The sequence below is a fragment of the Dasypus novemcinctus genome, chromosome 20 (genome assembly GCF_030445035.2).
Source record: "Dasypus novemcinctus isolate mDasNov1 chromosome 20, mDasNov1.1.hap2, whole genome shotgun sequence".
In the NCBI taxonomy this organism is placed as follows: Eukaryota; Metazoa; Chordata; class Mammalia; order Cingulata; family Dasypodidae; genus Dasypus; species Dasypus novemcinctus.
The window spans coordinates 29,267,454-29,339,542 of NC_080692.1; the positions used below are offsets into that span (position 1 = coordinate 29,267,454).

At 40.8% G+C, this 72,089-nt stretch overlaps 1 protein-coding gene and 1 non-coding gene across 3 annotated transcripts; one reads left to right on the forward strand and one right to left on the reverse strand.

Annotated features, from left to right (window-relative positions):
• Positions 1 to 9,898: 9,898 nt before the first annotated feature.
• On the reverse strand, positions 9,899 to 10,034 carry LOC111763370 (small nucleolar RNA SNORA68). The gene has a single exon (XR_002796247.1). It is a non-coding gene; the product is annotated as a small nucleolar RNA SNORA68 (small nucleolar RNA).
• Positions 10,035 to 11,546: 1,512 nt separating this feature from the next.
• A2ML1 (alpha-2-macroglobulin like 1) lies at positions 11,547 to 55,703 on the forward strand. 2 transcript variants are annotated; one of them, XM_004455280.5, is made up of 36 exons: positions 11,547 to 11,751; positions 12,244 to 12,427; positions 12,810 to 12,972; positions 13,986 to 14,038; positions 17,458 to 17,478; positions 18,259 to 18,418; positions 18,678 to 18,762; positions 19,254 to 19,380; positions 19,831 to 19,945; positions 20,276 to 20,385; positions 21,784 to 21,951; positions 24,110 to 24,337; positions 25,962 to 26,022; positions 26,265 to 26,410; positions 26,866 to 27,015; positions 27,448 to 27,639; positions 28,460 to 28,553; positions 28,905 to 29,031; positions 29,569 to 29,797; positions 29,960 to 30,086; positions 31,317 to 31,438; positions 31,961 to 32,012; positions 32,360 to 32,443; positions 34,280 to 34,456; positions 34,635 to 34,716; positions 35,079 to 35,235; positions 36,887 to 36,961; positions 37,556 to 37,718; positions 39,032 to 39,246; positions 47,958 to 48,173; positions 48,341 to 48,459; positions 48,603 to 48,693; positions 48,995 to 49,063; positions 53,352 to 53,454; positions 54,718 to 54,759; positions 55,298 to 55,703. In XM_004455280.5, exons 1-35 carry the CDS (start codon positions 11,687 to 11,689, stop codon positions 54,756 to 54,758), a joined length of 4,371 nt encoding a protein of 1,456 aa, XP_004455337.3. In that variant the 5' UTR covers positions 11,547 to 11,686; the 3' UTR covers position 54,759; positions 55,298 to 55,703. The 2 variants fall into 2 exon arrangements, with proteins under 2 accessions (XP_004455337.3, XP_071066258.1); XM_071210157.1 differs by lacking the exon at positions 17,458 to 17,478 and having other exon boundaries at positions 11,560 to 11,751; positions 18,239 to 18,418.
• Positions 55,704 to 72,089: the final 16,386 nt, after the last annotated feature.

Here is a 72,089-nt window from a genome sequence, read left to right on the forward strand (position 1 = left end):
TTTCCCCGTATTTTTTTTTTTAAGATTTATTTATTTTCTTTATTTCTTTCCCCTTCCTCCCTCCCGCCCCAATTGTCTGTTCTCTGTGTCTATTTGCTGCGTGTTCTTCTTGTCCGCTTCTGTTGTTGTCAGCGGCATGGGAATCTGTGTTTCTTTTTATTGCATCATCTTGCTGTGTCTGCTCTCCATGTGTACAGCACCATTCCTGGGCAGGCTGTACTTTCTTTTGTGCTGGGCGGCTCTCCTTATGGGGCGCACTCCTTGCACGTGGGCCTCTCCTATGCAGGGGACACCCCTGCGTGGCAGGGCACTCCTTGCGCGCATCAGCACTGCGCATGGGCCAGATGCACATGGGTCAAGGAGGCCCGGGGTTTGAACCACGGACCTCCCATGTTGTCGACGGACGCCCTAACCACTGGGCCACGTCCGCTTCCCCCAATTGTATATTGACTGAAAGTCTCCTAAGTGCCAGATACTAACTATGGTAAACGTGGACGATATAAGAATTAGCAAAGGAGACATAGTCCCTTCCCTTACAGATAATGGAGTCTCACTGGGCTTCAGCACTTCACACAGGAGAGCTTTCCAGGTAAGTGTAGATATGAATCTTATATTTTGGGCCTTCAAATGCTAACTAATTGCTCCAGGATGTAATTAAACTTAACATTCACTGTTTTCCCTGTGCATCACTGTTTAGATAGAAATATTTGAAAGAAAATTATAGCCAATAAAATATTGAGGCAGTGCCTCATATTTTTGGCACGTGTCTCTTTTTGCACCAAGGGAGAATTCGTCTGGATTCATTCCACAGAGAGCTCGTTAGTGTTGGCACCTTGTTGCCGCCACCCCACAGGATTACTATTTTCATTTAACTCCAGGGAGCAAAGGACCAAACTGGAGTTGATTATAAGCCCAGGAAAGTCCTGGGAGGAATAACCTGCAAGAGATGGGATGAAGAGAGGAAGAGAGACAGTTTTGCGGCCACTTTCTAGGATGATGGTGGGAAAATGCAGAGGAGTTGATGAATCAGACTCTCTGGGAGTGGGGCCAGGTAATATGTTTTTCAATGAGCCCTCCAATTGATTCTGATGCACATTTAAGTTTGAATAACCCTGTACTGTGGCATGCTCCCCTTATTAATAAATCAATTAAGACAAAAGATGGTTTCCCCTCCCCAAAGCATGTGAAGTAGGTGAGGATAGCTATAGGATCCAATAGTTAATTAATGTTGTCACTGGTAATAAAATCCTTACCAAACTAGTGCCCCAAATAAGGAAGGCATATTGAATTGGGGGCAAGAAGGGGAGGGAAGAAGCAGAGGAAATGAATTTGGAGTTAATGGAGAGATGGATGGGATGCTGGATAACCTTTGTCCTTTACTCATTTATGCATTCATAATGGATACCTAGGCAAAGGGGGAAAAGATGGGTAAGCTTTGATTCTTGCTCCATTTCAAAATGCGGGTGGGGAAGAGGGTAAAGAGTGACAAGACAAGATGGCTAATGCTGTTGTCAGGTTCACTAGGTACTGAAGCTTGGGGGATCAGAAGAAAGAGGAATTAGCTCTATCTGGAGCAGCGGGGATAATGAGGTGAGTTCGAAATTTCTTCATGGAAAGTTAGCTGAATCTGGAAGGATGATGAGAAATTCTCCACGTAGAGAAGGAGAAAAGGTACCCCAAGTAAGGGGAACTGTAAGGATAAAAGGTTATGTATCAAATAGTCTTTCAATTTTTTCCTTGCCTGCTTTGGTGTCTCTCTGTGTCTTCTGCTAAGGACATGGAACTCTCAGTGTACCCAAACAGAAAAAAAATCACTGGACACAAATCATGGCTTATTTTATTCTTAAAAATGCTGATTGCCTGAAAGTTGCTAACATGAAGTAAGCCTGCTCTGTAATAATCTTGAATAATATTAAAGCTGCCATTTGTGGAGTGCTTACTCTGGACTTTATATGCATCCAAGCCATTTCTTCCTTGCATCAACAAGGAATGGAAGACATGTGCTAGTATTACCCTTATTTTATAGATGAGGAAACTGAGGTGCAGAGTTTTTGCTTAAATTGCTGTGGGTCACAGCTAATAAACAGCATCCTCAATATAGATTATTTGCATGATTATCTTCCTTGTTCAACTTTGGTATTTTCTGGATGCCAGGGCATTAAGCAGTTGTTTTAAATCTTGCTTAGCAATAAAATTAATTTCCTAGGAATCCAAGTTAAATGTATCCAACTAAGATACATTTAATGTAATTAAACCTCGCTCCCTAACCCAGGCATTACTATAGTTCCATTTGATGGTTAACATATTAGCGAATGTTAAAATCCCCAAGTTAACCAATTTTATCTACTATAGCCAATGGTCCAGGGTAAAAGAAGTACATGGCTGGGGAGAATAAAAGTGTCTTTACTGAGATTTTAGACAAGCTGGGAGAAGTAGAGATACTTAGTAGTGGACTCTCAACAGGCTGCAAAGGAAAGAGGAGGAATAAAATTTATAGTCAGAAAACCCCAGAAGGAAAAGGTGTCAAGGGAACTATGGCTAAGCAAGTTATGCAATGTTTCTTTCTCCATTATTCATTCCCTTTGTCTTGACATGTAAAAAATACCTCACCCCTTTACTATACTCAGAATGAGGCTCATACTATTTAACACTCACCAATCTCACCTATTGGACTTGCAGCTTTCTAATTAACTTCTGAGAATATGGGTAAATGCAAAATCAGTTTGAGTGGCATGTACATACACAGAGATAATTATGTCACTGAAATCACAGAGTCGACCTAACACCTTACTGTACGTGGTAGATTGAATCCTGTCCCCCATAAAGACATGTTCAAGTCTAACCCCTAGTCCTGTGGGTGTGAACTCATTTGTAAATAGGATCTTCCAAGATCCTCTTAAGATGAGGAAAACTAAATCAGGGTGGGCCTCAATTAAGTATGACTGGAATCATTAGAAGAAAAGGAAATTTGGACATGGAAGTGTAAGCTACAGGAGGGGACAGAATGAGACAGATCACATGTGGTGGAAGCAGAGATTGACTGCAAGTAAATCACCATCAGAATACGACTGGAGAGTGGATGTAGCTCAGTGGTTGAGCACCTTCTTCCCATGTATGTGGTTCTGGGTTCAATTCCTGGTACCTAAAAAAAAAAAAAAGAAGAAGACAGAGCATCTGAACTTGAAAAGATAGGAGAACAGAAAGAGAAAAGAATGCAAAAAAAATGAAACAGTCTCAGGGAACTGACAATGAGAAATGTGCAAACATACATGCTATAAGTGTCCCAGAAGGAGAAGAGAAAGGGAAAAGGGGCAGAGAAAACATTTGAGGGGAGCAGATGTAGCTCAAGTGAGCTGTATGAGGTCCTGGGTTCAATCTCTGGTATCTCCTTGGTCTGCCAATGACTTGATTTTGAACTTCAAGCCTCCAAATTGGGAGCCAACAAATTCTTGCCAACCAGTTATAGTATTTATCACGGCAGTCCTGACAAATTCAGTTTCTGTGTATTTATCCAATCTGGCAAACTTTTAAATTGGCTAATTACACTTACTATAATTATTTATATCTTTGATTTTATTTATTTCTTAAGAGTTATTTTATTTATTCATTCCCCTCCCCCATTGTCTGAGCTTGCTGTCTGCTTTCTGTGTCCATTTGCTATGTGCTCTCTGTGTCCATCTTCTCTTTAGAAGGCATTGGGAACCGAACCTGGGACCTCCCAAGTGGGAGAGACATGCTCAATCGCTTGAGCCATCTCAGCTCCCTGCGTTGTTGTGTCTCTCATTGTCTTTCTTCTTTGTGATTCCTTTTTGCATCATTTTGTTGTGTGAGCTTGCCCTGCTTGCCCATTGTGCCAACTCTCTGTCTTGCTTGTCTTCTCCAGGAGGCACCGGAAATTGAACCTGGGACCTACCATGTAGTACATGTAGCTTGAGTCACATCTGCTTCCCTATATCTTTGATTTTAAATCTACCCCCTTACTATTTATTTACAATTTATTCCATCTGTTCTTTTATCCTTTTACCCTGTCTTATACCTGCTTTTAATTTTTTTCTTTATTCCATTTTATCAACATTTTTGGCTAATTATGAATACCTCCTTTTTTTCTTTCTTTTAATAGTTTCTCTACAGTTTAATATATTTAATGTGTCACAGTCTAACTTCAAATAATAATCTACTGCTTCATGTATAGTATAAGACTTTACAACAGTATACGTCCAGTGTTCTCATCTATTCTTTGTTGCAGTGTTGTCTTACGTTTTACTTTATATACATTATAAACCCCACATTACGTATTTTATACAAATGTATCAGAGGGGCCCTGTGTGTTAGCCCCTATGTTGATGACATCTCCACAACAGCCTAGGACTATCAGCCCAAAAACACATTGTTGCCAACCTCCATTTCTTATATTATGCATTAGTTTTAAATGTAGCCCCAATAAGCATATTTTTAGCCGTTTAGAGCCTGTGTACTTTGCATACATGATGAAACTGCTCCCAACATCTGCTAGCTTTGACTAAGACAAACTCTGGTACTAGAAAGGTCTCCAAACTGCCGCAGCCCTCTGGAGCTCTGACCAGACTCCCACGTTGTTGCTGAGTGACATCGTCCAGGCTTGGACGCCCCCTTGTGATGCCCTTCTCTCCCTGGAGTTCCCTTTCCCCCTTCCCTTCTGAGTGTAGCATCAAAGGTAAGGTCTCCTGCTGAGAGGTACTTCCCTAACGAGTTTGGGGTTCTCTGTGATTCTTGGATCTGTTGTTTTAAGTCTTTCATTATTTTTGGAAAATTCTTATCCATTGTCTCTTCAAACTTTGATTTTTCTGTCTTCTTATTGGATTACAATAACATGCAAGTTGTACCATTTGGTATTATCACTTAGCCCCTGGATACTCTGTTCAGTTGCCCCCATCCCCCACACCCCTTTCTTTTTCTTTGTGTTTCAGTTTGGGTAATTTCTGTTAACCTGTCTTCAAGGTAATTATTTCCTCAGGTATGTAAATTTTACTAATGGAGCCATCAAAGGAGTTGTCATATCTGATACTGCATTGTTTGTTTTTTATTTCAGTATTTTTATTTAACTTTAAAAAAAAATCACTTTCATTTCTTCTAAAATTCCCCATCTATTTCTGTTCATGCAGGTTGTCTACCTCCTTCATTAGATTCTTTAAAATATCAATTTCAGCCATTTAAATTTCTCTCTGATAGTTCTAACATCTAGGATATCTCTGAGTCTGTTGATTACTTTCTCTCTCTCTCTTTTTTTTTGTAATTTTTTATTGACTGCCAAACCAAACATCTTAGGTAGAGCAGAAGAGACTTGGGTAAATAGAATTTATGCCTGGAAATGGACATGCCTCTTCTCAGGCAGTTATCATGGTGGATTGAGATACTCTAGGTAAAAGGTGAGTTGATTTAGGTTTTGCTGATGCTAACTTTTCTTTCAGTGTACCATGGGCTTCAAATTCCCCGCAGGATGCCTTATGCTTGGGGACGTTCCTGCTGCAGGGTTTTCTCAATGTCTGTGCTCCGCCCTCAGCTTTACCCCTCCCTGTATCCCAGGTAGGCACCACAGAGGTCATCTCCGCATCTTTCTCCATGCTCTTGCCTCTCCTCCAGAGGCAGCTGTGCTGCCTGTTACTTGGCATTTGCTAGGCTGGTGGGGGAGCAGGGTGGTTCTCTGTTGTCCTCTTCCTTGTTAGTTTTAGGTAGGCCTTATAAGCCCAGGCCTTGGGGACTGGGTTTCCTCAGAATTTCTGCTCCTCTCCCCAGTCCCAGGCAGCCAAACTTTGCCTTGTATTTGTGGCAGGTTTTGTTTGAGAAAGATTTTCCTGCCCCTCCAGTTATAGGCAATCTCTAAAAGTATTATTATAAAATCCTGGGTTTAGGACCATTTCTTTTTTTTTCTTTTCCATATATTTACTTTTCATTGAATTTGTTAAATGTAACAGAGTTCCTACACTGCCAAAGCCAAGCCTGAGAATTCGGAGAAAGAAATGGTACAATGAATAGCCTTATCATCCATCATATGGTATATTAAAACTTGATTCATATGCATTTTGATAATTTTGCAATCTTTTAAAAAGTTGTAACAAGAGCTGGAATTTTAAATCTGTTGCAGGGCTTCAGATTTCTAGTACATGCTGCCATTAAATAACATTTCCACATGTTCATCCAAGTTCATTGCTCAAAAACATACACCCAACAAGATTTTGCTGGAGAAGATCCATACCTTTCAGGAAAATATATGGCTCAGTGTCCAAGACATTATTTAAGGTTTTTGGTTCCAAAATGAAGTCTTCAGTTTAACCAAGAATCCCTTGAGTCTCATTTAATCATCCAGCCTCTCCTTGGCTCAGTTACTTGCCCAAATAGATCAGAAGGCAGGCTTCTTCCTGCCACCTCCAATGCCAACATTATTGCCCAGAAGTGGTGGCAGATCCTGTCGGGGGACGATGTTACCCTCCTGGAGTCCAGCCCCTGCACCGACACTTTCATCAAGACTGAACTCCTGCAGGAAAATGCTCCCACACCAGGATGGTTTTACTCACCCATTTGCTTCACGCCTACCAATAGCAGTTCTGCAAGTCCTGCATTTGGCAAAGGACTTATTTATTATAGAGAAACCCAGACTCTGCATCAAGTGGTTGCATACCACTTTGAAATATTTCTGTTGAACCAAAGAGACAAAACTAGGAAATTACCAGAGTCTCTCATTAGATGGAAAGAAACTTTTCAGTAACTCTGGGTAGCTTAAGGACTAAAACTTACTGGATCATTTATGCTGTAATTATTAAAAACAGAAGTGCTACATCACCTGTCTTTTGTCCTAGACTCTCCAAACGAACAAAATAAAGACACACCAAAAGGTTGATAATAGAGCTAGCTGGGACAATCACTGCAGTGATAGAACATCCAATACCTTTAAAATTTGGGCATAAGTATGATATCTGGAATTCTTGTCAAAGATCACACAAGATCTGTGTGTAAGAGATGGGGATCAGCTGTTAATCAAGATTTGGGGGACTTGTGCAGGAAAGTTAGATTTTTTGGATAGGCTGTGTATTAGTCAGCCAAAGGGGTGCTGATGCAAAATACCAGAAATTGGTTGTTTTTATAAAGGGTATTTATTTGGGGTAGGAGCTTACAGATACCAGGCCATAAAGCATAAGTTACTTCCCTCACAAAGTCTGTTTGGAGCAAGATGGCTGCCAACATCTGCCAGGGTTCAGGCTTCCCGGGCTCCTACATTCCTGGGGCTTGCTTCTTCCTGGGCTCAGGGTCCTCTCTTGCTGGGGCTGGTTTCTCTTTGCTCATCGTAATGACTTCCTGGAGCTCCAGCTTAAGTATTCAACATCAAACTCCAACACCAGAAAACCCCCGCATCAAAAAGCTCCAACTCAGTCCTTGCCATGCCTTTTATCTATGAGTCTCCACCCACCAAGGGGTGGGGACTGGGTGGGGACTTCATGCCCTAATGGTAGCTCAGTCATGCTCAGGTACAGATCAGATTACAAACATAATCCAATATAACTTTTTGGAATTCATCAATTATATCAAACTGCTACAGGCTGTAACCTCTGAAATATCCAATCTATGGAGAAAAGAGGAAGGGCATGCGTGCTAGGCTTAGGGGTATAAGTTGTGTCGTTTTCCTTTGTTTGGGGAGCCAACCATGTTTTCTGGTTGTGCGCCCCTTCTTGCATGATTGAGAATAAATGATTTTCTTCTCTACAATCGGGTAAGCCTTATTTACTTCCACAAGGAGATTTTTCTTACACATGGAACTTAAAAAGGGTTTTAGTCAAGGTTCTGCTCATGCTGCTTTGAATTTATGAGAACAGGTCAATGAATCCTTTTAGCATGAACAGAAACTTACTAGATACTATTCCACTGCGATTTACTAAACAATTTAGACCTGATTAGAGACTCTAACAGTACCTGAAGTAGAGCCCCTTGGCAGCCACTGTCCTTTACACCAGAGGTTATTCGGTTCCACTCTAGGGATTGGCAAATTCACAAGGCATTTCACAATCCTAATGCATATTTCAGGTTACTAAACCAAGCCATATGCTCCGTCAAGGAACTTAATTCCAAGTCAAAGCAGAAAAAGACCTTATTGTGGAAAATAGAAACGCACTACTCAAATAAAACAATTACTAAAAATATTATTATAAAATCCTGGGTTTAGGACCATTTCTTTTTTTTTTCTCCATATATTTTCTTTTCATTGAATTTGTTAAGGTTACAGAGTTCCCGCACTTTTTCTCCACTTGGTGGACCCACGCTTGGTTTGATTTAATTTGTGGTTACCTCAGAATATAACTAAAGGCTTACATTATAAATCACAGCCCTGCACAGATTATCTGAACACATCACTTCTTCAGAGAGGCATGTTCCAGGAAGTCTAACACAGTCCCGGCCTACCACATAGAGCGTTCCTTCAGGGTGGGGCACAGGGAGGTTAATTAAGGTCACTGAAAGCTTCATCTTTTACAGCACATCAGAACCCAAATGGCTGGCTTTCTGCAGGATTTCTGATAGGAATCTAGTAGAGCTGGTTTCGAGTTTCATATTGACACGTAAGAGCTGTAACTTTCTTATCCAGAAGATGTGATCCACATGAAGTCCACGATGAATGCAGCCAATCTGAGGTAGTCAACCCTTACAAAGGCTCCAGTGTTTCTGGCTTTTTACCTGCTTGGCAGTGGACTGCAAGGATGGGAGCTGAGTATTGCTGTCTATTTCTGCTGGTCCTTGTGATGTTTTCCTGGTGATTAACCTGGCCCCAGGTGGCCTATACACACTACTGATCATCGCAGGTTCTGGGGTTTCTGTAACAAGTACTGGAGCAGGGGGTGCTTGTACCACAGATGTTTTATTCCAGGGACCTGAAGATTTTTCTATACAACTCCACCTTCTCCCCAGTTATCAACTGGATCTTCCCTCTTTTCATTATCATCTTCTTCCTTTTCACTTATTTGCATACCTGAACTTGGAGCCTGCTGTAAGCAATTTCTTTTTGGCCAAGTTCTTTCTACTCATCTTCATCCTTATCCAAAGGGGAGTTCTTCTCTCTTCAGACCCCATCCTAGGACTGTTTCTTGTCTCTTCCATTGGGGATAGAGGATTCCCCCGTTTATTCATTCCTTGCAATAATGCGTCTTGAGGAAAACAATATTTTCTGCCTCTCAGAATCTTCAGCCTTTTGAGAATAGGGTCTGGGCAGCTGGGGCCTTTCTTGTAGCAGGAACTAAAACTTTCCCCTGTGTCTATACCACCCAGGGAGACTCTTGGTCTCCCACTTGCCCCTAGTCTTTCTTGGGAATACCAGGTAGAGGTCAGGGAAGAGGGCCCATAAGTAAATACAAACTCTCTTTGCTTCTGTGGCTCCCAGAGTTTCCTTGAAGTCACTCTAGCCCACGTTAGGCCTTTAGTAATCTGTTAAAAATTTTAGCTGATCTCTTCTTATCCACTTGTAAGATGGCCCAAATTCCTTCTGTGCTGTGCCACAAATGGAAGAGTCCATGATCCAGACTCTGCTTGGCACTGTACCTCCTTGGATTTTAGACTACTTAGTTGATCTGAAACCTCAGCTCAGATCTTAGATCCCACTTTTCGGGGCAAGAAAAGCCATGATTTTGTACTTGGTTTTTCCTCATTTATCAGTTTGGGCCTAATGTTCTTTCTAACTTTTTACATGGTGGTGATATGTGGCTTGTGCTTACACCACAGGACTTGGTGGGGCAGCTGGAACTTGATCTTGGAGTGGTGGAACTGCTTGACAGAACTGGCCCCGATATCCTCCACCTTCACGAACTGGATGGAGTGCCCGGCACCCCTGTTGCTGCCGGGGGAGAGGGGACCCAGGTCAACACCTCCCATGCCCCTGCGCAGTGCCCCCCAAACCTCCACATGCACTCTATGGAGCACCGCAGAGCACCGCAAAGGCGACAAGATTCGCTTGTTGTTTGCACTGCTGTCAGAAAATATTTTTGAAGGCAGTATAGAATTTCCTTGTATTAAAATGACACTTTAGGTGGCGGACTTGGCCCAGTGGTTAGGGCGTCCGTCTACCACATGGGAGGTCCACGGTTCAAACCTCGGGCCTCCTTGACCCGTGTACAGCTGGCCCATGTGCAGTGCTGATGCGTGCAAGGAGTGCCCTGCCATGCAGGGGTGTCCCCACTTAGGGGAGCCCCACGTGCAAGGAGTGCGCCCCGTAAGGAGAGCCGCCCAGCGTGAAAGAAAGTGCAGCCTGCCCAGGAATGGTGCTGCCCACACGCAGAGCTGACACAACAAAGAGAAACACAAATTCCCGTGCTGCTGACAACAACAGAAGCGGACAAACAAGATGCAGCAAATAGGCACAGAGGACAGACAACCCGGGGGGGGGGGAGGGGAGAGAAATAAATAAATAAATACAATCTTTAAAAAAAATTGACAGTTTATTCAACCAAACTCATATTATTGGACATTGTAATAGACTTAATGTTTTATTTTCCCAGCGCCTTTCCCCCAACCCACTTCCCACTTACCCCTTGCAACTCATTGTGGTTCTGGGGGATTGCCAATTACCACACCCCATCACCTAAAAAAGTATGCTGACCACCATATAGGTGAAAAAGTTTTGTCTATGGAGTCGTAGACCTGAAAGAATATGAACTGAGGACTCACAGGTGCCATCTTTCCCACTACTTGGAGGAGAGAAAGCCTGTATGTAGTAGTTGAAAATGAGGCCTTCCAGAGGCAAACAGATAAGAAAGAAAGATTGGGAGAAGTGAGTCCTGACAGCATCAAGTCTCTAATCCCAGGCCATAAAGTCTTTGGAGATCCTCTGGTTCCTTTGGTTCTTCCTTCACATCTATGATCCCCCAGCTACCAAAACCCCCTTTTTTTAAATTTGGGTTCGTCATTGGCCCAGGAAATTTCTACTTTAGGTGGCTTCCAAGTTTCACTTGGAAGAACACTGTGAAGTAACTCAATGTAAATAAATTTTTGTATACATGCGTAATCTCTTTCTCCACTAAGATACACTTCCAGAGTAGAAGTTGCCATGTCATAGAACATATACATCGTAAAGGCTTCAGATGTGTAAAAAAAAAAAAAAAAAAAAGATGTGTATTGTGAAATTGCTCTCAGAAAAGTTGTCTAATTCATATTTCCTTCAGGACTGTATATGTTCCTATTTCCATACAGTTAAAACAATACTAAGTAGTATTAATTTTTAAAAATTCCCAGTTAGATAGAGGTTTACGGCTTTTTTATTCATGTTGTCCCCATAACTGTGTTCTCAAGTATAAGTGAATGGAATAGAATAGGATAATAGAAGGAGAAAAGGAGATCAAGTGGGAATAGGAATTTGAAATTTAATCAGAAAAAAAGGGAGGAGTCCAAAATGTGCTCTGAGAGATTTAACACTATGAATACTCAGTCCTGGCTTTGGCTCAAAACTGGTAATATGGACGAACTGGTTGAGCCAGTATGAAAGTTCCAGAGAGAAACAAATATGAAGAAATGAACAAAAACCCTAACCCTGTTCTTCCACCTTTGCTTGAGGCCCCACTGTGTGATTGGCTGGAGCGTCAGGCAGCGCTGCACCCCCTCCCTGGGGACTCTACATAAACTACCGCAAGGGAGCAGACCTCTGCTTCCCAGCCCTGAAGAATCCGGTTCATCCACAAACATGTGGCCTCCACTCCTTCTAGGAATGTGGGCTCTATTGCCAGCTATGGCAGAAGAACTTCACCCGTAAGTGCTTGGAGTCAGATTTGATTTAGGGCAGATGCCTAACTTTGTCAAACATAAATATTGGGGGGAGCAGATAACCTTAGATTTATTCTCTGGGGGTTTAATTTCTTTATCATTTTTTTCCCTTCCTTGGTTCCATGATTTCTTTACCCAGAGAGAAAGTCTGAGGCACCAAGAAGGAATTTTATATAAAAGATAGATATGAAAATGTGGGAGACCCTCAGACCTTGCTCTCTCCAATAGCACTGTTTTCTTCTCTGGCACCCTAGGCAAAGGGTCTCAGTGATGGCCTCTTAATGGTGGAAGGTGGAAGGCTGTTCCCTGAGTTATTTGCCACTTGTTTGCTTCTCTTTTATAGAAAATAAGGTTCATCAGGGCATGGACTTAATCTGTTCAATTCACTGCTGAATGCTGAGTACTTAGGAGAGTGCCTAGTTTTTCATTAAATGGATGAATCATTATCGCCCTGAAATCCCGTTTGTCTTTTATCAGAAACTACTTGGTGACATTACCAGCCAACCTTAACTTCCCCTCCACCCAGAAAGTTTGTTTGGATCTAAGTCCTGGGTACTGCGGTGTAAAATTCACTATTACTCTGGAGACCAAGAGCAAGACCCAGAAGTTGCTAGAACACTCTGGAATGAAGAAAAGGCACTTACATTGCATTTCCTTTCTGGTAAGCACAGACTGAGCCTCAATTCTAATCCCTAACTTTTCCTGTTTTCCTTCCTAGGCATTCAGTATAGTCTAACTAAATATGATTTCTGTTATCTTACTTTGCCACGGCCTCTAAACCTATTTCCCGTATACTTAACTTCAAATTCTGGCCATAACTCACCTACAATTTCCTTGACTTTGGAATTCTACTTTTAGCTCCTGACCTTAGCCTCTGATATTGACTTCCTTCTTCCCTCCTGGCAACTTGTTTTATGGTTCTACCCCTGCAAACCTCATCTACCTCTGTTCTTTCCTTTTGCTCTCCTGCTGTTGGGTGGAGACCAGCTGATACTGTTCCCCCAATATCCTACTCCTCCCCAGAGCTCCCCTCTTTTGGCCAGGTACCACCTCCTGCTGGTGGCACAGAAGAAATAGCCACAATCCGGGTGTCGGGAGTTGGAAATAACATCAACTTTGAGGAGAAGAAGAAAGTTCTAATTCAGAGGCAGGGGACTGGCACATTTGTACAGACGGATAAACCTGTGTACACCCCAGGGCAGGAAGGTAAGAGGTGCATGTGGATTTGGCTAAAGTCAGGGGAAACAGCTGTATACAATGGTCAAGAGGGGATCTGTGGTTTGGGTGCAAGCTCTATGGAACAGGCTGTAGAGAAAAAGAGGAACATCTGGAGGGATGAAGTTTATGGGTGCTGAATATATGCCCCAGGGTTACACAAGAAAAAGAATAATGGGAGGATTTGCTACTGTGCATGTGAATTGAAAATGAAGGTACACTTTTCTCCTGGAGTGGAATTTGGCAAGTGTAATTGGGTTGCTGGGTCTTGCCGCTAGCTGCTTGTATGAGGACAAGTAAGTGTCAAGGGCAGTTGGCTTGAGTTTCTGTGTTTGAATTTATGCCTTCTCTTTTTTTTTCTTTAAAGATTTATTTTATTTATTCCACCATGGCCCCCCTCCCCTTCCCCACCAGCCCCAGTCGTCTGTTCTGTGTGTCCATTCGCTGCGCGTTCTTTTTGTCCGCTTCTGTTGTTGTCAGTGGCACGGGAAACTGTGTTTCTTTTTGTTGTGTCATCTTGCTACGTCAGCTCTCCGTGTGTGTGGCACCATTCCTGGGCAGGCTGCACTTTCTTTCGTGCTGGGTGGCTCTCTTTATGGGGCACACTCCTTGCGCATGGGGCTCCCCTATGCGGGGACACCCCTGCGTGGCAGGGCACTCCTTGCGCGCATCAGCACTGCGCATGCGCCAGCTCCACAAGGGTCAAGGAGGCCCGGGGTTTGAACCGCGGGCCTCCCATGTGATAGACGGATGCCCTAACCACTGGGCCAAGTCCGCTTCCCTGTGCCCTCTCTTTTAGAGGTCTCCATTCTGAGATTTCAGTCAGGAGCCCTGAAGAGAAACTTTTTTCAGGCTTTGCCTCTCTCTCAGACTAGGTTTTTCTTTTTTTAAAGAGTGTGTTTTCTACCTGGTGGGGTTTTGCTTACTCAGGTATATGTGTGAGAAAGTCAAGGGACTAAACAAAAGGAAAATCCCCTTCACTAATGACTCCTGTCCCCTTTCAGTGTTTTTCCGTATTGTCACCCTGACCAGCGACTTTGTTCCAGTGAATGACAAGGTGAGAATCTACCTGGAGGAGGGCAAGGCAAAGAAGGGCAGGCTGAGAGAACAGGGAAAAGGAGCAGAAATTCTTTGCCAGGGTGGACATTGTCTGCGGTAGGTGTGAAAAGGCACGGCCCTCTGTGTTGGAGAAGGGCCAGGGCACTTGAGCCCTCGGGTCTTCACCTAAATCCTCCAAGCCCCTGTCTGCCTAAAAGGAAGCAGAGGCCACTGGTTTTCAGCTTTGGTATCTATGAGTCAATTACGTTGGCCTTCCTGAGACATGGTTACATTGCCTATTGTTTTAAAAGAGGTTTTGCAAACTTCAAAACCTTCTCCACAGGAATGCTTTCAAGAGGTTTTACAGTTCAAATATTAAGAAATAGTTCAGGAGGGTATTTAACAAAAGGAAGAAATTAGAATATCTATGTCCATAAAATAAGATAATTATTTTAATTGTTCTTTGCTTGCTTGTTTAGACAATATTAAACAATAAAGGAGACGTTTCTCTTAGGGCAATGTTAAAGAAATAAGTTCCAAAGGTAAAAATGTGGTAACATTTGGCGAATACTTAAATTTTCCTTGAGTGACCTGATCCCTAGAATCATAACTTTGTGTTTGACCTCAATTTGGGGCTTGTGTCATTTCTACATGCTTCTGAACTACTCACCTCAGAGACACCTCTGCTGCCTTCTTTGTCCCTCAGTCACAGCTCATGTATTCAAATGAAACTTCTTTTAAAAATAATCATAGGGAAAGAACTATTTTCTTTTCCATCTCTTGTGTTCTTAGAGCTTCTGTTTCCTCTTCATATAGGAAGTTCTTACCGATTGGTAGCTTCTTCCACCACTGCTTTCTTTTCCAGTTAGAATTCTTCTTAGTTTCTCCTTCCCATCACCTGGATCCCTCCTTTAGTAGGTCGGTATACTACTGAGTACTTATTTCCTAAAAGGCTGTAGATGGTAGAGCGGCAAAGACGAAATGCTAGGATAAAATGTGGCCACAGCCCCAGCTAGTATATACGCTACTGCCCCCCAGAGGTTCACCCGTTAACTGCCTCTGTTATATTTTCTTTTCTCTGCTTAAATGACGCTGGACTACTGGGAGGAGCTCCGATTTCCATAGTTACCCTCTATTCCACTTATAAAATTATTCCATCCTTCCCACTCCTTCTCTAGTCAGCCGCTCCTTCCAAGTTCAGTTGAATCACTGAAATTACCCAAAGGAATTTTACTAAGAAACCGAGAGACAAAAATTATAAAGCACAGTATTTTATCCTCAAACAACTAAAATATACCTAGATTGATTGACCATCTAGTTTGGTTGCCACACCCCAAAACCTTAGGCAGTTTCTGGTTGGAAACTCTGTTTTTGCCTCTGAAATTCTTATTTCCTCCCCGAGCCTGCTTCTGGCTAGCTCGAGTCTCCCTGATTCTTGACCCACTGTGTGTGGAGAGTACTTTGCTTTCTGAAGGAAGTGTTCTTTTTCTGGTTCTTATGCCAATCTATAGCAGTCAGTGATATTTGCTTCCTGATTGTATACACAGCCCTGGTTTGTAAAAATCCTGTCTTATATTGATCCTTATCTCTACTTTTTTGGGAGCTGTTCTGAAAAATTGCCATTATCCCTGATACTGAGTCTATTTGTATTTAGGGAAGCTCAGTTTCTTTGCCAGTTGGGGTCACATGGACAGTAGTGATACTTAGCCAAGGAATCTAAGGCAAACACCATTTAAATGTCATTCTCTTTCGATTCCAAACGAGATCCAAACTGGTTTTCTACTCTTGTGAATAATTTTTTCTGAGGCCCATGTAATGAAATCCCAGCTTCCATTGTCATCTAGTTGCAAGTCCTTTGAAGACTATCCAATACTAATTGGCATGCTGTGAATTCAATAAATGTACAGTGGCAAATCAGGTTTTTAATTATATTTATATCCTGGACATTCTAATTATTTCCTTGATCATGATTTTGTAGAATTCTAACCATTACAATTTAACAATATCAAAACATCTTAAATGAACAGAAACAATGCAGTAAGAAGATAATTGTCACATAGAAAAATTTTCTTCAGCAGCCATTATGTTTTCAACTTATTAAAATTTATAAAAGTATCCTTTTTGGTTAATATTTATTTTATTTTGCCATATTTGCTTTATGTACCCTTCTTTTTTGCTGAATCATTTGAAAGTAAATTGCAACATCATTCTTTCCTCCCCACTCCACCTAAACACTCACCCCTGAGCATGCATTTTCTAAAAAGAATATTTTAAATAAGCATATCGTTACACCTAAGAAGATTAACAATAATTATTAAAATAATTATTATAATAACCCAGCCCAAAATCAGGTTTTTCAAAATGTCTTTTAGAGGTTTTACTTTTTGTTCAAACAAGTATCCAATCAAGTTCATGCATTACATTTAATTGTTATGTCATTCTAATTTCTCTTAATCTGAAATAATCCCCTCTACTTTTTTTTCATTATAATGCCTTTTTTTTTTTTTTAGGGAGAGTGGGGAGAGATTAGGCTAGATGACTTGTAAGATAGCCTTCATTGAGTAATAAGGTATTGACTTTTGAAGAGGCCTGTTTGTTCTACAGAATATTTCACATTTTTAATTTGTCTGATTATTTCCGTATCAAGTAATCTAACTTGTTCCTCTATCTTTTGGAAGTCAGGTTTGACGTCTTAATTTGATTTAGGCTAACCCTTTTTGGTGAAAATATTTTAGTTAATACTCATATGCATCATATCAGGAGGCATATGCTATCAGGTTGTCCCATTATTAATGATGATAAATTTGATTACTTGGTTAAGGTGGCAATACCCTAATCTCTCCATTGTAAAGGTAGGTCTTTCCCTTTTGAAATTAGCAAATAATTTTGGGGAGACACTTTGACGCCAAGCACAGTGACCTAACTGTTCCTCACCAACCTAATAGTTTCAGCATCTACCAGCAACCGTTTTTTGAGAAACAGTACATGATCCTTTATTCAGAGCCAATATTCTAAGGTTCTTTATTCAGAACTATTTTGAACAAAAACAGTTTTTGAAATTGTTTTGCAATGCTTGAACTGGTTCCAGCCCACTGACATTCAGGTAACAGAGGAAAACATCAGGAGATGGTTAAACCAAGGAGAGGTTTAACTTTTGACGGGCCCCTGGGAGCTCACATTTTCTTTTAGGGCATGTTGGAAAAAAACACAGTCATAGAGAGCACTTGGGTATGCTGAAGGGACTAAGCTCCAATTTTTCAAATCTTTTGGAGATTGGCGATACTTTTGAGGAAATCTCTTTACTCTCTTCCTCTACCCAAAAGGACTCTTATCAGGGCCTAAGGAGCCATTTATGAAAGAAGGTGGGCAACAGAGAAAGGGAGAGTCCTTGTGAACTTGTGAGCTGATCCAATTTCCTTATCTGATTTTCCTTTGCAGTACCCCATGGTGGAGCTGCAGGTAAGTAGACATTTTCTTTTCTGTTAGTTGTACAGAAGGAGGAATGAGAATTTTGTGCTAAACCTTGTACAACGCAGAGATCTTGGCCCAGAGCTCAGAAACTCTGTTCCCGCACCTTGTATGTACAATTCCATCAGTTGCTGCTCCCTTGTTCTGAGCTTCTGTCTTCTCAGACCTAAAACCTCTGTAGACAAGGAAGGGCACCTCTGTTGTGCCTGTAACTTCTCTGTGCCAAGCCAGTTCAACCAGGCTTGGATCTGTACTCCTCTTAGTCTTAGGTAATAGCTCTTGTTATAGACACTCAGTGGTTGAATGATTACATGAGTACCTGTGAGAAGGGTTTAATTCTTTGAAGGGAAGGAACCAGAAGGGCAAGTTCCCACAAAAGCCCCTCAAGTTTTCCAATAATTACCTGCCTTTCAAGTATCTTACAATGAACCCCTCCAGCCTTGTCCGTTAACAGGAATCAAGGTTCCTATTATGCTTTGAAAATGGTAGACTGAGGGCATTTTTCTGAAATTGGTGTTAACACCTTAGGGGACTCAATCTAATCACTGAAACCCACAAGGATCCTTATCTTTCCAAATAAGGGCTGGAATTATGGAAAATTTTTACCTCATTCAGTATTGAAGAAAATGATAAATAACATGGGGAACTCTTCTTCCTGGACAACAGAACACAAGGGACATGCACAACTGGGTGGAGTTCTTTACCTGCTTTGGGCAGTGCAGAGTGGGCAGCAGGCAGGCATATTATTCAGTATCTCTTACCTGGACACAGGATCCAAATAGCAACAGGATTTCGCAGTGGCTGGAAGTGGTGCCTGAGCAAGGCATTGTAGACCTGTCCTTCCAACTGGCACTAGAGGCAACGCTGGGCACCTATACGTTGGCAGTGGCTGGGGACAAGACCTTTGGCACCTTCAGTGTGGAGGAATATGGTAGGTGGGGGAATTAATAGGCCAAGGTGTTGGGCATAATCTTATCTCAAAATCAGGAAAGGTTAAGTGAAATCTACTCTGGGAAGGGATTACTTACTCATTTCTGAATCAGTGCTAGACCAGCCAATAAGTTGAGAAACATTCTACCTTAATCATTCTCCTTAAATTTTGATTATTACTGTTTTTATACTCTTCTGTTCGCTACCTATATGGCCAAATCCTCCTCCTATTTTTCCATTTCTCTTTTCACTCTCTCCAGTGCTGCGTAAGTTAAAAGTGGAAGTGGTGGAACCCAAGCAGTTATCGACAATGGAGGAAACTTTCCCTGTAAAAATTTGCTGTAGGTAAGAGTAAGATCTCTGACTCTGGTGAAGAGCAAAGCTCTATTGAAAGGAGCAATGGGAGGGTGTTATAGGGAGAGGGATGATGGGGGTAGTGGTTAAAACTTGGGATATTTTATGTACTTCAGAATCATGACTTGTCCATGAACATATTTTCTAATTGTATTTCTGCTCTTTCAAGGGCCATTCAGTCAGTATCATTGACTTAACTCCTACTTTGTGCAGAAAACAATACTAAATCCCATGGAGAAAAAGGAATGAGGAGAAAGGAGGATGTGGTTTTTGTCCTTAGGATGGTGCTTGCTGTGTAATGTCAATATTTTATAGATCTGAGTAAAACTGCAAAGGGAAGGAGAGCTGGACAACAGTAGGGTCACCAGAGCATTTACAAAGGTTGAGGTTGTGGGGAAGAAGGAAAAGTGGTGCTGTGGAAGAGGAGAATTGGATCTCAAGGGGAATTGCCCACCTCTGACTCCTCATGGTTTCTGCGTTAGGTACACTTATGGAAAGCCCGTGCTAGGGGCAGTGCAAGTGTCAGTGTGTCAGAAGGCATATACCTATTGGCTTCGTGGGAGGGAACAGGAGCAACCACGTGACAAATGCAAGAACCTCTCTGGACAGGTGAGCAAATGGGATGGAGAAAGGAATCTTACTCATGACCCCAAAAGTAAGTAAGAGCCAATACAAAAAAAGTGGTAAAAAGCCTAAAGCAGAAAGCATTTCACAGGTCTATTATTTCATTCCAAAGCAGTGTTTCTTCCTACACAGACAGCCTTTCAGAATCTGCCTTGGAATAAAAATTTAATCTAAGTACTTGTGAGCTACAATTTTCCAGTTCTTCAGTTGGTTCTTTTTCCCTTCTCATATTCTGAAGTTTCAGAGCTATTTCATGATTACATTTGGGCCTGTCAATCTGTGTGTTTTCTATATTTAGGGTACAGGAGAGTTTTTCCATCTTAAAGAGGAAGAAACTAAAGTATAGGATAAGAAATGCTTTCCTTCTAGAGCACATCATGCAATAGAAGCAGAGATTAGGTTGCCCATCTTTTCTCTCTCTGATTGCCTCTCTAGACTGACAGTGCAGGATGCTTCTCAACCTCTGTGGACATGTCCACCTTCAACCTCACTGATTACACCTACAGCCACAGTATCAATATTGTGGCTACTGTGGAAGAGGAAGGCACAGGTAAGCTGGGGACTCCTTGATTCCTTAAGGAAAGAGCATGGAAAAGGACTGTCTCAGAGACAGACCCACATAGAGTGTTCCAGACCTATCCTCATCTGTGGTTCAGAGTGATCCTGCTCCTAGTTTGCAGTCAAGGCGAAAGGCCAGATTCCACCCTGCCAACCACTGTCTCCTCAGAAGTTTGGGGAGGTTGGCTGGTTTGGATCTTTGGCCAGGAATATATTCAACTTCTTAGTTTCAGTGGCATCATCCTTTCAGGGATTTTACATTAAAAACAAAGATGAGGATAAATGATACTTAGATCATTACTCACCTGCTTTCCCTCTGCAGGAGTGAAGGCCAATGCCACTCAGGATATCTTTATTTCTTCACAAATGGGATCAATGACCTTTGAAGACACCAATAATTTTTATTACCCCAATTTCCCCTTCAGTGGGAAGGTATGTTGAATGCTTGTTACTGGACAGACAAAAAATGCCTAACCACAACTTTTGCCTCCTTCCTGTAGATATATAATAGTAGCTAATTTAGCATTGTTCTCTTTCTTTACATGTATTCATTTATTTAATATCTACAGCAGCACTATGATGTAGATACTATCATTGACCTCATTTTACAGATGAGGAGACTGAGGCACAGAGGGGTTAAGTGGTTTTCTCAAGGTTATATAGAGAGTAAGTGGAACTACAATCAAACCAGGCAGCCTGCATGCAGTTTTCATTTTTATTTTATTTTTAAAATTTATTTATTTTTTTGTTGTGTCATCTTGCTGCATTAGCTCTCTGTATGTGCGGTGCCACTCCTGGGTGGGCTGCACTTTTTTCACGCAGGGCAGCTCTCCTTGCAGGGTGCACTCCTTGCACGTGGGGCACCCCAACGCAGAGGCGCCTCTATGTGGCAGGGCACTCCTTGTGCACAGCAGCACTGCATGAGGGCCAGCTCACCACACAGGTCAGGAGGCCCTGGGAATTGAACCCTGGACCCTCCATATGGTAGGCAGATGCTCTGTAAGTTAAGCCACATCTGCTTTCCCAGAGTTTATACTTTTAACTTCTCTGCTGTGCTGTTCTTAATCCCACAAGATGTGCCTTGAATATTGAAAGGGCTGCAATGATGCCCTTCCTGATGGCAGGGGCTAATTTTCTATTTTTGAAGTCTTCGAATTTAAGAACTTCAAGTGTTCTAGAGAAATCATCTAGTCTGGGCTCCTGTAATTAAGCAAGGTTATTATCCAGCTTTCCTTGACAGACAGCTATTCATAGCTCCTCAAGCTTTTTTTATTTTTAAAAAGATTTGAAAGTTTCCTTTGTTAGTGTCTTTCTGATATCTAACTTCATCTCCCTCTCTCTCCAGATTACCTTTCTCCATTTGCCAAATAGTTGGGCGACACTATGATATTGTACACTTTTAGACCCAATAATTTCTTAGTCATCTTTTCTCCACACCAAGAGTAGATCCAGATTATTTTAGAGCCTAAGGATTACACAATTTGAAAGGAGAAAGGGCTCTTTTTAAGAAAAATAATGCCAAATCATATATATATATATAGCCTTGGAAGAGGCCTGTGCTAGTGAGAGTCATAAAGCTTAAGGTTTATTAGCTACCTGGCACATCTACCTCTGTTCCAGACAAAGGAACTTCTCTTTGTTTCTCAGTTCCTCATAGATTCTAGCTGCTAATGCTTGAATGGCATTTTTCTTTCTCTGGAGTCTCTCCTGAAATGTATCCTTAGATTTTCTCTTTTATCACCTCACATTACCTCACACTTGAGCCTACTCTAAACCTAATGTTACTGATCTAATGACTTTTACCCCCTGCACCCCCACCCCCTTCCCCAGATAAGAGTTAGGGGCCACGATGGCACCCTTCTTGGGAATCATGCTGTGTTTCTGATGATTCATGGCGCAAGTGGAACCATCAGCCAGACCCTAACTACCGACAAAAATGGCCTCGCTGCCTTCAAGCTGGATACAGTCAAGTGGAACGGGACAGATGTTTCTCTGGAGGTGAGCACAGAGGAAGCCCCGCTTCCCAGCAAGGACAATTTCCCTGAAGGAAAATTTCAAAATTTTTCTGTTTCCTGCCTTACACCTTGTAATCCTATTTCTTTCACTCCACAGTCCTGCTCCCTAGTTGGCAAACATTTTTCTTAAATCCTTTCTGCATTTAATGTCAATCAGATAACCCTTCAAATCAAATCTGATATTTCTATAAATTTATCTTTCATCTCTAATCCTGTATATGAAATCAGAGTAAGAAGGGAAAAAATGGTTCTGAGTCAATTCTTCTTTCTCCTATTTCCTGGTCCTCTCCCTGCAGTACTCATAAAAATGGCAGAGGAGAGGACTCCAGATTTTAAATAACCTATAGAGAAGTCTTCTTGTATCAGTTACCAATTGCCACAGCAACTCTGCCTAACAAATAACTACAAAACTTCAATATCACACAACGAACATTTATTGTGTGCCCCTGTGATAGTCAGATAGACACACGGCTCTTATGGGCCAGCAAGCTCGCCTGGGCATATTCTCACAGCAATGACAGAGATATGTATTAGTCAGCTAAAGGGGTGCTGATGCAAAATACCACACATTGGTTGGTTTTTATTTGGGGTAGGAGCTTACAGATACCAGGTCATAAAGTATAAGTTACTTCCCTCACCAAAGTCTATTTCCGTGTGTTGGCGCAAGATGGCTGCTGACATCTGTGAGGGCTCAGGCTTCCTGGATTCATCTGGGCTCAGCTCCTCTGTTTTCTCCATAAGGTCAACTGTAGACTGTGAGGCTCTCTAGGCTTTGCCTCTCTCCACAAGGTCAGCTGTAGACTATTAGGAGAATGGCTCTGTCTCTTTCCCTGGGGCTCCTGCTTAAGACTTCAGCATCAAACTCCAGCATCAAAACTCCAACATTAAGAACCCCCAGCATCAAAAAGCTTCAACTCTGTTCTTTGCCATGCCTTTTATCTGTGAGTCCCCACTCCTTGGTGGCCCCCTAATGACGTGGCCTCATCAAAGCCCTAATCATAACTTAATCATGCCCAGATACAGACCAGTTTACAAACATAATCCAGTATCTATTTTTGGAATTCATAACTATATCAAACTGCTACACGGTACAAGAACAAAAGCAGATCTGTCAAGGGCTTAAGCCTCTACTTGTATCGCCAATGCTAACATCCCATTCCCAACAGAAATTCACATGGCTTCTCCCAGAGTCAGATTAAGAGGGCCCTACAAGATTATGTGATACGGGCAGGGGTAAAGAATTGGAGACATTAATGTGATCATTCAACTCTGCTGCTGAAGCAAACATACTATTTGCCTTGTGGCTGATTTGATTGTTTCTTTTTTTAAAAAAAGATTTATTTAATTTGTTTATTTCTCTGCACCCCTTGTTTTTCACTTGCTGTGTCTATTTGTCTTCCTTGTTTCTTTAGGAGGTACCAGGAGCTGAATCTGGGACCTCTGATGTGGAAGGGGGGTGCCTAATTGCTTGAGCCACCTCTGCTGCCTGTTTTGTTGTGCCTCTCATTATGTTTTTAATCCTCATGTCTCTTGTTGTGTCAGCTTGCTGTGCCTGCCCATTGTGTCAGCTCACTCGTGTCTCTCATTATGTTTTTTTTTTTTCTGGTGTCTCTTGTGTATCAACTTGCCATGCCTGCCTGTTGTGCCAGCTCTCTGTCTTCTTTGGGAGGCACCGGGATCTGAACCAGCAATCTCCTGTGTGGTAGGCGGGAGCCCAGTCTCTTGAGCCACAATCACTTCCCTGACTGTTTCTTTATGCATCATTTGATCCCTATAGTCCGAAATAATCATGTTTCAATCTTATTATCCTCTATACCTAGTTTTCTTATCCCTTTAATATAATCTTTCAGTTCGACATAATCCTACTCTTGTTAGGCATCAGTCTGTGCAAGTATAAATCCCACAATTTCCCATTACCTGACAACTCCAGTTAGACTTCATCTTGCTCACCTACATATCAAGGTGTTGTTTCACACAACCACCACTATGGATTGCTCACTCGTCATTGGCTGAGCCCATCGTGATATCCACATGCCATTCTTAGGCAGTGGTTGAGTGGGAGCTTTGTTTGAAAGCCCATGGGGTTAATATGGTTGGAAGTACATGCTCTCTCTCTCATTCTCTCCCTCTCTCTTTCTTAGGGCAAGTTCCAAATGGAAGATTTGGTATATAATCCAGAACAGGTGCCTCGCTACTACCAAAATGCCTACCTATACCTGCAGCCCTTCTACAACACAACCCGTAGTTTCCTTGGCATTCACCGGCTAAATGGCATCTTGAAATGTGGTCAGCCCCAGGAAGTAATAGTGGATTATTACATTGATCCAGCCGATGAGAACTCTGACCATGAAATCATCTTCACTTACTATGTGAGACTGGAAAATGGGGATTGGTGAAAGTGTATTGGGAAGGAAAGGGAATGAGAAGAGTCAGCTAGAGAAGGTGCATAGTGAGCCACATATGTCATTTCAAATTTTCTAGTACCACATTAAAAAAAAATAAAAGAAACAGGTGAAGTTTGTTATAATTACATTTTATTTTCAAGTTAATTATAATTACATTTTATTTAATCCAATATATCTGAAATATTGTAATTCAGTATACAATCTGTATAATTATTAATAGATATTTTACATTCTTTGTTTCAACTAAGTTTGAAATTCAGAGTATATTTTATACTCCCAGCATATCTCCGCTTGCTAAAGTTCAAATGTTCAATAGTCACACGTAGTTAGTGGCTACCATATCACACAATGGAGGTGCAGAGGATGGGGGAAAATTAGGAATAAAAGAGTTTTTGAACAGGTGCCCCGGGGAAACTGCATGGGGAATTAAGACAATAAGACAATAGGAAAATGTTGCTGACCAGGGCAGAAAGGAGGGGGTAAGACAAAAGGGTGGGGGTGGGGAGCTGGTAAGGAGGGCTTAGTACTTGGGATAAATCACATTCTGTGTTCCATTGGTCACTATTTTTAAATAGATGATAATATGAGAAAATTAATATTGATAGCAGCCTTGTTGGTTAAAGAAAGTCACAACCTGTAGCCTAAAAGAAATGTATAAAGAGAAGCAGCTTTACTGGTCAACTTCAGTGATAGCAGGGAATTAGGATTATGTAAACCTCAGATTGCATGGTCCAGAGTCTCTTTATTCTATTATTTTCTCGGCTCTGAGTGACTGTCTCCCAGTGTCTTCTAAATCATCAAACTAAGACAGTCATCCTGACCCAACAGAATAAGGAGGGGTGGGCTATTTCCCAGGAAGGAAAGTAACAAGTCAGCGTGATAATACAGGCACCGTCTCCAGGACAGAGGGGTGGGGAAGCCTAGGAGGAAAGTGAGGTTGGGATTGGTCTGAAGGGCCGAGCGCCAGAGCCGGACCTGACGAAGTGGCCCTGGAGCCTTGGCAGGAATCTGAGATAACAGCTTGTCTAGAAGCAATTACAACCAATTAGGTTTTGAGTGAGAATGGACAGGGAAGGAGAGTTAGTAAAAGGCGATTTTTCTTCCAGAGGGTCAAATAGCAGAAGGGCTCAGGACAGTTTAAGGTGCATATATTTCCACTGAATTTTGGATTGAGTGGTAGCATTAAAAGGTTATGAAGATGAATTTTAGCTGACTTTATATTAGGAGGGTTATGAGAGAATAAAACCTATATCCAGAAAGTCGTTTCCCTGGAGATTGTCAAGAAATGGTAGACAGCTGCCAACTATGAGGAATGGTTTCTGTGCTGTCTAACCAAGTGGCAGTAAGGACCCTTGCCACTCCTGGTCCATGGTTTTGTGGCAGACATCCTACTGGAAGAAGAGCTGTCAGGGCCTGTTGGCAGTGCTCTGCATTTGACAGACTAAGGGATGCTGGGTGAAGTATTGACCCAGGTTCTGGCGCTCTGAAAGGAGCCTCCTCATGGAGGGAGGCAGGGGTGCTCTAGAGCAAGGTCAAGGCTAAACTCCCTTAACCTCTATGTTGTTGATTATTTTCTTCTCTTCCTTAGTTAATAGGGAAAGGGGGTTTGGAGCTGGAAGGACAGAAACGCCTGCACTCTAAGAAGAAAGGTGAGTGTACAGGCTTTTCCTGGGAGAGAAAGGGATATTTTAATCTTGCAGAAAATATTTCTTATATATGGAAGCAATGAGGACAGAACACTAACAATAATCCCAGAAAAGTAGAAAAATAAGAAGTAATAGACAACATGATACCTGTGGCTGGCCCAATGAGAAGTACAAACTTATGGGTGGGTGTCATTGGTAGGTAAATTTGTACCTCACTCCTTTGTATATCCTCTCTTCTCTTTCAGGACTGAAAGGCTCCTTCTCTCTCTCACTGACCTTTACCTCCAGACTATCCCCTGAACCTTACCTCGTGATCTATGCCATTTTTCCCAGTGGAGGTGTTATAGCTGACAAAATTCAGTTCTCAGTGGAGATGTGCTTTGACAATCAGGTAAAAAGGCAGTTGAGGAGGGTAAAGAAAAGAATTGCGTAAAGAAAGATCTCGGGGTGGGAGAGAAGGCAGAGGCAGGGAAATAAGAAGATAATATTGAAGTTGGATATTGTTTTGTATTTATACCTTAGGTGTGTTTTGTTGAATTCTCTCTCTCTCACTTCTTTTTAAAAAGCCGTGTTGGGAAATCACAGGTTCTACATAGCTATTCCACATATTTTCCTTTTTCTTACTGTTTATCCTCTAAAACTTTCTATATCATGTGCTAACTTTCTTCCAACTCTGTCATCGAACACAGGTCCTAAAGAGCTATACTTTACAAAGAAAAATAAATATGAAAGTGAGTGGGTGGGCTAGACATGATAGGCGGCATGTTGGCTGATAATCCACATTACCTTGTTTCTCCTCCTCTCTAAACTGAACTGATTCCCAGGTCACACATTTCCCTTCTGTAGGTTTCCCTTGGCTTCTCACCATCCCAGCAGCTTCCAGGAGAAGATGTGACACTACAGCTGCAGGCAGCTCCTGGGTCCCTGTGTGCAGTCCGGGCTGTGGATGAGAGCGTCTTACTACTTAGGCCAGAGAGACAGCTGAGCAACCAGTCTGTGAGTGGTCTACAAATGGGTGGGAAGAGAGTTGACCCAGAAAACAATTGGACGGCAGACAGAGTAAAAGATGGGTTTTAGGGAATGGTAGAGAAATTCTTAGGGAAACAGCGCACCGTAAGGTGATAGAGAATGTGGTATGAAAATGAAGGTAGAAATAATTATATGAGAACGGCATGGCTAATATGGAAGTGGAGATAAGGAAAGAGGATGAAATAGGACATCAAGATGATGGATTATGAAAAAAGGAGAGAGAGAAGTTAAAATGTGAAAAGGAAGGAAGGTGGCCATGATGAAATACATATAGGAAGAATTCTGGAATAATGGAAAGAAATAATGCAGGAGAAGTGAACTGGGCATCAGAATCTGTGAGAAGTTTCCCGACTGATTTCACTGTTTGAGCAGCTCCTTTCCTTTCCCCTCTTTTCTCAGGTTTACGGGATGTTCCCATCCTGGTATGGGCACTATCCCTATCAGGTGGCTGAATATGATGAGTGTCCAGTGTCTGGCTCACAGGACCTGCCTCATCCCCTCATTGACCCAGTGCCTACAGAGCGTTGGAGCAGGCGGGCCATTTTCTGGAGACCCTTGTCTGGAGGCACAGACCTTTTCAGTTTCTTCCAGGTAGATGTTCTTGCCCCTTTTGTTCTTAGAGAAACAGTGGTGGTGGGAGGGAGGAAAGGAAAGTCCATGTCTAAGAAGCAGAGACCCATGTAGGAACTGACAGGGCCAAAATACTGAACGAAGCTCCTAACGTGTAAGGTAAACTCTCTTGGTCCTTATGCTTGAAGAAGTTTCCCAGTCGCCCTGGAAGGAGGACCATTGTGCAAAGCTATAAATCTCCTCCTCCTCTCTCTGTGGTCCACAAACGTTGTTTTCCATGGGATCACTGGAGAAGGAAATGAGGGAAAACAGATCAGCGATTTCTTATCGTTATTATAAAAATATTCTACAATTATTTTTTTTTTCTTTTAAACAAATTTTTATTTTCTACAACTATTTTTATTAGCAGAAGCTTGGGATTTTGTGGATCTGATGAGGCGGTCTCTGAGGTCATGAACTCTGTCTTATTCATTTTTGTGTTTTTTTCTAATGCCTAACTCTTAATAAAGCTCAGTGTGTCTTTGTTGAATGAGCTGATATGGTCCCTGCCCTTAGACACTTCAGAGTCTAAGTCAGATAATGAGGATGTAGAAACTAATATGGGAAGCATTAAACATAGTTAACAATGAAACAAGTTTAATTGAAAGTCTTGCATACTCATTGGGACAGAAGTAAATAAATCTTGGGAGCTGAGTACTGGGGAATGACCACCAGTCTCTCCATTAATAAGAAAAGAATCTTTTGGTTCAGCCTTTTGAGGATAGAATTCCTGGGGTAGCCATTTTAACAGGGGAGAGGACAACCATAAACTTTATTCTCCGGTCTCTTTGGTGGCTGTTAGGACAGTGGCCTGAAAATATTGTCCAATGCTAAGATCAAGAAGCCAGTAGATTGCAATCACTGGTCTCCAAAATACGGCACTGCAATGGGTGGAGGTAAGCTACCTCTGTGGCTTGTGGATTTCCTGAGATGTTTAGAGTCATGGAACTCTGAAATCACCCTCTTTGCCTTCTTGCACTGAGGTTAGATGATAATGGATTGTGGGTTTTAGCTGCAGGCAATTTCCCAAGTGTCTCCCTCTGGGGAGGGCTTTTGAAGCCTGAAGCTCTTCTCTGGTTATTCCTTGGACAAGACCCTCTTCTCTATGAATCCATTCCTCAGTGGTTCTTTCTCCTTATCTCTGGGAATGCTCTCTTCTTCCCTATGAATTTCTTTCTTTCAATCCCTCCACCTCGATTCATCTCACAACAGAAGTCTTCTGCTTTCCAAAATCCTTTTATTCTTAGTCTCCTCGGCAGGTGGTGGTAATCGTCGAGAGGCTTTTGATGCTTCATCCTCATCACTTCCGTCTGGGGACTCTCAGGTTCGCCAGTACTTTCCAGAGACCTGGCTCTGGAATCTGTTCCCTATTGGGTAAGCAGTGTCTCAAATGTACGGCCAGATTATACAGTGTGGAATCAGCAGAGAACTCAGAACAGATTTCTAATGAATCGAAGTCCCAAGCCAAGGAAGCTGACAAAGAAAGAACCCATTCCTTTCCCTGAATTATTATATGATCACTCAAAGCAAATCCACACATCTTTCAGAGTCTCGCAGAGCCTCAGTGTATCTTCACGCCTATCCCACACAGACGTTATTGACATTGGTTCTTGCCCACTGCTTACATACCCATTTTGACAAATCACAAGATTCAGAGGGCACTACCTTTTCTTTTGGATAGGCTTGTACACACATGCCCACCCACACATACACTGGCTCCCTCCCATATTTGCACATCCTCGCTCACCCCAGGGTATACACTCTGAAAGGTACACAATCCCCCAGTTGGGTTGTTTGTTCGTTTTCCCCCATAGAACAAATTCACTTCTGCAGATAAACTTGTACTTTAATTTACAAATACTCTCTCTGCTGCCCTCCCTCTACCTCACTTGGGTTCTTGTGTTCCCACAGTAACTCAGGGAAGGAGGCTGTTCACGTCACGGTTCCTGATACCATCACCGAGTGGAAGGCCATGACTTTCTGTACCTCCCAGTCCAGAGGCTTTGGTCTTTCGCCCACTGCTGGACTAACTGTTTTCAAGCCATTCTTTGTTGATCTGAGTCTCCCTTACTCTGTGGTTCGTGGGGAAATCTTTCGTCTTACTGCCATCATCTTCAATTATCTCAAGGACAGCATCAGGGTGAGAGGAGAGCATCCAGGGTGCAGGGGTCAGCATAAGTTTGTCCTGAAATTGGAAGCATAGCAACTTTCCCTGGGAAAGAGATGAGATGAGATGTTTCCCCGAGGCTCAGTTCACTGTCTCCTTTGCTCATACCCTTTATCTATTAAATATCCTCCTCAGGTTCAGATCCATCTGGCTAAATCAGATCAGTACCACGTGGAATCATGGGCAGGGTCTGAGGCGTCTAGCTGTCTCTCTGCTAACGAAGCAAAAACCTATCACTGGAACATCACAGCTATCCAACTGGGTAAGAAACGGATGTGGCAGATGGGCAAGAAAAGCCCAAAGAGAGAACTCAGTGACTGAGAACTCCATCTTTTCCTTCAGTGCATTTCCTTTGTTTTTTCTGTTTCTTTTCTTTTTAGTTGTCTCTATTTTTCTCCCTGTTAAAACCATGTTATAAATAAATAAGAAAGTACTCTTTGATAGGTGACCAAAAATTTTTATCCAAACTGGAATACTTTGAGTGTGAAAGGGGGAGCATTTAATATTTATGCTAGGACAATATATATTAATATATATTGGTAACCTTACTAGTCAAGCACTTACTCTGGGCCATGAACTGTTCTAACTGCTTTATGTGGATGAACTCGTTTAATCTTCACACTCTCCCTATGAAATGTCATTTGCTCATGGATTAAATCCTTGCAAATCAAAGCACAGCCTCTGGATGTACTAGTTATCTATTGCTGCTTAACAAATTTCTCTAAAAGTCAGCAGTTTAAAAGAACGAACATTTACTCTTATAGTGTCTATGAGGTAGTAATCCGGATGCAGCTTAACTGGGTGCCTCTGGCTCAAGTCTCTTCAGCAAGTTACAATCAAGCTCTCAGCCAAGGCTGTGGTCTCATCTGAAGACTGGACTAGGAGAGGATCCAATTCCAAGTTTATTCCAAGGCCTCTGGTTCCTCACAAGCTGGTAGCCTGAAGGTCTCAGCTCTCTACCTCAGATGTTGTCCAGGGACCGCCCTCTGTTTCCCCCTCACATCAATCTCTTCACAGGGCTTCCCCACAGCGTGGCAACTGGCTTCTCCCAGAGCAAGCAATTTGAGAAATAGAGTACCCTGACACAGAAGGTGCAGTTGTTTTTATAACCTAATCTCAAAAGTGACATCTCATTATTCTGCCCTCTCCTCTTCTTTAGTAATGAGTCACTGAATCCAGCCCACTCTCAGGGGGAGGGGACTACACAAGGGTGTAAGTATCTGGAGGCAGCGGTCACTGGGGGCCTTTAGAGGCTGCCCACCCTGGACCTGGTGCACAGGCATCACATGGGAACTTGTTAGAAATGCAGACTCTAGGCTCCAACGTTGACCCACTGAATCAGAGGTTGCATTATAATAAGATCCCCAGGTGATACGTATGCCATTACTTCTTAACAAGACTTGGTCTAGCGGGGGTGGGGTGGGATGGGGTGGAACAATCTCAAAGGTGCTTTTGACACACGGCTATTGCCTATTTCCTCCTCTCTCCTCAGGTTATGTAAATTTTACTATTAGCACTGAGATTCTGGATAGCAATGAACTCTGTGGGGACCAGAAAGGGTTTGTTCCAGAAAAGGGCCGGAGTGACACACTCGTCAAGCCAGTTCTGGTCAAGGTGAGTTTTCAGGCCCAGCTTGAGAGGTAGAGACAGCAACTAACCCAGGGATGGTTGATATCTAAACATACCGATTAGTCCTTCTCAGAAGTCTTACACCATCTCCAGTCAGGAAACTTTCTCCTTCCCTGGCCCCTGTCTGCCCCTTAACCATTTGCCTAATCCATACCCCTGGTCTATGGTAGAGTCTGGCATAATGCCTGCACATCACAGCACTCAATGAATGTTAGCTTCCCTTGCTAAGACCTTAACTTCACTAGCTGCTATTTTATCCCATCATGGACTTCATTGTCAATCCTGCCTCTTACAAGTTTCCTAATATTGTCCTTAGCTCTAGTCCTTACCGAGAAAGTTTACTGAGTGGCCCATCGCTGGCGTGAAAATGGAGTCCTGCTGAGCTTCAGAGAGAAGCTCTGTTCTCTGCAGTCCTATTTCCCTTCCCCTTCATGTTCCTTCAATGCTACCTGCCCTAACATTTATCTTCTTTTTTTTCCACCCATCTGTTGTCTCCCTTCATGCTAGCCTGAGGGAGTCCTTGTGGAGAAGACACACAGCTCATTGCTGTGTCCAAAAGGTGTGTGGACTGGGGTGTGGGTGGGGCGGTTGATGATGAGAACTCTTAGGCAACAGATTTTCACAGGCAAAAGGAGGAATGCAGAGGACAAGGAGGGCTTGGGGTTTAGGGGCACCTCCCCTCATGCAGCCACTGTGCTGAGGGGCAGGATGAAGAAGAGAGGATGTACAGCTCAATTATGGCTCTCTTTGGAATTTATTTTCAGCAAAGATCACCACGAATAGGTTTTATATATATCTCTATCCCACAGAAAACTCTGGATTATGGGAAGTTTTTCTACGGTTTGGTTCTTAGACCCTCCACTATTCCCACCTTCTTTTGTCTCACCGTTTCAATGCCTCTCACAGGAAAGGTGGCTTCAGAACCCGTCTCCCTGGAGCTTCCTGTGGATGTTGTCCCTGATTCAACCAAGGCTTTTGTTACTGTTCTGGGTAAGCAGCTAGAGATTCTTGGTTCAAAAAGGAAATGGGGGGCAGGAGGCTGCTAAGCTGTAGAGTGAGGAGGGGCTTGTGGCCCTGTCTGAAGGAAGGTTCGATAGATTAGAAGTGATGAAGGAAAAAGAGCTTATGTTATAAAGTGGGGAAATACTGAGTATAGGTAACAGTGTTGATTAGAAGGAAAAAGAGGGAAACGGACTTTGGCCCAGTGGTTAGGGCGTCCGTCTACCATATGGGAGGTCCGCGGTTCAAACCCCGGGCCTCCTTGACCTGTGTGGAGCTGGCCATGCGCAGCGCTGATGTGCGCAAGGAGTGCCGTGCCACGCAAAGTGTCCCCCGCATGGGGGAGCCCCACGCACAAGGAGTGCGCCCGTGAGGAAAGCCGCCCAGCGTGAAAAGAAAGAGCAGCCTGCCCAGGAATGGCGCCGCCCACACTTCCCGTGCCGCTGACGACAACAGAAGCGGACAAAGAAACAAGACGCAGCAAATAGACACCAAGAACAGACAACCAGGGGAGGGGGGGAAAAATTAAATAAATAAATAAATCTTTAAAAAAAAAAAAGAAGGAAAAAGAGCTTATGTTATAAAGTGGGGAAATACTGAGTATAAGTAACAATGTTGATAGGACTGGATGTACACTGTAGTTAAAAAGAATCTGGGCAGGAAGAAGCTAAGGATAACTGAAGCTTGAAAATATTTAGGCTTAGATAGTCTTTAATTGGATGGAGGGGAGACAGAATATTTGCAGCAGCTATTTAAAGGATAAGGACGGTTTAGAGGAGCTAAAATCATAGGTACATAGGCAGGTCACTTCACTACTTTGGGCAGTGAGCAGGAGTGAGTAGAAAAGCACAAGTTTGAAAAGCATATCAAACTGGTTAGATCTCAGGTCTGCCATTTATTAGCCCTGTGGCCACAAACAAGTTGCTTAACAATTTTGATCCTTTTTTCCCCTTCTGTGACACAGTGATTATAACCTATCTCTCAGGTTTGGTCTGAAAATAAAATGAAATACGTTAAAAGTTCCCAGCATAATATCTAGCACGTAAGTGCTAGGTTCTTTTTTACTCTCTTACCCCTTTCCAAGGTCTTTCTCCAGGTCAAAATTTCTCAGTTTTAGCCATATTTTACTCATACATCTGGTATGGCATTCATACGTCTGGTATATGTCTGTCTTCCCCACTGCATTGTGAGCCCCTGAGGACAAGGGCCATGATTTTTTTCATTTTTGCTCCTAATACAGTTCTTGGAACACAGTGATATTAGTACATATTTGTAGGTTTGCATTTATCGCAGTGGCCAAAATGCAGATGTTAATGAATTGCTTGTGTCAGGTTTACTGATTTATGGAGTGTATGGAAGGATTTGTAGATACAACTTGGAAAATGGCAGTAGGATTGTGTATATTTGGAAGGGACTTGGTGATTTGGAGGGTGACGTATTTTTATGTGGTGGAGGAGCTTGGAGATTGGGTCATTACATCACTCATCAGGTCCAGTGACATACCTTCTGAAAAACCCTGGCCTACCTTCTCCTTAGGGGAGCAACCTGGTACCTCTCTGGGTACTCAGCATCTTTTCATACCCAATCGTGTATTAGAGTACTATATTGGAGTTATTGTTAATGAATTATAATAGTAATATATTGTAATTGTTTGATCCTCTGCTTGTGAGCCCCTTGAAGGTAGAGACTCTTTGGCTTATTGTTGTATCCCAGGGCACGTAGTAGGCGCTCGTTAAATGATAGCTAATACATGTTTGTTAAATGAATGATAACTCCTGAAGATGACTTCTCCCTATCACCTGCTTTCTCTCCCCTTATGGATCCCAGGAGACATTATGGGCACAGCCCTGCAGAACCTAGACAAGCTGGTGCAGATGCCGAGTGGCTGTGGGGAGCAGAACATGGTCTTCTTTGCTCCCATCATCTATGTCTTGCAGTACCTGGAGAAGGCTGGGCTGCTGACTGAGGAAATCAGGTCTCGGGCAGTGGGTTTCCTGGAGATAGGTAAGTTGGTTCTATCTTTCTTTCTTGGACATTCCCCTTTTCCTCTAGGGCCTATCATAGGCTGATAAGATACAGGGAAGTTCCAGGCCCTGAGGTCCCCCGGTCCCCCGAAAGGCCTGAAGCTGGGGTGGTGTTGGAAAGTAGTGGCTGTTGTCTAAAGCCACATCTGGTCTCCCAGGGTACCAGAAGGAGCTGACGTACAAGCACAGCAATGGTTCCTACAGTGCCTTTGGGGAGCAGGATGGAAATGGAAACACATGGTAATATTGCCGAATTCCCAATGAGTCCTGATACTCCACAGCATAATTCCTGAGCCCTTTGGGACTATTCCTCTATCTCCCCCTTAACCCCGTTTCTTCTTGCACTCAGCTCTCTGCCTCTCTAATATTGTTTACTTCAGCCTCACATAAGGTCAATTCCCCCACCTTTCTCTCTGACATAGGGCACTTCCCCATTCTTGTCCCATTAATGCCTATCGATGCTTCCCCTTTCCAGACCTCCGCTGGCATTATGTTCCCTTAATCCCCCTTCTGGAAACATTCATCAGAATAGACTCAGGAACTGTTGGCCTCCTCAGCAGGAAATCCTCCTCCATACCATGTTTCCCTCTTTACCCATGTAGGCTGACAGCCTTTGTCACCAAATGCTTTGCCCAGGCTCAGGAATTCATCTTCATTGATGATAAGAACATCCAAGATGCTCTCAAGTGGATGATGGGAAACCAGCTTCCCAGCGGCTGCTATGTCAATGTGGGAAAGCTCATTCACACAGCTATGAAGGTGAGGATCTGTCCGGGGGGCTGCAGCCCACTCGCTGTGTCTGGAAGGAAGCTGCACTATCAAAAGAGTGCTGGCCTAGGAGTCAGCATCCCTTCGGTCTCAGCCTTGGCTCTCATATGTTTAACCAGCCTAGGCCTCAGCTCCCACATCTGTAGAATGAGAATCTGGACTAGAACATGGTTCTTCAAGGGTGCTCCCCACATCAGCAGCAGCAGCAACATCACTGGAGAACTTGTGGGTCTCCCTCCAGACCTAATGAGTGAGAAACCCTGAGAGTATGAGCTAGCAAGCTGTGGTTTAACAAGCCCTCCAGGTGGCTCTTGTGTTGCTGATGTTTGAGAACCCCTGGACTAGAAGATCTCTGGGTGTTTTACTATATCTGTCTCCCCAAATTTAAAGAAAAGCCATTTCCTCTGGTGGTAACTAATAGGCACCCTGGTGTCTTTTGGAATCGTGCCTGTTGAAAAGTGAACATTAATTGTGTGCCAGGCACTGTTCTAGGAACTTTATGTCCATTTGCTATTATTTAATGCTTACAACAAATCAGTGAGATAGGTACAGATATACCACTATCGATCCTGTTTACAGATGAAGAAAACTGAGGCACAGAGATTAAGTAAATTGTCCAGGGTCACTGCTACTAAGTGGTAGAACTGTGATTTGAACCATGGCAGCCTGACTTCAGACACACTTCCTTCACGCATTCACTATATTGTTCCTGCCAGACAGAGTGAGATGTCGATACTGGAGAGTAACATTCAATTCATAACATACCCGGAAAGAAAGATTCGTATGAACTTTTCTGGAAAAATCATTTACATCACTGTTTCAGGGCATGGGTTAAAAATCTTGAGCATCAAGAAAAAAAGAAAAAAAAGAAAAAGAAACAAAACCAACTCTATGTAGGATTTATTAGTATTCCTTATGCAGGAGCCCATTAGTCTTCCCCCAGATATTCTCATCCCTTATACAGGGGTGTGAAATAGACCTGGAAGTAGTACAGACAGTACTTGCCTATAAGGCCCAGAGAGGTTTTCCCTTTTGCTCTCTTAGGGGTGTCCATTAAGTAACTCATCACCTGTGTAGTAAAGTTCGGTTGTTCAGTGCCTGAGCTTGAGATTTCAATTCCCTGAGTTCAGATCCCAATCCTTTTGCTTACTAGTTGTGTAGAAAATTATGTAATCTTTTTAAGTGTTTGTTTTCCTATCTTTAGAATGAGGATAATAATTGAGGTTAGTATTTTTAAAACTTGCTAATATAAAAAAACACTTTGCTAATATCTTTCTGTGAAGATATCTCTCTAAGCAGAGAGGAGATTCATTTGAGGAGGCTCAAATTCAGTGATACTATAGACATTCTCTCCCTATTTTATTTGTTTGTTTGCTTCTGAACCTCTCATCTTCCCTAGCGCCTTCTCTTGGGTGCCCTAAGTACCACGTTAGAGCTGAAGACCTCATGCTACCTCCTATTTAAGGCTGTAGAGTATTGGAGTCCAGCCTGTTCTCCTTCACTACTTGCTCTGGAGGCTTGGCATTGCAGTCAGCCTGGGAAGGGAGTACCTTCTCATAGGTCACCCTTTTTTTGCAATTTGCACTCAGTCCTTGCCTGTACTGGCTGTTGCCTGACTTACTGTCTCCCTCTTCCCCTCTAGGGTGGTGTTGACGATGAGATCTCCTTGACTGCATACATCACTGCGGCATTGTTGGAGATGGGAAAGACCACAGATGTGAGTTTTCCTAGCTCCTCTTTACGTTCTTCCTATCACGTCTGTTCTTAGAGAAATTTACTAGTCTTTGTCTCTATTCACTCTTTTAAGTATGTATTGGTTTCCTAAGGCTGCCATACAAAGTAATAAAAACTGGTTGACTTAAAACAACAGACGCTTAATGTTTAACAGCCTCCCTCTGAAACCTGAAAGGGAGAACCCTTGCCCATTCTAGCTTCTGGTGTTTTCTGGCAATCCTTAGCATTCCTTAGCTTTTAGATGCATCACTGTAATCTCTGCCTCCATCTTCACATTGCTTTCTTCCCTGTACGTCTGTGTCCAAATTTTTGTCTTCTTATAAGGACAGCAATCATATTGGACTCTATCATATTGGACTCTAATCTAGTATGTTCTCATCTTAACTAATTGCATCTGCAAAGATCCTATTTACAAGTAAGTGCGCCTTCACAGGTACCAGAATCGGGACTTGAACATGTCTCTTTGCAGGATACAATTTAACCCTCAACGAGGCAGGAGGAAAATATTATTTCCATCATTACTTCCTGCTTTACAAAGAATGCCTTATAAATTCAGTTTATTATCTTTACTTTTCAGGACCTGATGGTGAGTCAGGGTCTTCAGTGTCTCAAAAATTCTGTCACCTCCACCAACAACCTATACACACAGGCTCTCCTGGCTTATACTTTCTCCCTGGCTGGAGAAATGAATATCAGGAACATTCTTCTTGAAAAGTTAGATCAACAGGCCATCATCTCAGGTATGTTGGACAGGTTGGGAGTTCTTTGGAAATATGAAAATATCCTGTGAGTTTTCTGAAGTTTTCCCCAGTCTCCTCAGTCCCACATATATTCAATTCTTGGATTCATCTCAGTAAAATTTTCAAGTCATGAAATCACTGTTGGGAGCTTAGTGAGAAAGCCCATGTGTGCCCTCGGCAGGCAATGTTATACTTTAACATGAAGACAAACTATATAGTAGAAGACAGTCAGAAGATTTATTGACATGCAGAATCATCTTTTTGGAGGTCTTTAAGAATTCTTTGATGTGGGGTCACTCGTGTTGTAGCTTAAGATAGGGTAAGAGTTTAAGTTAGAAGTTTCTCAAGGTCTTTTCTGGATGTACTTAGAGTACATCTGAAGTTCTAACAGATCTTATAAATAAAATATAATGCATTTGATTTATCTATGTATTTGAAATTATACTCCTAAGCAGAAATTTAATCTTAGCTCTCATTTATACGAATGTCATAACTGAGTTCTCATGTATGTGCTCTTGGTAGTTTTTTTGCCTTGTGCATGAACAACTCTAGTTATGAAATGGACGTTTCAGACAGTAGGTCAAATAAGCCCATTCAACTGAATATTGATTTCAGGTGATTTTCTCTTCTCTATTATCATGCATTTCAGGCCCACTTGTTTTTCTATGTTCTCATTAGATTGCTTTCTTTGGGTTGTTTATTTTGGTATTGCTGTTTAATTAGAATTTTAGCTTCCACTCTTCTCATTTCCATTTGGCCTTCTCTTTTATCAAGTTATCTGTCATCTTGACTGTCACAGGGTTTTTTTGGGACTCATATTCTATTTGATCATCATCTAATATTTCATTAGCATTTTTTCTATGTTTTCTCAGCATTCTTAAATTTATTCTGCCATTTTTATTCTTCTTAAAATTTTAAAATTTTGATTAAGTAAAAGATGCTGAAAATTCTGTTAGCCCAAAATGCCCCCAAACATATAAGATTCTTATAAAGAGTTGCTACTTAATTATCTCAGTTAGCATCAGAATTTATAACTAAATAAGGGTAGTTTTCATGTAATTGTTGGAGGCTAGAATATTTATTGATGAAGCATTGCAAGAAAACCATTCCCTGTTATAACCTGAGGAACTATGTATACATATATATATTATATATACCTGTACAAATATACATAATACTGAGAAACAGAAGTTTCTAACCTGTGATTATTCTTGGTTGGTACTTGCTCTCCTTTATGGTGTAGCATCTACAAAATGAATACAGGAAAGTTAGTTACTTTCAAGACCTTCCTGGTTATGCTTCTTTTTCTATAGGAGAATCCATTCACTGGAGCCAGAAATCTAATCCATCATCAAATGCCAGCCCTTGGTCTGAGCCGGAGGCTGTAGATGTGGAACTGACAGCATATGTATTGTTGGCCCAGCTTATGAAGGCCAGCCTGACACAAGCGGAGATAGCCAAGGCCACTGGCATAGTGGCTTGGTTGGCCAAGCAACGAAATGCATACGGGGGCTTCTCTTCTACTCAGGTAAACAACTTGCTGTCCTTACTGCCACCTATCAGGGAGAATTAGATTCTGTGTGGAAATGGAGAAAAAAAAAATATTTCCCTTGCGCTTTAGATCCAGTATCTTACAGTTATATAGAGAGACAGAAAAAGCATGTGAAAAAATACACAGAAGGATTTGTAAAATTGGGTCATATGAGTATATAAATAGTATTTAATTGTCTTTCTCTATAGAGTATAAAACATCATTAGATCCATGTTTTAGATGTAAATAGGACATATGTAATTATGGCCAACTTTATATATTAACAAAGTATAAAGCCAATTTTTGTCTGTAAACATAAAATTATATATGATGGTTATACATCTTCTTTTACTATTACAGAGATCGAAATATAGGTAATATATAGTCTCTAACCTAAAAAGCTTATGATCTAGCAAGAAGATTAAGACAAAGTTCTATATATTGCAATGCAGAATCAAGTTATATAACATAAGAAAAGAATAAACCGCTATTGACTTCAAAAGAGAACTCATATCCTCTTGAGGCATAAGAAAAGTATTCACAGGGAATGGTATATAAGGTAGATCTAAAAGGATTGGTAAAATTTTGGTAACCAATTTTTGATAGGAAGAGTGAATGGTGTGAGTAGAGACACCAATTTGCAAAAGGGTAGGATGGCTGTTGGGAAATTGGTTTAGCTGAGGCATAAATGGAACTTAAATTGGGAGGTAAGGTAGGGTCATAATATGAAGGACGTTGCAGGTGAGACTTGGATTTGTTCCTAATTCTGAGGAGCTATTAATGTTTTTTTCAAACTTTATTTCAGAAAGATTAATCTGGTAGTAAATAAATAGGATGAGTTAGAGGAGAGAGACACTTTTGACATGACAATATCAGGAGATTTTTCATTTATCTAGGTAAGGGGTAAGGAGAAATTGAATTATTGTGGTGGCAATAGGAAAAAAAGAGCAGTGGGATTGTATAATAACATTCAAATGGTGTCATAAATAAAATTCTCTTAGCTTATCACAAACAGAAAAGTCTTTCTCTTTTCTGCATTTATTATTAATTACCCACTAAGTCCAAGTCACTTGGGAAAGGGACACATAAGTAAACAAGACAACATATTTCTAAATTTAGGACCAGTTTCACTGAAGATGTAGTAAGTAAATTAGATCTGGGGGAATTAACAGATTTTAATAGATGGAGTATCTGGTAAATGAATTAAGAGCACTGAGCTTGAATGTGAGCTAATTGGGATTTTAAAGAATTATATGGTACTATGCTTCCCTATGGGAAATTCTTGCCCAAAGATCAGGAGATACTCCTTTCTTTTTTACTGAGCCTTAAATAATTAATAATAAATATATAACTTATATATTAATATAATAAATAAATAAATGATATACACTAGTTTTAGAAGGTATTTGATGGAAGTTTAGAACTCTCAGTGAGGAATGATATCACAATTGTTTTTCAACAAAATCCTTATTTCAAGAAAGCATATATCATTAAAATATATCCACATATATTAACTGAAAACAATGTTTTTTCAGATGATAATTATGTCTCTGTCTTTGAATTGTTTCCGTATATGCAAACAGGAAAGACTTCCCCAATTCTATCACACAAAGAGTAGACAAAAAGTTGTTTTAGTAGGGGGAATTATGGGAAGATGCAGAATTAAGAGTAGGAAACTTTAATATACCACTCTCAATAATGCATGGAACATCTAGTCAGAAAATCAATATGGAAATTCAAAACTTGAACAATACTCTAAACCAAGTGGACCTAACAGACATTTATAGAATATTTCATCCAACAACAACAGAATACACATTCTTCTTCAGTGCACAGGGATCATTCTTTAGTATAAACTATATATTAGGTCACAAAACAAAGTCTCAATAAATTTGGAAGTATTGAATTCATACAGTGTATCTTCTCTGACCACAATGGAATGAAGCTAGATATCAATAACAGGGAGAAGGGAAGTGGACTTGGCCCAATGGATAGGGTGTCTGCCTATGACATGGGGGGGTCCACCATTCAAACCCCGGGCCTCCTTGACCCATGTGGAGCTGGCCCATGCACTGCTGATGTGTGCAAGGAGTGCCATGCCACGCAGAGGTGTCCCCTGTGTAGGGGAGCCCCATGTGCAAGGAGTGTACCCCGTAAGGAGAGCTGTCCAGCACACACGGAGAGCCAACGCAAAAAGATGATGCAACAAAAAGAAACAACTTCCTGGTGCTGTTGATAAGGATAGAAGTGGTCACAGAAGAACACACAGCTAATGGACACAGAGAGCAGACAACTGGGAGTGGGGAGGGGGGGGAAATAAATAAAAAATAAAATCTTAAAAAAAATAACAGGGAGAAATGAAAAATTCACAAATATGTGGAAATTAAACAATGTACTCTTTTTTTATTTTTTAAATTTTTAAATTTAAAAAAAATTCATTTCTCTCACCTTCCCCCTGCCCCAGTAGTCTGCTCTCTTTGTCCATTCGCTGTGTGTTCTTCTGTGTCTGCTCGTATTCTTGTCAGTGGCACCAGGAATCTGTATCTCTTTTTATTGCATTATCTTGCTGCATCAGCTCTCTGTGTGTGGGGTGCCACTCCTGGGAAGGCTGCATGTTTTTGGCATGGGGCAGCTCTCCATATGGGGTGCACTCCTTGCGCGTGGAGCTCCCCTATGCGGGGGACACCCCTGCGTGGCACAGCACTCCTTGCACGCATCAGCATGCTGCATGGGCCAGCTCCACATGGGTAAGGAGGCCCTGGGTTTGAACTCTGGACCTCCCATGTGGTAGGCGGATGCTCTATCCATTGAGCCAAATCCGCTTCCCCAATGTACTCTTAAACTACCAATGGAGTAAAGAAGAAATCACAAGGGAAATTAGGAAATATCTTGAGGTGAATGGAAGTGAAACTACAGTATACCCAAACTTAAGGGATTCCGTGAAGTCAGTGCAGAGAGGGAAATTTTAGCTCTAAATGCCTACATTAAAAAAGAAGAATGATTTCAAATCAGAGATATAACCTCAAAACTGGAAGAACTAGAAAAAGGACAGCAAACTAAACCCAAAGTCAGCAGAAGGAAGGAAATAAAAATTAGAGCAGGGATAAATGAAATAGAGAACAAAAAGCAATAGAGAGAACCAGCAAAACCTAAAGTTAGTTCTTTGAAAATATCAATAAATTGGCAAAACTTTAGCCAGACTAACAAAGAAAAAAAGAGAGAGGATACATATAATGAAAATCAGAAATGAAAAGAGAGACATTACTACCAACCCTGCTAACAAAAAAAGGCATAAGGGATATGGACTTGGCCCAGTGGTTAGGGCGTTTGTCTACCACATGGGAGGTCTGCGGTTCAAACCCTGGGCCTCTTTGACCCGTGTGGAGCTGGCCCATGCACAGTGCTGATGCGCGCAAGGAGTGCCCTGCCACGCAGGGGTGTCCCCCGTGTAGGGGAGCCTCAAGCGCAAGGAGTGTGCCCCATAAGGAGAGCTGCCCAGCGTGAAAGAAAGTGCAGCCTGCCCAGGAATGGTGCCACCCACACGGAGAGCTGACACAACAAGATGACCCAACAAAAAGAGACACAGATTCCCGTGCTGGTGACAACAACAGAAGTGGACAAAGAAACAAGACACAGCAAATAGACACAGAGAACAGACAACCGGGGTGAGGGGTGGGGAGGGGAAATAAATAAATAAAAAAATCTTTAAAAACAAAAGGACATAAGAAGACACTATGGGGAAGCAAACATGGCTCAACTGATAGATCATCTGCCTACTATATGGGAGGGTCCAGGGTTTGATACCCAGGGCCTCCTGACCCATGTGGTGAGCTGGCCCATGCGCAGAGCTGTTGTGAGCAAGGAGTGCCATGCCACATGCAAGGAGTGCGCCCTGCAAGAAGAGCCACCCTGCGTGAAAAAAAGCTCAGTCCACCTGGGGGTGGCACACAGTGAGCTGATGCAGCAAGATGACATAACAAAAAAGAGATGCAGTTTCCTGGTGCCACTGAGGGTGTACGCGGACACAGAAGAACACACAGTGAGTGGACACAGAGAGCAGACAATTGGGTTGGGGGAGAGAAATAAATAAAAGAAATCTTAAAAAAAAAAAAAAAAAGACATTATGAGCACCTATACTCCAATAAATTAGATTGACTTACAACCTAGACTGACTCAAGAAGAAATAGAAGATGTCAACAAATCAATTACTAGTAAGGAGATTGATGAGTACTCAAAACCTCCCAAAAAAGAAAAGCACAGGACCAGATGGCTTCATAGGGGAATTATACTAAACTTCCCAAGAAGACTTAACTCCAATGCTGCTTAACTCTTTCAAAAAATTGAAGAGGAGAGAACACTCCCTAATTCATTCTATGAGGCCAACATCACCCTCACATCAAAGCAGGATAAAGATACCACAAGAAAAGAAAATTACAGACCAATATCTCTTACGAATATAGATGTAAAAATCCTCAACAAAATATTAGCAAACTAAATCCAACAGCATATTAAAAGAATTATACAGCATGATCAAGTGGGATTTATCCCTGGTATGCAAAGGTGGTTCAGATAAGAAAATCAATTAATGTAATTCACCACATTAACAGAACGGAAGGAAAAAAACCACATGATCATATCAATTAATAGACTAAGCCTTTGACAAAATTCAGTACCCCTTTTTGATAAAAACACTTGAAACACTAGGAATAGAAATGAAACTTCCTCAATATGATAAAGGACATATATGAAAAGCACCAAATAACGACCTACTTAATGTTGAAAGACTGAAAGCTTTTCCTCTAAGATCAGGAACAAGTCAAGGATTCCCACTGTTACTACTGTTATTCAGCATTGCACTGGAAGCTGTAGTCGGAGCAATTTAGCAAGAAAAAGAAATAAAAGGCATCCAAATTGGAAAGGAAGAAGTAAAATTTTCCCTGTTTGCAGATGACATGCTCCTATATACAGATAATCATGAAAAAAGCTCCCAGAGCTAATAAATGAATGCAGCAAAGTGGTAGAGTACAAGATCAAAAGCTAAAGATAATGAACAATCTGAAGAAATGTAGAAAAAAATTCTTTTTATAAAAGCAACAAAAAGAATGAAATATTTAGGAGTAAATCTAACCAAGGATATAGAAGACTTATACACAGAAAACTACAAAATTTTGCTAAAAGAAATTAAAGACCCAAATAAATTGAAGGATATTTTGTGTTCACAGACTGAAGACTAAATATTAAGATGTCAGTTTTATCCAAAGCAATTTACAGATTCAATTCAATTCCAATAAAAATTCCAATAATGTTCTTTGCAGAAATGGGTAAAGCCAATCATCAGATTTATATGGCAGGGTAAGGGACCCCAAATAGCCAAAGCCATCTTGAAAAAGAAAAACAAGTTGGAGGGAGGTCTTATTACAAAGTCACCATCATCAGAACAGCATGATCTGTCACAGGGAGAGAGAAATAGACCAATGGAATTGAATTGAGAGTTCAGAAATCAATCCTCACATTTATGGCCAACTGATTTTTTTTTTTTTTTGGTTTTTATAAAGGGTATTTATTTGGGGTAGGAGCTTACAAATACTAGGCCATAGAGCATAAGTTACTTCCCTCACCAAGGTCTATTTCTATGTGCTGGAACAAGGTAGCTGCCAACAGCTGTGAGGGTTCAGGCTTCCTGGGTTCCTCTGGGTTCAACTCCTCTGTTTTCTCCACAAGGTCCGCTGTAGACTATTAGGTGAACGGCTCTGTCTCTCTCCCTGGGGCTCCAGTTTCAGCATCAAACTCCAATATCAAAACTCCACATTAAAAGCCCCTAAGTCTGTCCTTTGCCATGCCTTTTATCTGTGACTCCCCACCCACCAAAGGGTGGGGACTCAACCCCAGCTGATATTTGATAAGAGGGCTCAACCCCAACTGATATTTGATAAGAGGGCGAAGACCACAAGATTGGGAAAGAATAGTCTCTTAAAAAAATGGTGCTGGGAAAACTGGATCTCTGTTTACAAAAGAATGAAGGAAGACCCTTACTTCACACCAGATAAAAAAAATCAACTCATAATGGATCAAAGACCTAAATATAAGAACCAAAACTCTGAAAACTCCCAGGAGAAGATGTAAGGAAAGATCTTTAGGACTTTGTGCTAGGTAATGGTTTCTTAAACATCATACTCAAAGCACACACACAAAAAAAGAAAAAATAGATAAATGGGCCTTGTCAAAATTAAAAACTTTTATGCATCAGAGTAGTTTATCAGGAAAGTAAAATGACAACCTATGCATTGGGAGAACATATTTGGAAACCACATATCCTTCAACTCAACAACAAAAAGATAAGCAACCCAATTTTAAAATGGGCAAAAGACTTGAATGGACATTTCTCCAAAGAAGAAAAACACATGAAGAGATGCTCAGCATCAGCCATTAGGAGCATGTAAATCAGAACTACAATGAGGGAAGCAGATGTGGCTCAACTGATAGAGCATCTGCCTACCATATGGAGGGTCCAGGGTTTGAGACCCAGGGCCTTCTGACCCGTGTGGTAAGCTGGCCCACGTGCAGTGCTGCCACATGCAAGGAGTGCCCTGCCATGCAGGGGCGCCCCCGCGTAGGGGTGCCCCATGTGCAAGGAGTGCACCCCGCAAGGAAAGCTGCCCTGGATGAATAAAGCTCAGCCTGCCCAAGAGTGGCGCTGCACACACAGAGAGCTGACGCAGCAAGATGATGAAACAAAAAAGAGATGCAGTTTCCCGGTGCTGCCTGATAATGCAAGCAGACACAGAAGAACACACAGCGAATGGACTCAGAGAGCAGACAACAGGGTGGGGGGATGAGGAGAGAAATAAATAAAAATTTAAAAAAACACAACACAATGAGGTATCATTTCACACCCACTAGAATGGTTGACATTTAAAAAAATTTAAAAAAAGAAAACAAAACAGAAAATTTCAGGTGTTAGAGAAGATGTGGAGAAATAGGATTGCTCATTCACTGAGGGTGGGAATGTAAAATGGTGCAGCCACTGTGGAAGACAGCTTGGCAGTTCCTCAGAAAGCCAACTATAGAACTGCTATATGGCCTGGCTATCCCACTTCTAGTTATGTACCCAAAAGAATTGAAAGCAGGTACTTTTGCAGTTATTTGCAAACTGATATTCATAAGAGACATTATTTACGATTACCAAAAGATGGAAGCAACCCAAGTGTCCATCAGCAGAGGAATGGATAAACAAAATGTGGTATATACACTCAATTTAATATTATTCAGACGTGAAAAGGAAGATGTTTTGATGCATGTGACATCATGTGGAGTGAAATAAGCCAGACCCAAAAGGACAAATAGACTCAGAATCTAGAATATAAGTTACCAGGGGACAGGGTGGGAGTAGGAATAGGAAGTTAGGTTGTAAAATATACAGAATTTCTATTTGGGATGTGTAACTTTTGTAATGGATGGTGGTGATGGGAGCACAACATTATGAACATAATTAACAGCACTGAAGTATATATTTGAATGTGGCAAAAAAGGGGGAGTTTTAGGTTGTATATATATTGTTAGAATAAAATTTTAAAATATTGATGGAATTGCACCACAAAAGCAGTGAACTCCAAGTTACACCATGAAGTACAGTTAATAGCATCTTTATAAAAAATGTGTTTTAATCAATTGTAACCTATGTACCACACCAATGCAAGGTATTAAAAATAGGGTGGCACATGGAAACTGTGTATGCGTGATTTTTCAGTAATCCTTCAACTTCTCTTTTGAAAAAAGCATTGTTTAGAGATGGTCAACCTGCACAGATTTAAACTGTACAGAACTTCCCCCAGGGTGGGTGACTTGTCTTCCTATTTTATGTGACAGTGATGGTATCTAAATACAACTGTTCTTTTTCATTTGAGATATGAAGAAGTGAGGTTCCTTCATTTGGTAACAGATATTTTACAAAATGTCAAGTATGTAGAAATTCTCACTGGATACAGCAAGCTATGACAATTTTGCTGAATGCCTCATTCTCTTTTTCTCTCTATTATTGTAATTGATATAAATCATGTTTTCAGAATGGAAAGGTTCAAATTACGTGAACATTTTGTGAGCTGTGTTATTCCCTGAGAAAGAAATATTGCCAGATGGCATAATGCCTAAAAAGCCCTAGCCTACAAGAAAGGATATTTCACAGAGCACCTAATATTCTCCCCAACTGTGACAAAGAAGATCTGTACACAGTTAATAACTTCATAGATTGTGCAGTTTCTAGGGCTATCAAGTTACTGGATTTCCTTCCCCAAATAAGGAAGCTGTAAAATACATATTGAATAGTTATCCATTTGCTTCTAACAATAGCTGATTATGAAGCTAGGCTTGGTTTCTGAAAATGAAAATATTAACCAGGTGACCTATGGATGTTCAACATTAACTTGCTGATGGTGATTTTCTATACAAGCAAGATATTATGATTTCTATGTCAGTTTCTTCCAGGGGAGGTAAATGTGGTTACTTAGATACAAAGGGCAGCATCTAAACCAGCTACCAACAACTAGATGTATGGCAATGAGCAGACACAAGGAACAGACAACGAGCAGACAGACAAGGGAGCCATCTGGGTGGAAACCAGATGTGTGGGTTATATGGTTGTTTGAGGTTAATTCCAATGACTCGCAAAATATTAAGTGTATGCTTTATTCTGCTCCCCCCTCCCCCACCAGGATACTGTAGTTGCTCTCCAAGCTCTTGCCAAATATGCCACTGTTGCCTATGTGCCATCTGAGGGTGTCAGCCTGGTTGTAAAATCAACTGAGAATTTCCAGCACACTTTCAATGTGGAGGCTGCCAACCGGTTGGTATTTCAACAGGAGACGCTTCCTAATATCCCTGGAGAGTACACCTTGGAAGCTTCAGGGCAGGGCTGTGTCTATGTGCAGGTAAGCAGAGATAATGAGAAAGAGTGCAAGGTGAGAAAGTCTCATGACATCTTCACCTTAAGTAGAACCTGCGATCTCTCTATCTTACTCATTAGAAAAGTATTTGAACTGTACAATCTTTAAAATTCTTCCCAACTCTAATTTTGCTATCTATATCCTCCCACCAGATAGTGCTGAGATACAACATTCTCCCTCCTAAAAATCTGGAGTCCTTTAGCCTTAGTGTGGAAATGGAGAAAGCTAGGTGTGACCAACCTCAATCCTTGATGCTCACAATCCACACCAGGTGAGGACGTAGAGTGGTGGAAAGCTGGGATTGATCATAGAGCTGAGCTGAGACATGTGTGTATGTATGTGTGTGTACATGTGTGTTGTGTGAGGCAAGAATGGAAATACGGGCTTACACAGGTTTGCTTCTTCCTGCCTTAGTTATGTGGGGAGTCGCGGCTCTTCCAATATGGCCATTGTGGAGGTGAAGATGCTGTCTGGATTCAGCCCCATGGAAGACACCAGTCATTTAGTAAGCTGCTTCTGTTTTTTTGTTTTTTTTTAACTAGCCCCATGGGACCTATTAATAACATTATTATCAAAAAGCTGGTGAAATGGTCATTATTAAATACACACATATATAACTTATAACTAGATATCTAAATGGGCTACAAGGGTACGTCAGCTTTATGAAATTGGAACTGTAATAGCCTTGATCCTGTATCTCTACCTTTTCCACAGTATATATTGTTTCCTTGATCACAGCAGAGCTTTGGAAGATTATTCAGGGAAGGCTCCGGCTCTTAATCTCCTTTTTTTCCTTTCTTGTTCAGCTCCTCCAGCAACCACTGGTGAAGAAGGTTGAATCTGGAACTGATACACTGAACATTTACTTGGAAGAGGTAGGTGTTTTGAAACTGAACATAAGAGCTTGATTGCTTCTGTATCTTTGCCACTCCCCTCCTAGTGTATGTGCACTAGTGTCACATACTAATGAGGACTCTGAGAGTGAGTCCACAACCATGAAACGAATGCTATGTCCATGCTAGTATAACATGAAACACCCTGGTGGACTGCTAGAGCAGCACTGTCCAATGGATATCTAAGGTGAGCTGCTTGTGTCGTTTAAAAATTTCTTGTAGCCACATTTAAGAAAGTGAAAAGACAAAAAGTGAAATTAATTTTAATGGCATACTTAACTTACATATCCAAAATATTTTTATTTCACTGTGTAATTAATATACAAAAGTATATATATTTTTCTGTGCTATATATTCAAAATTTGATGTGTGTTATACACTTAAAGCACATCTTAATTTTTACTGGCCACATTTCAGCTACTCAGTAGCCACTTGTGATGGAGCAGATTTAGAATATAACATAGTGGTTCATAGCAGAGACTCTGAAGTTGGACTGCCTGGGCTAAAATTTTGGTTCTACCTTTGACTGTATAAACATGGGCAAGTTGTCTCTGTTTCCTCAGGTGTGGAATGGGGATAGATAGTGGTGAAATTAATATCTATCTCATAGAGTTATTAAAAGGATTAAATGATTTAAAACATGTAAAATATTTCAAACTGTGTGTGATTGAGAGCAAACCCTCAATAAACATTAGCTATTGACATTATTTTAATGTATTGTTAATATTAATTAGATTTATTGTGTATAGAAATAGAAGTTCTCAAGAACTAATAAGGTTCTAAAAGTTGTTACAATGCCTTTTTACATAATATTCTGTTCTCAACACAAGGAACAAAAGTAACCAACAGACAGGAGTATTCCAAATTAAAATTTACTATTGTTAGTAACCACCATTTCCATCTCCCTGCCTACACACCACCCATTCATCAAACTGGATTCTAATCTCTCAGGGATCCAATGGCTTGTTCTTTTTATTGAGCCCATGCGGTTTCTTTTTTTTTTTAAGATTTATTTTTTATTTATTTCTCTCCCCCCGCCACCTTTGCTCTCTGTGTCCATTCTCTGTGTGTTCCTCTGTGTTCACTTGTGTTCTTGTCAGTGGCACCCGGAATCTGTGTCTCTTTTTGTTGTGTCATCTCGCTTGTCAACTCTGTGTGTGTGCAGCACTGCTCCTGGGCAGCCTGAGCTTTTTTTGCATGGGGTGGCTCTCCTTACCGGGCACACTCCTTGCATGTGGGGTTCCGCTACGCAGGGGACACCCCTGTGTGGCACAGCACTCCTTGAGCGCATCAGCACTGCACGTGGGCCAGCTCACCACACGGGTCAGGAGGCCCCGGGTTTGAACCTCCCATGTGGTAGGCGGGCCCTCTATCAGTTGAGCCAAATCTGCTTCCCCATACAGTTTCACTTGAGACAACTCTGCTAAGCCTATCAGGAACAACTCTATAATCATGATGTTGCAGTTTAGAATGTTGCAAAGTTTTTGTTGCAACCATCTCATTTGAGCCTCACAATAGCACTCCTTATAGATTAGGTGACTGAGGCTTCCTGGGAGTGATAAAGTGGCTTGTCCAACTCTGGACTGCAGAACAACCTGGGAGTTCTAATTTCCATGCTACCACTCCTGAGAATGTACTACTTGCTCCAGCCAATCTGTACGTAGATCAAGTCACACTGATTGTCACCTTCTAAATTGAGTCATCAAATCCAATAGTCTAGAAGCCAATGCTCATATCTGTGATTATTTCCCATTTTCTGTATATCTTCTCTCCTTATTTCTTGATCAATTTCACCAAGGGACTAATTAATTAGCATTTTATAAAAATAGTTTTTATTTTTATTCACCGTCTCTATTGTTTTGTTTGGTTGGTTTTGGTGATCTATTTCATTGCCTTCTTCCCTTTTCTTTATTATTCCTTCTCTTTAATTTGGGCTGGAGGAAGGTTAAGAGTGATATTTTCTGGTATTGTTTTTCAACTTCTTAAGTCGAATGTTGAATTTGTTTACTTTTAGTCTTTCTTATTTTCTAATGAATTTAAACAATAAATTTCCCTTTAATACATTCTGTCTCTGTCCTACACACTTTGAAGTACAGTATTTTCATTACCATTCAATTCGAATTGTGTCTTAATTTTTTTGGAAACTTGAGTTTTAAAGCCATCCTTTTGTTACTGCTTTCTAATGTTTTTCTGTGATACAGTCTGAGAACATAGCCTCCATGATAGTGATCTTCTGGAATGGATTGAGGCTTCGTTTATTACCAATTGCATAGTCTATTTTTGTAAATGTTCAATGTGTGCTCTCTCTTGAGGCTTTTAGAATTTTCTCTTTGTCTTTGGCATTTGAAAGTTTGGTTATAGCATGGTGCAGTGTGGGTCTATTTGGGTTGATCTTATTTAGAGTTCATTGAGCATCTTGCATGAATATATTCATGTCTTTCATTAAATTTGGGAACATTTCAGCCAATATTTCTTTGAATATTTTCTGTGTTCCTTTCTCCCTTTCTTCTTCTGAGACTCCCTCAATGCATATAATGTTACGCTTGGCAGTGTTCCACAGGTTCCTCAGATTCTGTTCACTTTTCTTCGTTCTTTCTTCCTTCTGCTCCTCAGCTTGGCTGGTTTCAATTGTCTTATTTTCAAGCTCACTGACTCTTCTGCCAGCTCCAATCTGTTACTGAACCCCTCCAGGGAATTTTAAACTTCTGTTACTGTGATTTTCAGCTTTGTTTGATTCCTTTTCATAATTTTCATCTATCAATAGTCTCTTTGTGTTCATCTATCCTTTTCCTGCTTGCCTTTAGTTCTTTGTCCATGTTTCTTGTCCATGTTTGCATAATTAGGACTATTTTTAAAAAGTCTTTGTTTGGACTGTTCCGAGTCTGAGTCACGTCACTGATGGTTTCTAATGTTTAAACCTTCTGCTTTGCCGTGGCCAATGCTTCCTTTCCATTTGTTTCTTTTTTTTTTTTTGGTATGTCTTTTAATCTTTTATTTGAAACCTGGAATTTTGGTATTTTGATATGTTATTGCTGGAATTTAGACCGAGGCATCTGTTTCTTCAGATTTTATCCAACTAGTGTTATGACAGAGCTTTTTCTTGAATGTCAGGAGCTAACAAAAAAAAGAGAAAGTGAGCACCTCTCCTAGTCTTTGCAGATTGACCTGTGTGAGTGCTGTCCTTGGGAGAGCGTATCCATACAATGAGTTTGAAGAATAGCTCCAAGCTAAACCACAGGGGTAGCAGCCTCCCTGGTCCTTTCCACACAGGTGTCTTATCTTGGACATGCCCATTTGGCCCTAAGAATTCTCCCATTTACATGAATACAAATGTCCCCTCTTCCCTAGGAAACAGTTTCCTCACAATCCCAGACACTGCTCTGTATGCCCTACTGCCAGCAATCCTTTGCCCGAGGCAGCCACGTGGCTGTTCTTACACAGCTTTCTGTAGGAGAGCCTAGTGAGCTACCCTTTACATTCAGGGCAAATGTGGGGACAGTGAGTTCCTCAGGCAACTACCAGACAGATTGGACCAGACATACATGCTCCAAGAATGTGCATGAGGGTTACTCTGCTTCCCTCAGAACTGGGACCAGGGATCTGCATTGGGAGCAAGAGCCAGCTCCATGCCAAGCTGGTGAGGGGGTGGGAGAGGGACCAGGCAGGGTGACACAAAATCCTACTGCTTTTAAGCTGCCTTTTCCTTGACTAGCTTTGCCCTTGCCCTGATACTACAATCCTTCCACTGTTTTCTGGAACTTTTTTGAGAAAGATGTTTCTGCCAGTTCTTGCTAGTTGTTCAAAGCTTCTCTTGGGGGAAGGAGTCCTAAAGCTTCTCACTCTGCCATCTTGACTGGGGTGAGTCTTCCATGGCATCTTTTTCTATCCATTTGTTTTCAAGTTTTATGTATCTTTTTGTTTTAATTATGTCTTCTATAGGTACCATATTGCTTGATCTTGCTTTTTATTACTAACACAAGAGTCATTTCTTTGTAATTGATGAGTTTAGTCCTTTTTCATCTGCTGCAGGAGGACCAGGGAGCTGTAGGTAAGTAGAAAGAGCCAGGATGTAGGCAGGAGGCAATATATTTAAGATTGGCATGGGCAGAAGGGTTTGTAGAAAACTTTTAGAAAATATGTATAAAGAAAGCAAAGGTTTTTCAGTCTTCACTTTACATATAGCTTTACTTTCATTTTAAGGCAATGGATAGTTTTTAGCTTTATTTTCATTTTAGTTTTAATGTGATGTTTCTTCTGTCTTCCCCTGCAGCTTAATAAGGAGACTCAAACCTATACCTTCACCATCAGCCAAAATGTGTTGGTTTCCAACTTGAAACCAGCAGCCATCAAAGTCTATGACTACTATCTACCAGGTAAGGGCTAAGTCATGACCTGCTGAGATCTTACATGAATCTCCCAATGAATTTCTGCCTAATTCTCCATATCTCTCTTAATTTTACCAACACTCCTTTCCAGGTCAAGTCACACATAATTATATTATCTGACCTTCTACGACATTTTAATTCAACTTTATACCATTTTTAAAAAGTCTTCTGCACTAGGGAAGTGGCTGTGGCTCACTCGTTGGGCTCCCATCTCTACCATATGGGAGGCCCTGGGTTCGTGTCCCAGGGCCTTTGAAGGCAGGCTCGTCCGCACACCGCGGGGAGCTGCTGGCCGGCAAGCGCTGCAGAGTGCCACCCGGCCCGCAAGCACCATGGAGAGCTGACTCAGCAAGGTGATGCAACAAAGAAAGGGAGACAAGTGAAAAAAACAGAAGAGTGTGCAGCGAATGGATACAGAGAGCAAACAAGCAAGCTGCAAGGGGGGGATAAATAAAAATAAATACAGATACACAGAAGAACCCACAGCAAATGGACACAGAGAGCAGACAGCAAGCAAGTCACTAGATGGGGGGGGGGAGGGGTGGATAAAAAGAAAAAAAGGTCTTCTGCACTAAAGATATTTCATATGATGTGGTCTACAGGCTAGAAGAACAGTATGGAACATCACAGTCTTTCTCTAAGGCCTGACTATTCTTAATAATTTTGCTGTGATTAATAATTTACTGGGGAAACAGACTTTGGCCCAGTGGTTAGGGCGTCCGTCTACCATATGGGAGGTCCGCGGTTCAAACCCCGGGCCTCCTTGACCCGTGTGGAGCTGGCCATGCGCAGCGCTGATGCGCGCAAGGAGTGCCGTGCCACGCAAGGGTGTCCCCCGCGTGGGGGAGCCCCACGCACAAGGAGTGCGCCCGTGAGGAAAGCCGCCCAGCGTGAAAAGAAAGAGCAGCCTGCCCAGGAATGGCGCCGCCCACACTTCCGTGCCGCTGACGACAACAGAAGCGGACAAAGAAACAAGACGCAGCAAATAGACACCAAGAACAGACAACCAGGGGAGGGGGGGAAGTTAAATAAATAAATAAATCTTTTAAAAAAAATAAAATAAAATAATTTGCTGGATCATTTCATTTCTGATTTATCACAAGCATGCAAATATTAGTGATCAAAACCTCACTGTATTCTGAATATGTAGGATCCTCTGGAAAGGACTAAAGTAGTGTTTTATGAATGAAACATTTCTTTCTGAATGTATGAAGCCCTCAATGTAACAGTATGCATCATTTCGTTTTACAGATGAGCAGGCAACAATTCAGTATTCTGATCCCTGTGAATGAGGTGAGACTGGCAGAGAAGGGTGGGAACTTGGTGTAGGGTGGAGGTAGCCGGAAGTAAAGGGAACCCTCTTTTAGTTACTGCTATTGTCTTTTGGAAGCTTTTATTTTTGTTATTTTATATTCGTAGTTTGGGCTTTTCTTTTTCTTTTTCTTTGTGGAAAGATTATTTTTGATAATATACTTTCCCTTTTTGTCCTAAACTCTTTAAGGGAAAATTATAATCTCCATATCTCATATTCGAAAAAACTAAATATTTATATGAGAGAATCTATGTGATTTTTTTCAAACAAAAACTTTCATTGGAAATAGATCGATTTTTCCTAATTATTTTTACATAAAACAACTTCATTATATAAAAATACTAAGAAGGAGGTAAAGGTTTCCTGGTCTACTCTTCTGAGATACTGTTAATAATCTCACCATGCTCTTGTGAGATTTTTTTCCAAACAGAGATGTCAGGATATCTTTCGTGGGAAGAATACCCTCTATAAATGTAAACAACTTTTGCATGTTGTGATGCCTTCTTGTTTTTTTTTCAGGATAGAAAATGGAAAGAGACTAAATTAATCCTCTTCAGCATTACTGGATGGTGCAGCATTTGTCTATTAAAGCACAACTCATTCAATCAAATAACTTGATTTCTCTGATTGACAAATGGGTGGGTAACAGCTGAGCAGGCCTGAATGGCAGCTATTTTCTACTACCTCACAGAATCATAGATGCCCAGATAAATGGCTGGGGAAGATGGAATGGGAATAGTCACACAGTTATGTGGGAAATTATACAGGAAGATCATGGGAGAAGAAGATGTGGTTTAGCCATTCAGAAGACTCTCCAGTGAAGAGATGGTGGTAGAGGTGATGCAGGGAAGGAGTTTGAATCTAAGGAAAGGCATGATTTAGGGCTTTGTAAATAGGTTGAAAGAATAAAGTTTGAAAAGAAAAATCTTTGCACTTTGCTCTGTGCATATTTACACTGATAGCAAAGGTTCTATTTAAATTTGATCACCCTTTAACAAAAACTCATAATCTGGTTTCTTCCTTAAACCTTTTGACCCAGAGCTTTCAAAGAATCATTTTAAAGATAAAAGGAGGGGTCAGAGAAGAGAATCCTAATTTAGGGGCTGTGTTCATCCAGCCACCAGCTGCCAGTGGCCACCACAGGGCAAGCAGTGATTGATAACAAGAAAAGTGTCCAGCCAAGATTTGCTCTCCATCTCTGCTTCTCCACTGCATGATTCTCCCAGCTTTTACCCAGCTGGCATGCCTATCATTGTGTAAGCTCTTCCCTGGAAGAATGCTTTAGGTTGGGAAATAAAGGTTGGGGGTACAAGGAATGAGAAGAAAAGGATGAAAATAGAGAAGATTTTCCAGACAACTGCATCCTTTTACCCAAGATAGCCACACTCTGATCTCAGTCCTCTCTCTGGATGTTAAACCTTGCCTGAAAGAGTCAGGGAAAAGTAAGCCCCATGCTGAAGAGAATATATATCTAAAATCAGAGCCCATTCTTGGATAAACTCTTCATTCCCTGCCTCCTCCACCCTATGTCCTGCCCTAGTCCTGCTAGTAGTTCTCAAATGAGGGAAGATGGGGAAGGTACCCAAAGGAGGTTCTCTCCAGCTTGCCTTACCACTCAGGTGTCAAGAGAAGAGAACTCAAATGAAAAGGGGGACAGTTATGAAAGCTCTTCTACTTACTAAAACTCCACCCCCTTACATTTTAGGTCTGTGGCTCTTACTAGAGCTCCCCTCCCTTTTGGAACTAGATGGAGGTGATTATCCTCAAGACTTAAGAGTTATGTCTGAGCAGAGCACATTTTAAATGATTACACATACTTTATTCTTGTACCTTTTGGGGTTTCAGATGGGAGAAAAAGCATATTCATATGACAGGTTACCAATTACATTGACTAGAAGTTTGTTGAAGTAGGCTGAATCATGTACCCCAACAAACAGGTGTTCTTAATCTTAATCGGCATTCCTGTGGGTGTGAACCTACTATAACTAGGACATTTTGGAGATGTTTAGTAAGGTGTGGCCCCACTGAATGAACACTCCATAGTACAGGAGGCCCTGTAAAGAGAGATGGCACAAAGAGAGAGGAATTGTCATATGAGGGGAAGGAGAGATAACCCACTACAGGAACTATACCCAGAAGAAGCTGCAAGACTGAGCCAACATAAACCAGGAGCCAGGAAAGTGTCCATGGGTTGAATTCTGAAGTGCTGCATCAAGGGATCTAGAACATAAGTTGAATGAAGGATAGTTTATCAATATGGGAGCATTTTCCCAGGATACAAGTTTTTACACTTGAGCAAGAATCCTAGGAGATGTTACTACAATGTTACTAGGGAGTGGTGTCACAAAGATGGTGGAGTGCAACCTCCAGGATTCTGTCCCCTCACGGAAGTTTTAAACGACAAGCAAAATCAGGCAGAATATCCAGAAAAACAATAAGAGGGTTGCAATAACTGGGTAAGCACTGAATCAAGAAAAAAGCAACTTAAAAATGGTAGGAAAACCTTGTAGCAATGTTGCTGGCCCTTCCCCCATCCCTCCTTAGCACAGCATAGAGCCAGCCCCTGATCTCAGTGGAGGTCACTGGTCCTGCTTCCAGAGGAAGCAGAGTAATTTTATGAGCATAATAGGGTGCATGTATGATTGTACCAATCTGTCTGGTAGCAAGATGAAAGACTTGTTTTAGTTTGCTAGGCTGCTGAAATGCAATATACAAGAAATTGGTTGACTTTTACAATGGGGATTTAATAGCTTACAAGTTTACAGTTTTGAGGCTGTGAAAATGTCCAAATCAAGGCATCATCAGGTGATGCTCTGTCCCCTAAGACTGGCTGCCAGGGGTTCTGAAATTCTCTGTCACATGTCAAGGTACACGGCATATCTGCTGGGCTCTCCCTCTCTTCTGGGTTTTGTTGCTTTCAGTCTGACTTCCTTGGCTTTCCTTCTGTTTCTGTGGCTTTCTTTCTGTCTCTCTCTCTCTCTGTATTGATCCTATTTATAAAAGACTCAAGAAGATTTTTAAGATCCACCCTGGGTCACACTTTATCAATAAAGCCTTAATTGAGTCAAATGTCCCAACGACAATAGGTTCACATCCAAAGAATGGACCAGAATTTTTTAAAAGATTTATTTATTTATTTTTTATTTATCCCCTCCTCTACCTGATGGTTCTCTCGTCTGTCTGCTCATTGTTTGCTTGCCTTCTCCAGGAGGCACCAGAAACTGAAACCAGGATCTCCCATGAGGTAGACAGGTGCCCAACTGGTTGAGCTTCATCTGCTTCCCCTGAATCAGCTTTAAGAATATGATTTTCTAGGGTACATACTGCCTCAAATTACAACAGGACTAAACCAGGATATTTGTTGTAAGCTCGCCATCCTAGAACTTGCTTGCCATGTAGAAGCGACCCACAGGGCAGCTAATACACTGTAAAAAGCAAAACAAATTGGAGTGGCATGGAACAAAGGATTACTGTATTTAAGACATATAATATGGTCTCCATGACCCAAAGGGAAGGCTATATTTTAGGAGAAAAGGGACTATTCAAATCTGTATAAATGGGAATTTCTAAGGCCTTGCACACATGCCCAAGACAAGATGCATGCTGAGAAATGACAGGAGGATCCTACACTTTCTCCTCAGGCTGCTTTTTAGATTCATTGTTAGAATAACCAAGTTCTGAAAGAGAGCACTCACACAGGCCAACGTGTAAAGCAGGGAAAGGTGTTTTCTTTTATTTCTTTTTGCTTGTTAGCTCTTGACATTCAAGGAAATATTGGTCATAACACTATCTGGATACAAACTTAAGAAACAGATACTTCAAAGACTAAATTCCAAGGATAACACATTAAAATATTAAAAAGTCCAGTGTGCAACAAAAGTTACAGGTATGCAAAGAAAGAGGAAACAATAGCCCAAGCAAAAGAGGAAGAAAAAGCATTAGAAACTATCAAAAGGAAGAACAGACTCCATACATGCCAGACAAAGATTTTTTTAAAAATTGTCTTAAATTTATTCAAAGAGCAGCAGGAAAGCATGGACAAAGTAATAAAGGATACAAAGAAATTGATAGATTAAAAAAAAAAACTAGAATTTCACTGAAGTGTTATAAATCATGAAAAAGAAACAAACAGAAACACTGGAGCTGAAGACCACAGTAACTGAATTTAAAATCCCCAGAAGAGTTCAACAGCAGATTGGAGCTGGCAGGCAGAAGAAAGAATAAGGGAACTTGAAGGTAGTTCACTGATTCACTGAAGAATCAGTGAAGGTAAGACAGAAATTATTCACTCTGAGGACCAGAAATAAAAAGAATGAAGAAATGTGAACAGATCTAAGAGACTTCTGGGACACCATCAACAATGCCAATGATACATTGTGGGACTCTCAGAAAGAGAAGAAAGAGAGAAAAGTTCAGAAAGAACATTTGGGAAAAATAAGGGCTAATAACTTCCCAAATGTAATGGAAGACATGAATATATATATCCAAGAAGCTCAACCAACTCAATGAAACTCATACCTCCAGGGAAACAGGACCAACTGGATTTATTTTAGGAATTGGCTCACATGACTGTAGGGATGGACAAGTTCAAATTCTGTTAGGCAGGCTGCAAGCTGGAACGCCAATAAATGTTTTTTGTTTTGTTTTGTTTTGTTTTTTTCCAAATAAAGGTTTTTGATGACATCTCTGGAGAAGCTGGCTAGCTGAAGTAGAGATAGAAATTCTTCCTTCTCACTGCTGAAATTATCAGTTCACTTTTTAAGGCCTTCAACTGGTTGGATGGCACTTGTTTCATTGTTGAAAGCAATCTCCTTAGTTAACTGTAGATCAGCAATAGATGCAATCAATGAATAATGATTTGGATCCATGAAATATCCTCACAGTAACTATCAGGCCAGTGCTTGCTTAACCAAACAACTAGACACCATAACATACTCAAGGTGACATGTGAATTTAACCATCACACACAGACATATTATAATACAACTGTTGAATACCAAAGCCAAAGAGAAAATCCTGAAAGCTGCAAGAGAGAAGCAACATGTCATGTACCAGGGAGCCTCAATAAGATTTAGTGCTGATTTCTCTTTAGAGACCATGGAAGTAAGAAGATGTGGGAAGACATATTTAAAGTGCTGAAAGGAAAAAAAAATTGTCAACCAAGAATTATATATCCAGCAAAACTATCTTTAAAAAAAATGAGGTAGATATTAAGACATTACAGATTACCAAAAGTGGAGGGAGTTCATTATCATTATTGGTATACAAGAAGTGGTAAAGGGAATTCTTCAGGTTGAAAAGAAGGGACACTAACAGTAAATTGAAGGCACATAAAGAAATAAAGATCTCTGGTAAAGGTAACAGCACGGGTAAATATAAATGCCAGGACACTGTATTTTTTATTTGTAACTCCACTTTATACTTCTTACAAGATCTAAAATACAAATGCATAAGAAATAATCATAAATCTATGGTTTTACACCTATATGGTATAAAGCTCTAAAACGTGACAAGAACACTGTAAATGTGCTGAAAGAAGGGGTATGGGAGCATATTTTGTGTATACTATTGAAGTTAAGTTGGTATCAAATTAAATGAGACTGTTATAGATTGAGGATGTTAAATTTAAGTCCCAAGGTAACCACACAGAAAATATGTGAAAAATATACACGGATGAAAATGAGAAGGGATTCTAAAGAAGGGATTCATTTAAAAAAAATGAACTAAATAGAAAGGAAGACAATAATGGAAGAATTGAGGGAAATATAAGACTTTAAAACAAGAACAAAATGGCAGAAGTAAGTTCTGCATTATCAGTACTTTCTTTAAATATAAATGGGATAAGCTTTCCAGTCAAAAGGCAGAGATTGGCAAAATGGATTAAAAAAAGCATGACCCAACTATAAGCCATTTACAAGAAACTCACCTTAAATTCAAAGACACAAGTAGGTTGAAAGTGAATGAATGGAAAAAAAAAATTCCACATAATAGTAACCAAAAGAGAGTAGCATCATGCGCAGCGCTGATGCGCGTAAGGAGTGCCATGTCACACAGGGGTGTCCCCTGCGTAGGGGAGCCCCATGTGCAAAGAGTGTGCCCTGTAAGGAAAGTCGCCCAGTACGAAAGAAAGTGCAGCCTGCCCAGGAATGGCACTGCACACATGGAGAGCTGACACAACAAGATGATGCAACAAAAAGAAACACAGATTCCCAGTGCCACTGATAAGGATAGAAGCGGTCACAGAAGAACACACAGAGAAAGGACACAGAAAGCAGAGAACTGGGGGAGGGGAGGAAGGGGAGAGAAAAATAAAATTAAAAAAAAGAGAGAGCAGCAGTGGCTATACTAATATCAGACAGAATAGGCTTTAAGTAAAAATAAAACAAAAAAACTGTTAAAAGAAAAGGAATAAAGAAGGGTACTGTATATTGCTAAAAGGTTCAATTGATCAAGAAGATATAATAGTTATAAACATACGCACTAACAACAGAGCCTCAAAATATATGAAGCAAACACTGACAGATTTGAAGGGAGAAGTACATGGTTCAACATTAATATTAGGAGAATTCAATACATCACTTTCAATAGTGGGTATAACCACTAGACAAAAGATCAAAAAGTAAATAGAGGACTTGAACAATACTATAAACCAACTAAACCAAAAAAACATCAGAATAAATATCCTTCTCAAGGGCACACTGATCATGGTCTAGGATAGATCATATATTGGGTCACAAAACAAATCTCAGTACATTTTAAAACTTTTAAATCATACACAGTATGTTCTCTGATTAAACTAGAAATCAGTACCAGAGGGAGAAGCAGAAAATTCACAAAATGTGGAAATTAATACATTCAGACAACCAATGGGTCAAAGAAGAACTCACAAGGGCAATTAGGGAAATGTGTAGCTCTAAATGCTTTACATTAAAAAAGAAGAAAATTTCAAATCAGAGATAAAAACCCAAACTTTAAGAACTAGAGAAAGAAGAGCAAACTAAACCCAAATGAGAAGAAGGAAGGAAATAATAAAGATTAGAGAGGTGATAAATGAAATAGAGGATACAGAAACAATTGAAAGAATGAAACCAGATGTTTTTTCTTAAAGATCAATAATATTGACAAACCCATAACTATATTGGGAAAAAAAAAAAGAGGGAGAGAGAGAAGAAACAAATAATAAAACCAGAATTGAAATGGGAGACACTACTGACCTTAGAGAAATAAAAATGATTGTAAGAGGATATTATGAACAATGGGCACCTACAAATTAGATAGATGAAATGAACAAATTTTTATAAACACTCAAATCACCTACTGATTCAAGGAAAGATAGAAGATGTCAAGAGACCAATAACAAATAAAGAAATTGAATTGGTAATCAAAAACCCAGGACCAGATGACTTCACTGGTGAATTTTACCAAACATTCAAAGAATTAACACCAACTCTTCTCAAACTATTTCAAAATCTGAAGAGGAGGGAACATGTTCTAACATCCTATGAGGCCAGCATTTATACCAAAGCCAGATGAAGATAGCACAAGAAGAAAATGACAGACCAATATCCCTTATAAATACAGATGCAAAACTCCTCAATAAAATACTGGCAAATCAAATCTAATGGCACATTAAAATGATTGTATGCCATGACCAAGTGACCAATGCAAGGGTATTTTAACCTAAGAAAATTAGTCAACATAATACCTCACATTAATAGAACCAAGGAAGAAAACCTCATGATTATCTCAGTTGATGCCGGAAAGGCATTTGACAAAATCAAGCACTCTTTCTTGATAAAAATACACATAAAACTAGGAAAAGAAGGGAACGACCTCAATATAATAAAGGGCACATATGAAAAGCCCACAGCTAACATTATTCACAGTAGTGAAAGATGTAAAGCTTTCCTCCCAATAGCAGGACAAGACAAAGATGCCTGCTTTGACAACTGCTATTTATCAGTGGGAAATTCTAGCCTTTTGGGACTAATCTAATCACATGAGCTCTTAAAAGCAGAGAAGTTTCTCAATTGGATGCAGAGGAGATGTGGCAGGAGAAGAAGCAGAGATAAGTGAAGCATGAGAAGAATAGCAGGCTCTTGTTGTCTTTGAAGATGAAGGGGGCAACATGATGAGGAATGCAGTCAGCAAGGGAACAGGGACCTCAGCCAACAGCTGCAAGGAACTTAATTCTGCCGACAACCTAAGGGAACACGGAAGCAGACTGTCGCCCAGAGCCTCCAGATAAGAATTCAGGCAGTCTGACACTTGTGAGTCTTGTGAGACTGAAACAGAGGAATCAGCTTCAGGAATGAAGCCCAACCTGGACTTCTGACCTACAGAATGGTGAAATTAAATGGATATCATTTTTCAGCTGTTAAATTTATGATAATTTGTTTCAGTAGGAATAGATAACTAATATGCATCTCATTGCAAACATGTGGAAGGAGAGAGTGTGACCTAGTCATCATTTTATTCTTACCGCTTACCACATTGTTGGACTTAAAATGTATGGTTTATAAATATTTGTTGAATAGAACAACTGAGAAGATCAAAGTCATCCAAAAGTGTTTTCCTAATCTCCCTACACTCCATTAAAATTTTTTATCTATTGCCTTCCTTTCCTCAAGGCCCTGCTTCTTCTTAAGGACACCTCTGACCTTCAAAACTAGAAGTATTCCCTTAGGTGTAGCACTTCAACGATGCCTTTTTGCATTGCATGTGTCTCTTCTATCTTGTGTTTGTCTTTATAATGTTTCCTACTTGACTATAAACCCTTGAGGGCAGGCGCCCCTCAGTGCCCAGCAAGCTTGTACCACATAGTGTGTGCTCAATCAGATATACTGAATGAACGAAAATGTGTATCACATATTAACAAAAGGTCAAATGTAAAAGACTAGCCCTGGGGACCTTTGTGTTTTTTAGATGAGAGGTAGTAAAATATGTATGCAACAGTGACTGAGATATAAATAATAGATAATGAACATTAACCAGATCTCACTGGCTATCATCTCTTTCTCAGCTCTTATCTCTTCACACTTAAATTTAAACTAGTATTTGGGGTGTCTTTTCAGATATTCATGATTTAAAAATACTTTCCCATTAAGAAAAAATGGATGGAAAGAAAAATAAGTTGAAGTAGGTGGGAAATGAGAAAATAGGAAAGGGAAATAAAGCCTTTGACACAAGAAGCCATGGGACTACTCAAGAGCCTATTCAAGTAGGAAGCATGTGACTTAGAGTATAAGAGACTTAGGCCAGGGAAACGGACTTTGGCCCAGTGGTTAGGGCGTCCGTCTACCACATGGGAGGCCTGCGGTTCAAGCCCTGGGCCTCCTTGACCCGTGTGCACACAGGGGTGTCCCCCGCATAGGGGAGCCCCACGCGCAAGGAGTGCACCCATAAGGAGAGCCGCCCAGCGCGAAGGAGGGAGCAGCCTGCTGAGGAATGGCGCCGCCCACACTTCCCGTGCCGCTGACAACAGAAGCGGACAAAGAAACAAGACACAGCAAAAAGACACAGAAAACAGACAACCGGGGGAGGGGAGGGGAATTAAATAAATAAATAAATAAAATCTTTAAAAAAAAAAAAAAAGAGACTTAGGCCAAAATGGTGTAATAAATTGTGGCAGAATGTTATCTGTCTATGCATGTAGTGGTACTCCCTTCTTCAAGGTGTACTTTGATACCTCTTTGGACTCTCAAGTTTTCTGATGGAATAGATGAGAAAGGGAAAGTAGTTGGAATAAAAGAAGTGTAAAGGGAAGGAGAGGAGGCTATAGAAATCTAAGAAAGAGAGAGACAATATGTAGAAAGGGTATATAAGGCAATAAATAAAGGAGGGAGGGAGAGAAAAAGGACAGCAAAGAGGAAAGTTTTGTTGAGGATGCTATCTTTCTCATCTTACAGTGGGCCCCTTCCTTGATAATGCTGAAGGATTCTTCAAGTTCATAAATTTCCTCTCCTTGTAATATTAAAAAGCTCCTTCTCAATTCCACTGAACTGTCACTGTGTAAACCAACAGTTTTTTAAGGTGATCCAAAACTGAGTTTTGAGGCAGAAAAAAAAGGAAGTAACAGTGTTAGGAAAAAGTAAAGAGGCTATATGCAAATTTATCTATCTGTATGTCTGTATGTTTACTTATTTATTTAGGGGAAAGAGCCTTGTCATATTTTGTAAATGGAGAAAAACCATGGATTTCATTCTTTGCCTGCCACAGAGATGTTAAAGTTGCATCAGAGAAATATGGAATTGTAATGATTCTGCTGCCTCTTTAAAAATAGAGTTGATGGAACTCAAATCATGAGATTGTGTCATCTTCTGAGATTAAAAAAAAGTGACTTTGAAACAGATATTTGCTAATTTAGAATTCTATTCTGCATTTTAATATAAGGAATAGCCCCTGTTGTCATAAATGATGGGACTTTTTCTCAGGGATAAGGTCTCTACCCCATATACTTGAAACATCTCGGGAGAGATTTTAAATCGACCTATTAGGACCACTGCTTTTCCATGAAGCAAACATGAGAAAAAACATGGAATTCAAACTTTTTTTTTTATTGCAGACCTCCTAAAAGAATTGTGAAAAAAGGGAAGTGGACTTGGCCCAGTGGGTAGGGCGTCCGTCTACCACATGGGAGGTCCGCGGTTCAAACCCCAGGCCTCCTTGACCCGTGTGCAGCTGGCCCATGTGCAGTGCTGATGCACGCAAGGAGTGCCCTGCCATGCAGGGGTGGCCCCCGCGTAGGGAAGCCCCACGCAGAAGGAGTGCGCCCGGTAAGGAGAGCCATCCAGCGTGAAATAAAGTGCAGCCTGCCCAAGAATGGCGCCGCACACATGGAGAGCTGACACAACAAGATGATGCAACAAAAAGAGACACAGATTCCTGTGCCACTGACAACAACAGAAGCAGACAAAGAAACAAGATGCAGCAAATAGACACAGAGAACAGACAACCGGGGTGGGGGGGGGAGGGGAGAGAAAGAAATAAATCTTTAAAAAAAAAGAAAGAATTGTGAAAAATGCATACACTTCCTAGAATATTTTCAATGAGCATTTAAAATGTTTATCTTAAATAGTTGAAAAGATATGATTTCTGGCATAATAATATTGGCTAGATATATCACTTTAAAAACATTATCATTACAAAGGGATCTATACTCCATATAATTTGATGCCCACTATCATTTATTTTAAAAAAAGAAAAACATGAGTAAGTTTTCAATACTCAGAATTTTAATTTCATTTCCCCCCCTTCAACTCATATTTCAATCCACTTTCTCCAGAGAATTTTACCTAACATACTTTTATGCCTTAAAGACTTTATTTGAGTAACCTAGCAAAATTCTTCACCAAAATAATAAATATATAACTTGAAATAGCAAAAGTTTTTTGATTCCATAAGGCTCTGAAGTACTCAAGCTTTCTTGTGGATTGAACTGTCATTACATTTATGAATAGAACACAATTTGAGCAAAACAGCACAAACTTAAAAAAAATTTTTTTAAAACATTGCATATTTTGGTAAATATTAAACATAAAATATATAATTAAATTGGAGACACAGCTTTTAATGAGATGAGTGTAGTTGAGATTTTTTCAATTACTACATATATACATACATGATTATCACTTATTTCTAGAATAAATAGGAATCAGCATCAATTTTCTTCCTATTTTTATTTCCTATAAAAGTATGTTTTGGGAAATCTCATTCATATAAAATATAAGTAGGAGTGGAAGGCAGAGCAATGTCACTGAATTTTCTGAACTCTCAAAGTATATGCCAAAAACCATAATAATCTCATTAAAATTGGTCTTAATGATATACCAGGTCTCAAGTTGATAGTTTGTTGAAAAGAATTCTGAATGTTGACTTGAAAAATTTTTTGCATTAGAGTAATTTACCTACACAAACTGACAATATTTCAAATTGTCTCTGACTCGATAGGTTTTTCTTTTTCTTTTTTTTAAAGATTTATTTTATTTTATTTATTTCTCTCCCCTTCCTCCCTGTTGTTTGCTCTCTCTGTCCATTCGCTGTATGTTCTTCTGTGTCTGCTTGCATTGTCAGGTGGCACTGGGAAACTGTCTCTTTTTTGTTGCATCATCTTGCTGTGTCAGTTCTCCGTGTGAGCAGTGCCACTCCTAGGCAGGCTGCATTTTTTTCATGTGGGGCAGCTCTCCTTGTGGGGCACATTCTTTGCACATAGGGCACCGCTTTGTGGGGGTGCCCCTGTGTGGCACGGCACTCCTTGTGCATGGCACCACTGCGTGTGGGCCAGCTTACCACATGGGTCAGGAGGCCCTGGGTCTGAACCCTGGACCCTCCATATGGTAGGCGGATGCTCTATCAGTTGAGCCACATCCACTTCCTTTTCTTTGTTTTCTTTACCCCAGAACAATGTATTACAGAATGAATGAGCTTTACATTCTATAAATTGGAAAAGGAAGTGGAAAAGAGGTACGATCATGAAATTTTGACTTATTCAGTCTAATTCTCAGTAACTAGAAAGAAAGTATATGTGGCATTGAGGATCTGGAAATTTAAGCCCTTGTTCCTTTTGGAAAGTCTTCATGTACTTTCAGAGATATGTATATCCCAATTTGAAAGCTGCTGACTTAATGTAATATCTAGTGCCAAATCTGCCTGTGTGTAAGTAACAGTCCTACAACTTTTTAGTTGAGTGGCTTTGGGTAAGTTAAGTTATCTACAACTTGTTAGTTGAGTGACTTTGGGTAAGTTAAGTTATCTAGCCATGCTTTAGTTTCCTCCTTTGTACAATGGGTAATTGCCTCAAAGAGTTGTATTGAGAAAAACAAAAAATAGGAAAGAAAGAGTTGTGTTAAGGATGAAACAAGGTTGTCCATGTAAAGTACTTAAACCCCTATCTTGAGGGAGAGAGGGATGAATTACAAATGGGCATAAAGAAAATTTGGGGTGATGGATATTGTATTAGTCCCCCAAAGGGGTGCTGATGCAAAATACCAGAAATCAATTGGTTTTTATAAAGGGTGTTTACTTGGGGTAGAAGCTTACAGATACCAGGTCATAAAGCATAAGTTACTTCCTTCACTGAAGTCTATTTTCACGTGTTGGAGCAAGGTGGCTGCTGACGTCTGCCAGGGTTCAGGCTTCCTGGGTTCCTCTCATCTCAGGTTTTGCTTTTCTCTGAGGTCAGGTCCTCTCTTTTCTCCACAAGGTCAGCTGTAGACTATGAGGCTCTCTAGTCTTTGCCTCTCTCTACAAGGCCCGCTGTAGACTATCAGGCAAATGGCTCTGTCTCTCTTCCCGGGGTTTCTGCGCTGTCTAAGGAGCCATCTCTATTCCTCTGTGTTCTTCTCCTGGCTTAGGTCCTTTCTTCCCAGGGCTTGCTTCTCTTTCCTCTGTGTGCTTACTTCCTGGGGGCCCAGCTCAAGACTCCAGCATGAAAATCCAAATCAAAACTCCATCAAAATCTCCAACTCTGTCCTTTGCCATGTCTTTTATCTGTAAGTCCCCACCCCAGAAGGGGCAGGGACTCAACACCCTACTGATGTGGCCCAATCCAAGGACTAATCATAATTTAATCATGCCCAGGTACAGACCAGTTTACAAACATAATCCAATATCTATTTTTGGAATTCATAACTATATCAAACTGCTACAGATATATTCATTATCTTGAGGACAGTGATGGTTTCGTAGTTGTAGGCATAGATCAGAACTCATCAAGTTGTATACTTTAAACATGTGCAATTAATTGTACATCAATTTTACCTTAATAAAATGGTTTTTAAAAATTTTATTGGCACTTAGTAAGAATTCAGTAAATATTATCTATTACTGTGAGGAGAGATTCTTTTCTTTCCAGGATTTAAAATTTTTCAGTGCCATTTAAGATCCCCATTCTGGACCTGAGGCCTTTCCATCTCTACTTTCCTCTTTCTTCTGTTCCAAGTAAGGGCAGAGACTGCTTGTACTTAGGTAAGGAAGTCACAGCTCCTAGTTAGAGAGAGGGTACACTAAGATGGTGTCTTTTGCATTTCTAAACATGTGAAGTTTCTTTTGCTTTTTTTTTTAACATTTATTTTGGGATAAATAAAAACATATCAATGCAAAAAATTCAAGGGTACAAAAGGTATACCATGAAAAGTAACTCATCTTCCATATCCCTTCTCTCAGTCCTCCTAATATGAGTTTTGTTGAATATTAGCTTCCTGAAAATACCATCAAAACACCCCACAGATAAGTTCATTCACAGAGCACAACCTTGATCTAACCTTAGCAGCCTCTTTGGGAGGAGAAGGGCAAAGTGAGGAGGTGCAAAAAGACTTTCAAAGAGGTATGTGGTGGCTGGAGCTGTGTGTACCACAGAAAAACATGTTCTTAAACTGAATCCATTCTTGTGGGTGTGAACCCATTGTACAAAGGACCTTATGATGAGGCTGCTTCAGTTAAGGTGTGGCCCAATTCAATCCAGATGGGTCTTAATACTATTATTAGAGTCCTTTATAAACAGAATGAATTCAGACAGACAGAGAGAGAAAGCCACAGGAGGCAAGAAGCAAAGGTCATTGGAACCCAGAAGAGAAGGGACAGGCCAGGAGAAGCTGCCATGTGGATTTCCATGTGACTGAGGAGCTCAGGACCAAGGATCACCAGCAGTCAGCCCCAGAATGCTAGTCTTTGGGAAGAAAGCATCACCTGGATGATGCCTTGATTTGGACATTTCCTAGGCTCAAAACCATGAGCTAATAAGTTCCCATTGTTTAAGGCAACCATTTACATGGTATTTGCTTGAGCAACCAAGAAAACTAAAGCAGGGTAGATGAACATATTAGTTTCCTGTGGCTGCTGTAATAAATTAACACAAATTTACTGGCTTAAAACAATACAAATGTATTGTCTTACAGTTCTGGAGGTCAGAAAAAAATATGTTTCAATGGGCTCAAACCAAGGTGTTGGCAAAGCCAGGCTCCCACTGGATGGTTCAGGGGAGAATCCTGTTCCTTGTCCTTTCCAGCTTCTACACCTACATTTCTTGGGCCATCTCCCTCAGTCTTCAAAACCAGCATTTTAGCATCTCCAGATATCTCTCTCTTTTCATGTCCTAGCATTCTATCCTTCTGATCTCCTCCTTTCCACTTATAAGAACTCTTGTGATTACATTGGATCAATTGGGATGATCCAGGATATTCTCCCAATCTCAAAATGCTTAATCTAGGGGAACTAAGGTGGCACAAGAGAGTTGGCACCTCTCTCTCACTCCAGAAGATCCTGGGATTGGTTCCTGGTGCCACCTAAAGGGAGGACAAACAGACACAGGAGAGTACATGGCAAATGGACACAGAGAATGGACAGAGAGGTGGGGAGAGAAGTAAATAAAATAAATCTTAAAAAAAAAAAAGATGCCTATGCCTCAAAATCCTTTTGCCACAAAAATAACATTACAGGGATTAGAATGTGGACATATCAGGGGCCATTATCAGCCTACCACAAAAGGCATAGAAGGTTTTTAGGGAAATATTCTAGAAGCTGGAATTCCAAAGTATTTTCCAAAACTCCCCATGGGTGAAGTGAAAGTCAGGTAGGTACTTCTTTTATATCTTCTCCTTCACGTTTTTCTCCTCAAGCTTAGCAAAAGAAGGAATTAACTTCCCTCTCCCCCAAAAATCTTACTATGGGTGTATTACCCCAGGATGTAGACACCTCCCAAAATAGCCAACAAACAAACAAACAAGCAACAATAAAAAAACAACAAATCAAGATATTGGTGCCAGTATGAGAAAATAAATGACTCTAATGACTGAATAATAAAAATCTTCTGTAAGTTGGGTAGTTTTTAATCCTTTGTTCTAACTGAAAAAATGACATAACTGATTTATAAACTGACAGGTCATTATAAATAATTTTTAATGACAGATCTTTATGCAATTTTTGCTGTATACCATGGAAAGAATTAAAAAATGCAACATTGGGAAGCAGATGTGTCTCAAGTGATTGGACTCCCACCTACCACATGGGAGGTCCATGTTTTGGTTCCCATTGCCTCCTAAAGAAGACAATGAGCTGGCATGATGGGCAGGCATGGCAGGCTGACAGAAGATGATGCAACAAGAAACACAAGAAGAAAACTTAATGATAGATACAACAAAACAGGGAGCAGAGGTTCCCAGTGCTTCCTAAAGAGGATGAGCAGGATGTTGAGCTAGTGTGGTGGACAGGTGCAATGAGCTGACATGACAGGATGAAGCAACAAGAGACACAAGAGGAAAAACATAATGAGAGACACAACAAAACAGGGAATGGAGTAATTTAAGCATTTAGGAGCCTACCTCCAACATCGGAGGTCCCAGGTTTGGTTCCCAGTGCCTCCTAAAGAAACAAAAAAGATGAATAAACACAACAAAGTGCACAACAGTGAGAGGGTAGGGAGAGATAAATAAATAAAATATCTTTAAAAAATGCTACATCACAAGAGACTCACCTCAGACAACTCACCTGGTTATTTCCAGGTTGAAAGTGAGAGGTCAGAAAAAGCTATTCTATACAAATAGCCAAAAAAAGAGCTGGAGTAGTGATACTGATATCTGACAAAATAGATTTTAAATGCAAAACTGCTATAAGGGATGAAGGTCATTATATATTAATAAAATGGGCAATTTACCAAGAAGAAACAACTATACTCAAAATTTACATACCTAACCTGGGTACCCCAAAATATATGAGGCACAGACTGGCAAAACTGAATGGAGAAATAGATGTCTTTACAATAATAGTTGGAAACTTCAGTACACCACTCTCAGTATTGCATAGAACATCTGGTCAGAGGTTAAATAAAGAAAAAGAAAGCTTGAATAATATGATAAATGAACTAGACCTAGTAGACACTTGTAGAGCATTACACCCCAAAACATCAGGATATACATTCTTTTCAAGCACTCATGGATCCTACTCCAGGTTAGACCATATCTTGGGTCGTAATACAGGTCTCAATAAATTGAAATTATGCAAAAAACTTTCTCTGATCATAACAGAATGAAGCTGGAAATCAATAATGGATGGAAAAGGGAAAAATTAATAAATATATGGAGATTAAACAACACATTTTTAAATAATTAGTGGGTCAAAGAAGAAATTGCAAGAGAATTCAGTAAATATCTTGAGAAGAATGAAAATGAGAAGACAGCATATCAAAACCTATGGAACGGGAAGCAGACTCGGCCCAATGGTTAGGGTGTCCGTCTACCACACGGGAGGTCCATGGTTCAAACCCCAGGCCTCCTTGACCCATGTGGGGCTGGCCCACGCTTAGTGCTGATGTGTACAG

Coding starts and splice junctions, on each gene's coding strand:
- A2ML1 (XM_004455280.5), top strand. CDS start 11,687: ATGTGGCCTCCACTCCTTCTAGGAATGTGGGCTCTATTGCCAGCTATG. Junction 14,039..17,457: donor TTGTTCCAGTGAATGACAAG/GTGAGAATCTAC, acceptor TTTCCTTTGCAG/TACCCCATGGTGGAGCTGCA. Junction 48,174..48,340: donor AGGGCTGTGTCTATGTGCAG/GTAAGCAGAGAT, acceptor TCCTCCCACCAG/ATAGTGCTGAGATACAACAT.